This window comes from Suncus etruscus, chromosome 18 (genome assembly GCF_024139225.1).
Source record: "Suncus etruscus isolate mSunEtr1 chromosome 18, mSunEtr1.pri.cur, whole genome shotgun sequence".
In the NCBI taxonomy this organism is placed as follows: domain Eukaryota; kingdom Metazoa; phylum Chordata; class Mammalia; order Eulipotyphla; family Soricidae; genus Suncus; species Suncus etruscus.
In genome coordinates, this window is record NC_064865.1 from 34203996 (window position 1) to 34274433 (window position 70438).

The 70438-nt window shown below is 47.8% G+C and overlaps 4 protein-coding genes across 4 annotated transcripts; 1 reads left to right on the forward strand and 3 right to left on the reverse strand.

Annotated features, from left to right (window-relative positions):
* Window positions 1-17252: 17252 nt before the first annotated feature.
* Window positions 17253-18086, reverse strand: PSORS1C2 (psoriasis susceptibility 1 candidate 2). Its single transcript, XM_049765450.1, has 2 exons — window positions 18032-18086; window positions 17253-17605 (listed from the first exon to the last, which is right to left on the reverse strand). The coding sequence occupies exons 1-2, from the start codon at window positions 18084-18086 to the stop codon at window positions 17253-17255; spliced, it is 408 nt and encodes a 135-aa protein (XP_049621407.1).
* Window positions 18087-20061: 1975 nt separating this feature from the next.
* On the reverse strand, window positions 20062-38701 carry CCHCR1 (coiled-coil alpha-helical rod protein 1). The gene is made up of 17 exons (XM_049765337.1): window positions 38640-38701; window positions 38351-38564; window positions 35669-35972; window positions 32342-32505; window positions 32106-32241; window positions 31803-31913; window positions 31485-31634; window positions 28679-28789; window positions 28495-28601; window positions 25547-25659; window positions 24816-24876; window positions 24507-24643; window positions 24084-24272; window positions 23887-23988; window positions 20948-21099; window positions 20670-20841; window positions 20062-20300 (listed from the first exon to the last, which is right to left on the reverse strand). The coding sequence occupies exons 1-17, from the start codon at window positions 38653-38655 to the stop codon at window positions 20188-20190; spliced, it is 2352 nt and encodes a 783-aa protein (XP_049621294.1). The 5' UTR covers window positions 38656-38701; the 3' UTR covers window positions 20062-20187.
* Window positions 38702-40962: 2261 nt separating this feature from the next.
* Window positions 40963-43099, forward strand: TCF19 (transcription factor 19). Its single transcript, XM_049764776.1, is given in 4 exon segments — window positions 40963-41200; window positions 42130-42684; window positions 42887-42963; window positions 42965-43099. Coding segments are annotated over 4 exon segments (1005 nt in total).
* Window positions 43100-45638: 2539 nt separating this feature from the next.
* POU5F1 (POU class 5 homeobox 1) lies at window positions 45639-50300 on the reverse strand. Its single transcript, XM_049765406.1, has 5 exons — window positions 49893-50300; window positions 47083-47203; window positions 46705-46835; window positions 46025-46183; window positions 45639-45905 (listed from the first exon to the last, which is right to left on the reverse strand). The coding sequence occupies exons 1-5, from the start codon at window positions 50298-50300 to the stop codon at window positions 45639-45641; spliced, it is 1086 nt and encodes a 361-aa protein (XP_049621363.1).
* Window positions 50301-70438: the final 20138 nt, after the last annotated feature.

Sequence of the window (70438 nt, forward strand, 5' to 3'; positions counted from 1 at the left end):
AAACTATTCTGTGTCTATCTCTCTCCCTCTGACTTACTTCACTCAACGTAACAGTTTCCATGTCCATCCATGTATAGAAAAATTTCATGACTTCATTTTTTCTGATGGCTACATAGTATTCTATTGTGTATATGTACCACAGTTTCTTTAGCCACTCAATCGTTGTCTGGCATCTGGTTTTTTTTGTTTTGTTTTGTTTTTCAGATTCTGGCTATTTAAATAGCATTGCAAGGAAGATAACTATTTTTGTATTGTGTTGCTGTATTCTTAGAGTATATCCCTAAGAGTGGTATAGCTGGATCATATGGGAGCTCAATTTTCAGTTTTTTGAGAAATCTCCATATTGTTTTTCATAAAGGCTGGACTATATGGCATTCCCAACAGCAGTGAATGAGAGTTCCTTTCTCCCCTAGTCCCTACCAGCACTGATTGTTCTTGTTTTCTGTGATATGTGCCAGTCTCTGTGTCATGAATATAAAAAATAGAAATGAGAGGCTGGAGTGGTAGCACAGTGGCAGGGTGTTTGCTTTGCATGTGACAACCCAGAACAGACTCGGGTTCAGTTCCAAGCATCCTATAGGGAGCCCCAGGCCTGCCAAGAATGATTTCTGAGCACAGAGCCAGGAGTAACCCATAAGCACTGCTGGGTGTGGTCCAAAAACAAACAAAAAAAGAAATGAGAAAACTCAGGACTGAAAAAATTGATAGGTGAAATGAAAACCTCACTGGGAAGCCTCTCCAACAGAGTATCAGCAGCTGAGGACCAAATCAGTGAGCTGGAAGATGTGATGCATAACAATTCCATACAAAAGAAGAGATTTGAAAGAGCCTTAAAGCAAACTATCAGACAATGGAAAAAATACTCAAAGAATGTAAGCAGACAAAAACAGAAGTCTCGATAAACTCAACAGAAACAACATATGAATCATTGGAGTCCCAGAAACCCAGGAAGAAAATCCTCAGAAAAAATCAGTAGTCAAGGAAATCATTACAGAGAAACTCCCAGAGCTAAAGAGTGCATGCAACCAAATCCTGCATGCAAAAAGAGAAAAGAAGAAAAGAAGAAAAGCACCCCAAGACACATCTTAGTCACAATGATGAATCCCGCAGATATGGATAGAATACTGAAAGCAGCAAGATAAAAAATAAAATAAAATAAAATAAAAAAGTACACTCAACAGATATTTATGTTCATTAATTCTAATCCTTAGCCACAGAGGTGCTTGGTGATTTACTGGAACAAGAGAATAAATGTGTCAAGGTAACCCTCTGCTTTCCACTTCACTCTTCCTACTTCTTCCTTTCTAGCACTAGGGACCAAACCTAGGACCACAGGACCCTGAGGTGTGACCTGACCAACAGCTGTGCCATATCCTAGTCTCTTCCTGACCCTAGAAACTCACTCCCCCTCTGACTCCCATGTTGTTCCCTCCCACATTCTGTAGGTGCTGGGGTGACAGAAGGACTGTTTCCAGGAGGGCTGTTCTAGCCCACAGGCTGGGAGCTGGGGCACCTCACCCAGCTGTGACACAGACACATACCAAGCCCTCCTGTGTGCCATCTGTCCCACCTCATTCCTCGCCAATGACTATCTCCCCTAAGCCTCTCTCCTCTCCTCCAGTTCATTTCTTTTCTCTGAGAGAACTCCTGGTGGGGGAGGAAATACTGGGACTTCCTGGAACTCCTTCATGGTAAGAGAGCACTGCTACCTCCAAGCCTCTTGTGGACTCCTAGGGGGCTCCCACCCCTACATAACATAGTGCCTCAGACTGAGGCAGTGTGCTCTGGGGAGCAGCTTACACCTTCTGTGGTGCTGGAGCGATGAGACAGCAGCTAGCATGCTTGCCATGCATGTGACTAGCCTGAGTTTTATTCCCAGGACCCCAAATGGCCCACACACACACTACCAGAAATGATTCTTGATTGCAGAGCCAGGAATAAGTTCTGAGGGCAGTGGGTATAACTGCAAAAATAATCCCCCCCCCCCACAAATAAACAACTTCTGTTAGGGCCAGAGAGTATAACACAACATGTGGGGAACTTGCTGTACACACACAGCCTATTTGATCCCAGAATCCCATATAATCCCCCAGCTCCTTTTCAAGCCAGGTCAACCCTTCTGTGCCCTGTCCTTACCCACACAGCCCTGCTGGATTCTCTAGGGGCACCAGGGCCCAGTGCTAGCACATGGAAGTGAGAGCTGGAGTCAGAGGCAGGAATACCCTGAGGCCCGGAAGGAGGGAAGTTGCCAGCATTGAGCAAAGATGTGCCTCAGTGATAGAGCAACTCAACTGGTTTCCATGTATGAGGCCTTGGGGGCTAGATCAATAATATAGTAGGTAGGATTTTTGTCTTGCATGTACACGACCCGGGTTCTAGACCCAGCATCCCATATGGTCCCTCTAGTACCACCAAATATGATCCCTAAGTAAAGAGCCAGAAATAAACCCTGAACACGGTGGGGTGTGGCCCAAAAATAAGCAAACAACAACAACAAAACATAAATGAGGCCGTGTCTTCAATCTGAAGAACAACAATAAAGAAAAATTGTCAAATTGTCATTATTGCACCAGAGCAGTTGCTTCTCTTTTGTTCTTGCCCCTAACTGACTTCCCTTCCCCTCAAGCAGTAGAAGATGAGCTGAGTGACAGTCACATTCAGACAGTCACATTTATTCGGTTCAGATCCCATCTGATTTGGTCCCCACCCTCTGGTCTTGTGAGAGGTGAAGTGGAGGCTGTGATTAGCTCTTCGAGAACAATAATATTTTGCCTCATCTCTGTTGTGTGGACTGAGTGCAGGGAAAATCAGAGTGGGCCTGCTGGTTTCGTGCACCTACTAACCTGTCATTCTTTCCACGAGGCTGTTCTAGTTTTTTATTGCTATTGGTCACCAGGATTAGAGACCTGGTTCCTCTATACTGGGCCAAGCAGGGCTGGGCACAGCCTGCACGTGCTGCTCACAGGAGTGGCTGGCAAGGCCTCGGCTGTGCCCGAGGGACTTCCAGCCTCAGTGGCATGAGCTCATTGCCTGGGCCTGTGAGATTCCCTGCAGGAGCACTGCCAGCCTGTGGGTCCCAGCCTGGGGCAGCACCTGCAATACTCACTCAAGTGCTGCTCAAGGTCCCCGGCCCAGCTCTGGGACCCCTAGAACCTGAAAGCAACACAGATCCAGGACAGTTGTCACTGCGAGGTTCACAGCCTCAGGCCCCCCGGGAAACAAACCCTCCATCCATGGTATTAAGAAACCAGGGTCGGGGCCGGGCGGTGGCGCTAATGGTAAGGTGCCTGCCTTACCTGCGCTAGCCTAGGACGGACCGCGGTTCGATCCCCCGGCGTCCCATATGGTCCCCCAAGCCAGGAGCAACTTCTGAGCGCATAGCCAGGAGTAACCCCTGAGCGTCACCGGTGTGGCCCAAAAACCAAAAAAAAAAAAAAAAAAAAGAAAGAAAAAAAAAAAAAGAAACCAGGGTCGGGCCCGGAGAGATAGCTCAGTGGCGTTTGCCTTGCAAGCAGCCGATCCAGGACCAAAGGTGGTTGGTTCGAATCCCGGTGTCCCATATGGTCCCCCCAGTGCCTGCCAGGAGCTATTTCTGAGCAGACAGCCTGGAGTAACCCCTGAGCAATGCCAGGTGTGGCCCAAAAAACAAAAAAACAAAAAAACAAAAAAAGAAAGAAACCAGGGTCACCTGAATTCTGGTGTTACACCGTACAAGTCACCCTCTTCTCCCTGCATCACCCTGGCTCATGGCCTCATGTCACTCTGGTTTTTATTTGTTTAGGTTCTGGTTTTGTTTTGTCTTATTTTTTGGAGAAGGGAGAGTCACATTTAGTGTTTCTCAGAGGCTACTCCGAATTCTTGCTCCTGGTGGTACAAGGGGAACCATATGGTTCAGGGAACAGACTAGTCTCCTTGTACAAGGCCTGCACTCTGGCCCATTGGGCCATCTCTCAGCCCCACTTTTCACCTACCTTCTCAGAACACACCCTGACTTTTTAAAATCTAAAATAGTCCCCACACTCATAGACCATCACTATTTTCTTTCTCAGCCCTGGTTTTTGGTGTTTGTTTTTTTTTTTTTTCTTTTTTAAATTGTAGCAACTCTTAGCTTACTGCTGAAGAACCATGAAGTGCCGAGAATCCAATCCAAGTCTACTGCATACAAATACAAGTGCACTCCAAATCACCTTCTGGGTGATTTGGCACTTATCATGACTCGGCATCCCATTGCAAATATCCTGTCTACATCTGTTTATTAGCACTCCTCCCAGGCCCAAAAGGCAAACCTGAGACAGCAAGGCCCATCTTATACTCATCACCCGATCCATAGCGCCAGAGCACTGCCTGGCTGGTGGAGAAACTCAGTACTGAGAGAGACAAAGACTATATAACAGTGCTGGAGAGGTAGGTAGTACAGGAGCTAATGTGTTACCTTGAATGCAGCCAACCTCAGTTAGATCCCCAGCACCCTATTTGGTTTCCCCAAGCACCACTCAGGATCACAGCAAGGAATAGACCCTGAGAACCACCAAATAAGGTCCAAAAATACCATCCGTCCTCTCCCAAAAGAACAAAACCAGTAATAGGGTCCAGTGATGTGGCTCAGTGATAGAGCACTTGTCTTGTATGAACGAGACCCAAGTTCAGTTCCCAGAACACAAAGTCCTTTGTACACTGTTGGGTGTAACCAAAAAACAAACAAAAACCAAAAAGGAATAGATAATGAATATGTACACCACTAGGCCAAGCAATCTGTAGATAAATTTTCCTGAGGAATCTGCTTTATTGCATCTCGTGTGCCTGCCTTACCTTGGAGGGGTCACCTTAATAATTAAAAGTTTCCAGAAATAGCTTGGGAATCCAGGATCCTGAATGTTAAGAAACAGGAGGGACCGGGAAGGTGGCGCTAGCCTTGTAAGCGCTAGCATAGGACGGACCTCAGTTAGATCCCCCGGCGTCCCATATGGTCCCTCCAAGCCAGGGGCGATTTCTGAGCGCATAGCCAGGAGTAACCGGAGCATCAAATGGGTGTGTCCCCCCCCCCCCAAAAAAAAAAGAAACAGAAAGAAACCCATTTTAGAGGAGTCTCTAGGCTGCCCTCTGGTGGGAAAACTCGGAACAGCCACCTGCCAGAAGTGAAGGTTCTTGCTCTGTGACTTGTGAAAGCTCTTAAGAAAACCCCTAAAATTTCGTCACACGATCACACTGAGAATGCACTGCAGGGAAAGGACAAGGACGTGGGTCAATTTGATGCTCTCACCTTCATGCTATCCTGTCTTCACCATCACAGGAGGGGAGATTATGTACACGATATATACTCTATACTCTGTGGATGGAGGGTGGGGAGTCCTCAGGGGGATTAGGATTTAGAATAGATTTAACCTAGCAGATTTTTTTTTAACACTTCCCCCTTTCCTCAACTGTTGTTGCTTTAGGGGTTGGTTGTGGTGCACTCACATTTTTGTTGTGAAAGAGGGTTGGGGTGATGAGGGAGCACATACTCCTTCATTCTAGAACTTTCTGGTTGTACACCAAGAGTCAAGTTTCCCAGAAATGGTGCACGCTCGTCTTTCAGTCCTAGTGCTCACACACATCTGGTACACACATCTGGTTGTGATGCAGCCGAAAATTGGTGTAGTCTGAGAATCACAGACAGCAAAGTTGCAAGCACCACTCTGCCCATTCAGGCACCAGCAATTGAACTCTTGGCTATATGCTTATAAATCAGATGCTCAAAGCCACTGGGCTATCCCTGGACCCCTTGTGCTCCCTCTTATGTTTTGGGCACTTGATGGGCAAATAATTAATGATTAAAGGGAGAAAATGTACAGTACTAGAGTCTATGTGTATACCTAGAAAGTCTGAAGCAAATTTGAACTATAAATTGGCTGAGTTCAGAAGTCCCTTGATGGCTCCAGCTCAGGGTGTGCCCCCCCCTCATTGAATTTTTTATCACGTTTTATTGCCATAATTTATATGTTTGTTTCCTCCCTCCACACAGAGCTCCTGCAGGGCAGGGAGGACTGAAACTACTTGGGATTGTCGCCTGCTACCCCACACAGTCAGTATATGCTCAATAAATAAATGATTGTTGTAAAGACACATGAATGAACAAATGAGTGGTTTGACATTTCCCTGCCTCAAGATCTTTAAAGAAAAACAGACAACCATCTCTTCTGTCTAGTCCAAAGGCAGTACTCGCCTGCCCAAGGCTGAGGGCTGTGCCCAATGTTTTCTCAAGGTAACTCAGCTTCTATAATTAGATTCTACCCTGATACTAGTTCTAGGCTCTTTCTATCATTGGCCAAGTATTTATTGATGGCCTGGCAGCTCCAAGGTACTAAGCTATTGTTCTTTCAATCTGTAATCCTATGATAATAGTGAATTCTTGCCTTCGTGGTGACGTAGAATGCAATTGTGTTCCCACCATATTCACTCCCAAGTTAGATCAGCCCAGACTAATGGGAATATACAACATTCTCTAATCTGAATGGATAAAGAGACACAATGGGTTCCTCTGTTGCTGTTCCATACCATTCAATCCCACTCAGTCACACGGTGTCTGGGAGCAACAACACTGTCTATTAATAGACATTGATAAGCTCGATTATCACCTGCCTCCCCCTTCTTTCTCCTACTCACCCACCTGTTCTGTCAAACTGGGAAAACTTGGTTTGGGCCAGCAGCCCTGAGCTGGCCCGGTGATGCATCTTGGACAAATAAATTACCTCTCTTTGCAGTCATTCCTTCACCTGCAAAATGGATTTAATAATAAACTTCACAGAAGAGAAATGAAGTGAGGTTTTTCTGTGAAGGTTTTTTTGAGGGGAGCACCCCTACAGATGCTCAGGGTTTACTCCTAGCTCTGTGCTCAGAAATAACTCCTGGCTATCTTTAACTACATAAACCTGACACCAACAATAGTGACGGGGGGGGGGGGGGGTTTATTGACACAGAAATGACTTGGGTTGGACAACCTTGTATGCCTGGAGCCAAGAGTTGGTCTTATGCCAGAAAACTTCAGGGGTAGGGTCTCCTTGTATTTAGGCCAAAGCTTTTCCTTTCCATGTCCCCCATATTTTGCTGTGCTTATGCAAACAATTGCCACTCTAACACTGTTTCTGCTGTACTTCTTTAACTCTTATCCTTAAAATAAAAAAGAAGAAAAGCTTATTAAACCTTCTGCTAGGCCTTTAATGAATTAACTGGTGATTCAATGATTTTCAAAAATATACTTGCTACTGGGCCCGGAGAGATAGCACAGCGGTGTTTGCCTTGCAAGCAGCCGATCCAGGACCTAAGGTGGTTGGTTCGAATCCCGGTGTCCCATATGGTCCCCCATGCCTGCCAGGAGCTATTTCTGAGCAGACAGCCAGGAGTAACCCCTGAGCAATGCAGGGTGTGGCCCCAAAACCAAAATATATATACTTACTATTGAACCTTTTCTTTCTCTTCCATCTTGTTAGTTTTTCTATTTTCTATTTATTTATTTATTTATTTATTTATTTATTTATTTATTGGTTTTAGGTCACACCTGGCAGCGCTCAGAAATTTTATTCCTGACTCTATGCTCAGAAATCGCCCCTGTCAGGCACAGGGGATCATATGGGATGCTGGGATTCAAACCACTGTCCTTCTGCTTGAAAGGTAAACACCTTACCTCCATGCTATCTCTCCGGCCCCAGTTTTTCTATTTTTTAAATAACCTTGCTTTGTTCTTCCTGAAACAAATGTATTATGATCAATTATGTCAACTATGTGATATAAATAAATTTTTAAAAAATTTAAAAAAGGGGCCCGGAGAGATAGCACAGCGGTGTTTGTCTTGCAAGCAGCCGATCCAGGACCTAAGGTGGTTGGTTCGAATCCCGGTGTCCCATATGGTCCCCTGTGCCTGCCAGGATCTATTTCTGAGCAGACAGCCAGGAGTAACCTCTGAGCACCACCAGATGTGGCCCAAAACCAAAAAAAAAAAAAAAAAAAATTTAAAAAAGGGCCAGGAGAGATAGCACAGCGGTGTTTGCCTTGCAAGCTGATCCAGGACCAAAGGTGGTTGGTTCGAATCCCGGTGTCTCATATGGTCCCCATGCCTGCCAGGAGCTATTTCTGAGCAGACAGCCAAAAGTAACCCCTGAGCACCGCCGGGTGTGGCCCAAAAACAAAAAACAAAACAAACAAACAAACAAAATTTAAAAAAAGAAAGAATGAAAAAACTCCTGGCAAGCTTACGAGACCATATGGGATGCTGAGGACTGAAGCTGAGTTGGCCCACATGCAAAGCAAATGCCCTACCCACTGTACTCTCTCTCTGGTCCCCCAAGAAGTAAAGTTTAAAGCCAGGCGAAAGCTATTGAGAGACATGGGAGCCAATATAATGTGGAGATTAAGTAAGCATGATATAATGAGCTTTTGATTCTTTGTTTTGTCTGGGAACCATACCTGGCGATGCTCAGGAGTTACTCCTTGCTCTGCACTCAGGAATTACTCCAGTAGTGCTTAGGGGAACCATATGGGATTCTGGGGATTGAATCCTGGTTGGCTGCATGCAAGGTAAGTACCTTACCTGTTGTACTACTTCTCTGGCTCAAGAGCTCTAGATTCCTGCCTAAGTAACAACTCTCAGTTCTCTTATTTAATAATTTTGGAGGAATGGGCTGAAGCAATAGTACAGGGTGTTTGCCTTGCATGCAGTCAATGTGGGTTCAATCCCTGGCATTCCATATGGTGCCCCAAGCACTGCCAGAAGTAATTTTTGAGCATACAGAGCCAGGAGTAACCCCTAAGCACTGCCAGGTGTGGCTCAAAAACCAGAAAGGAGGGAATTAGAAGGATATGTCTAAAAGGTAAGACACTGAATTTGGGATTCAGTGACCCAGTGAATCAGGGATTGTGACCCTGATTCAATCCTCAACATCTCAGATATGGTCTCCTGAATACAGCCAGGAGGCACTCCTGAGCTCAGAGCCAGGATTAGGCCCTGAGTATTACCAGAAATGACCCAGGCAGTCTATTCCTCACAAAGAAAAAATTTTAAATGGAGTTATTTGCTTAGGGGTGAAATAACTTGGAAAGACACCCCCAAATACAGCTAGCAGTAGTATCCTGGTTATCTGCCTCCCACCTCCCAAACACTTCTTTTCTTTCTTCTTTCTCACTAGTTTGAGAAGTTGCTAAGGGCGAATCTGAGAGGTACAGATTTCATTTTCCCTTCATCCCATACCGCTGGATCAGACATGTACTTCTTCTCTGCAGCCCTCAAGGCTATAAGGCATATTCTCTAGGAGAAAATTTTTCACACTGGCTTCTTAGAAGGCCTTTCCTCATTTCCCCAGCTGCCTGTCTACAACATCTCTCTCTTCTCTAGGTTATAAAGCCTTGAACCACCTCTGTCTGCTCTTGGTCAACCAAACTCACATTCATTAATGAATTCAGTCACTCATAAAACACATATATGATGGTTATATTTATGTGTCAACTTGACTGGCTCAGAAAGTTTTACACAGAAAGCTGGTAAAACCTTGTTTCTGGGTGTGTCCAGGAGGATGTTTTTGGAAGAGTTTAGCACTGGAATTGGTAAACTAAATAAAGAGAATCGACTTCATCACTCTGGGTGGGGTCACTTAATCTATGTGTCGAACATGACCAAATTATGGTGGGCCAAGACTGTGGTTCAGGGATGGAGTGTTTATCTTGCAGGCATGAAATTGGATCTTATTTCAACACACCAACACACACACACACACACACACACACACAACTTTTTGAATAAAAATAAACTTTTTTGGACACCACAATCAACCATGCTCAGGAGTCACTGATGCTGGAAATCAAACCAGCGTCAGCCATATGCAAAGCAAGAACTTTAACCACTGTACTATCTCTCTGTCCCAATTAACTTTTTTTTTTTTAATTGAGAAAGGATCTAGGAAGACAGGTACAGGACAGTCTGTACCTTCAAGAGCCTTCAGGCCTAGGAAGTGAGGACAGATGGAACCTGGTTTCAGGCATAGATACACCCAGAACAAGGTGACACAACAGCTTGGGAACTGAAGAGCAAAACTGGTTGGAGAGAGGAAGAGGGCAACCCAGAAGTCCCAGAAGTCGCATGCTGCATCAAGAGGTCTGCGACAGTCCTCACACAGGCGCAGGGCAGTGAGCCCCTTCCCATCTCATCAGCCATCTCCAAGCCTCCTGACCCAGCCCAGAAGTCCTCTTCCAAGAAGTCTTCCCTGACTATTTGAGCTCCCATGACTGAACTCAAGGCATTTTCTACCAGGGCTATTATTTTGGTACTTACTCATATAATTACTTACGTGGCATGCATCCTTGTTGTCTGACACTATTATGTAACTTTGTATGTAAATTTTACCTTCCTAATTATTTAAATTGGGAGTGAGAATGAATTTTTTTGTTTTGTTTTGTTTTTGGGTCACACCTGGCAGCGCTCAGGGATTACTCCTGGCTCTATACTCAGAAATTGCTCCTGGTAGGCTCAGAGGACCATATGGGGTGCCGAGATTCAAACCACCATCCTTCTGCATGCAAGGCAAATTCCCTATCTCCATGCTATCTCTCCAGCCCGAGAATGTATATTTTTATTCTTTATATCCTCTTCACTCTTTCACCCATTTTGGGATCCTTTACATTTTAATATTACCACTATAATTATATCTAGCCTCATAGTAACAGGAGGTTTGTTCATTGGTTTTTGTTTATTCATTCATTTACTTATTTATTTTTAGGTACTGGGGCTGGAACCAGGTTCTCTTCTATGCTCTACTACTAAGCTGTATCCTCCACTCCTCAGTCTAAATTTTGTTATTATTGTTATTTTGGGGTCACACTGAGAGGTACTAGAAAAGGAGTATGAAAAAGAGGTACTGGAAAAGCTTAGGTGCTTAGGGACTGACATGGGATCAAACCTAGGACTTCTGCTTGCAAAGCGTGCACTCCAATCCTTCCTGCCTATAATTCTTAAATGTTATTTCATAACTATTTCAAATTTATAAATTTAAGAACTTTTTAAAAAAAATGAATCAAATATCCTGACAACGAAGAAAATGAGAACAACTTGACCTAAGAGCAGGTTATCCTACCTTATCAGCTAAGGATAAGACAAAATCAGAAGACTTGTCACCCTTTGGTAGGTCCAAAAGCCAAGATCGCGATTTACAGATGACTGACTGCTAGAACCATGACCAGACTGTATATATCTTGGGACCAATAAAAAAGCCCTAGTCCGGGGCCGGGCGGTGGCGCTAAAGGTAAGGTGCCTGCCTTGCCTGCGCTAGCCTTGGACGGACCTCGGTTCGATCCCCCGGTGTCCCATATGGTCCCCCAAGCCAGGAGCAACTTCTGAGCACATAGCCAGGAGTAACCCCTGAGCATTACTGGGTGTGGCCCAAAAAACCAAAAAAAAAAAAAAGCCCTAGTCCAGGGTTTGAACTACGACCTGCACAACAACCATGATCCCGAGTTCCAAAGGTCTGGCAGAGACAATTGCAATGGAATGGGGCTTCTGGAAACACAAAGAAAGACGCTATCCTAGGTGCCACCCTAAGTTCAGTGCAAAGACCAAGACCACCAACCACAGAAGATGGATTAAAATGACACTGAGGGAACAGAACTTCTAGAACCACAAAGAAAGACTTCATCGGGGCCAGGCGGTGGCGCTAAAGGTAAGGTGCCTGCCTTGCCTGCGCTAGCCTTGGACGGGCCGCGGTTCGATCCCCCTGTGTCCCATATGGTCCCCCAAGCCAGGAGCAACTTCTGAGCGCATAGCCAGGAGTAACCCCTGAGCGTTACTGGGTGTGGCCCAAAAACAAAAAACAAACAAACAAAAAAAAAAAACAAAACAAAGAAAGACTTCATCATAAGTCCCACTCCTGGACCTGTGCAGATACTGAGATCTCTAGATACAGAGGTCTGATTTTATCACCCAGGACGGAGCAGAAGTCTTCCAAACACCACAAAAGCACCACCGGGAGAGTAAACAATCCTGAACAGAGTCTATAGTTAATCCCATGACAATATACTCCAAGGGTGGAGAAACCCCATATCTCTTAGGCCAAGTGAATTCCTTTTCGAATGACCCCAATATTTACTGTGCCAGGGCAGGAGGGGAAAAAAAAGCAAAAAGCACAAAAAAATGTTTATTTTTTATATATTATTTTTTATCTTCATCTATTATTATTATTTTTATTTACCTATCTATTTTTGTTTTGGTGTGGTTATTGAAGTTGTTGCCCCCATTTATACTTATTTTTTTTCTCTTCTTTTCTTTTTTTTTTTTTTTTTTTTTTTTTTGGTTTTTGGGCCACACCCGGCGGTGCTCAGGGGTTACTCCTGGCTGTCTGCTCAGAAATAGCTCCTGGCAGGCACGGGGGACCATATGGGACACCGGGATTCGAACCAACCACCTTTGGTCCTGGATCGGCTGCTTGCAAGGCAAACACCGCTGTGCTATCTCTCCGGGCCCTCTTCTTTTCTTTATTTATGTGCTCTGCCATGTTTCTTATCTCAAGACCATGGCCTTTTTTGTGTGGTGCTTATCGTTATTGTTGGAGTCCTCACTGTATATTTGACACTTCTTTTTGTACTGGTGGAGTGTTTCACCTTCTTCTCCTTCGTCTCTCAAACCGATTATGAGAGCCTCCCATTTTTGGCGCAATAGACTTTTATCCCAGTTTATTACTTTTCTCGTCTTCAAACAAAAACACGTAACTTGAACTAGCTAGTCCTGCCTCCCAGTTAGAGGGGAAAATAAGGGAGGCACCAAGACCAAACAGGTGCAAGACTACTAAGTAGTAGGCTAGGTACAGAGGGGACCACATATTCTAGCAACCCTGGGGGTGAGGGAAGAGGATATGGGAGGTAGGACGAAAATGGAGGTGTAGGGAGGACAAATTGGTGATGGGAATCCTCCCTGATTTTATGTAAATATGTACCTAAAATATTATTGTCAACAATATGTAAGCCACTATGATCAAAATAAAAATTATATTAAAAAAATAAGAAAGGGGCCCGGAGAGATAGCAAAGCGGCGTTTGCCTTGCAAGCAGCCGATCCAGGACCAAAGGTGGTTGGTTCGAATCCCGGTGTCCCATATGGTCCCCTGTGCCTGCCAGGAGCTATTTCTGAGCAGACAGCCAGGAGTAACCCCTGAGCATCACCGGGTGTGACCCAAAAACAAAACAAAACAAAAATAATAAGAAAGACTGAAATTCAAAAAATACAAAAAAAAAAAAAAAAAAGAATCAAGGGTTTTGCTTTGATGAGAGTGACTCAAAGTAAAATGGGATCTAATTGATGATTTTTTTTTCAAGTGCTGGGCATAGAACCCAGAGCCTCACTAATGTAAGGTTACTACCACTGAGCTACATCCCCAGCCCTCCCAAGGGCTGAATTTTTCTCCAACATTTTTGTTGTGGAGTGGGGCAGACCTAGCTATGCTGAGTATCATACCTGGGTCACCCTCATGCAAGGAAAGTGCCTTAACCCTCTACCATCTCTCTGGCCCCCTATTAGATAAATTTTAAGGATGGGGCCCTCAATTTCTTTCAGAAATTCTTCAGCTATCATCTCCCCTACTCGAGTAATTTACTTGATTGGCATCAGGCCATTGGTATCTGTGGACTTCTGCCTCCCAAAAATTTGTTGCTCAAATGCTCCCAAGATTTCAAGGGCTTGGGTGCTGAATCGATAATACAACCGGTTTGCCTTGCACATGGCCAATCCCGGTTTAATCCTGGCATCCTATATGGTCTCCCAAGTTTGCCAAGAGTAATTTCTGAGCACAGAGACAAAAATAACCCCTGAGCACCACTGGATGTGGCCCCCAAACAAACAAAATCTCAGGGTTCACTCGGGGTGCTGGGGTTTTGAACTGTAGTTTGCTGCACCTTTTCTCCTGTGCTAGTTCCAACAGCCTACAACTAATATTTTTATTCACGAGTTTAAAACTGTAAAGGATTAGGGCTTGAGCAATAGTATAGCAGGTAGGGCACCTGCCTTAAAAATACTTAAATAGTAAAAATAACATTTTTGTTCATTTTTGGGTTACACCCAATAGCACTTGGGGGTTACTCCTGGCTCTGTGCTCAGAAATTGCTCCTGACAGGTATGGGGGACCAAATAAGATGCCAAGATTTGAACCACCATCTGTCCTGGATCAGCTGCGTGCAAGGCAGATGCCCTACAGCTGTGCTATCTCTCTAAATCTCTGTAAATAGTAAAAATAATATTTAAATACAATAGATGGATCTTAAGAACATGACATTCTGTTTATTAACCTCTTTTGTAAATAAACAAACTCATTAGTCTGTCAACAAATCAACTTTTCCTTGCTGGTTTTTGGGCTATACCTGGCAGTCTCAGACTTACTTTTGAATCTGAGTTAATGAATCTCTCTTGGGGAGTCTCAGAGGATCATAATAGGGCACCCAAGATCAAACCCAGATCAAACACCCTACCTGCTACAATATCTCTCCAGCCTTACTAACTTTTTTTAAAAATTCTTTTCTTGTTCTATTTTTTTTTTCTATTGTCCTTTTTGGGAAGAAGGGATTGCACCTGCTGTGCATTTAGGGTTCACTCTTAGAGGGCTTAGGTTTGATGGGTATCATACACAGGTCAGCCACATGTAAGGTAAACATTGTATCAGCTGTTCTATCTCTCTGGCCACTTCACCCCATAACTTCTGTTGATGTCAAATAAAAAGCAATTGGTATTTCTCAACAAATTATTTTAGCTGGAAATAATCAAAAGGCAAATTGGAAAGTGCATCTCTTGAGGACACATGCTTGCAGATGACACAGCCTTTGAAGAGGCTGCAGGGTAAAGATCCCTCCCTCTCCTTCTGCTGATTTGGGGCATCAGTGACGTCACTTCCCACTGGAGCTGCCAGGCATGGTGGGGCCTGCTATTTCTGATTGGGAATGAGGCCAGTCCCTCCCAAGTTCCAAAACTCCTTTAAGCTCTACAAGTTTTATTTTGTGAAATCTTTTGTTTGCTTGTTTGTTGGGTCACATCCTGCAACACTTAGGGGTTACTCCTGACTTTGCACTCAGAAATCACTCTTTTCTTTTTTTTTTTTTGTGATTTTTGGGTCACACCCGGCAGTGTTCAGGGGTTATTTCTGGCTCCAGGCTCAGAAATCGCTCCTGGCAGGCACAGGGGACCATATGGGGTGCCGGGATTCGAACCGATGACCTCCTGCATGAAAGGCAAAAGCCTTACCTCCATGCTATCTCTCCGGCCCCCCAGAAATCACTCTTGGCAGGCTCGGGGGACCATCTGGGATGCTGGGATTCGAGCCACCGTCCATTCTGGGTCAGCTGCGTGCAAGGCAAACGCCTTACCGCTGGGCTATTTCTTTGGCCCATCTGTGAAATCTGTGAAATCTTTTACTGCATCACCTTTTTTTCTATTTAAGTGCTTTGTTTTTATGTTTTGTGTTGTTTTTAATTTTTGGAAGGGCCACATAAAGTAGTATCAGGGCTGTTCCTCATAGGGTGCTTGGTGCTGATGGAGCCATGCTATGATCCCTAGAGGGATCTAACCCAGGGCCTCCAGAGCAAAGCATGCTCTCCAGTCTTTTGTGCTCCCTTCCCTGCCCCTATTGTATTTTTTTGGTTTCCTTTTTGGTTTGAATTTTTTTTTTTTTTTTTGGTTTTGTTTTGTTGTGGGAGAGAGGGTTCTTTTGGTTTGGGGCATACTGGGTGGTGCTCATGACTTATTCTTGGCTCAGGGATCACGCCTGGTTGACTCAAAGGAGACACTTGGTGCCAGGAATTGAACCATGATTGGCCTTGTTTAAGACAAGCACCTTAACTGCTTATTATGGCTCTGGCCCTGATTTTATTATAGTTTTTGAAAATCTTTTATTATATATCTCTAACAAAAATATGTATAAATTGAAATTTATTTCCTTTGTATTCCTGCAGTGAACTTATAATTATTACAAGATACAATTAATCTACAAATAGCCACTATTAAACAGAAAAGTAAACTTTTGTTGAAAAAATGTAGAGGGGCTGGAGATAGCATAGAGGTAAGGCATTTGCCTTGCATGCAGAAGGATGGTGGTTCAAATCCTGGCATCCCACATGGTCCCCCAAGTCTGCCAGGAGTGATTTCTGAGCATAGAGCCAGGAGTAAGCCCTGAGCGCTGCCAGATGTGACCCCCCCCCCCCAAATGTAGAATGCATCTCTACCCTGGAGAAAGCTCAAAACCCCATAGCACATGCTTCACATAAACAAGTCCAGGGTTTGGTTGGGAGCACTGCTGAGAGTAACAGGAGTGTCACTCCAAAATCCAAATCAAATTAAACTAAAAAATAAGAAAACAATAAAACCAGAAGCTACTAAAGAGAAATTATTCTAGAAATAGTGGTTCCAGAGTGGGTGAGCTGTGAGTCTGCAGGTCCTTGGAACTATTTTGTTTTGTTCTGTTTTGATTTGGAGTCACACCCATTAGAATGGGTGTTATCAGACTTACTTATGGCTCTGCACTCAAGGATTATTCCTGGTGGTGGTTGGGAACCATATGAGATGCCGATGGTAGAACCTGGGTCAGCTACTGTACTAAGACTCTGGTCCTGACTTAATAACTCTGATAGTTAAACTTCCAATCCTCTTCCTGGACTTTCCTAGCCTGTGCATATGGATAAGACTCCAGGGGCTAGAGCAACAGGTAGGGCACTACCTTTACATGTCCTGACTTGGATTCAATCTCCAGCACCAACTGAATCCCCTGATCTAATTCCTAACACCACTGAGTGTGGCCCCCAAACAAACAGACTAACGGCCAGGAACTCAAATTCCAGCCACATTTCCATGGAAGATGTGAGGCTTTGAGGAGAATATCTAAATAGTCAAACCCCTAACCATTGGCAAAGAAATAACCTTCATTCAGAATGTAGAAAACAACAACAGTTTTTATTTTTTCCTTTTTGGGAAGCTCCGTGTGTCCTGAGCTATGCCAGATGTTGGCCACCAGATGGTAGCAGAGAACACAGCCGCCAGCCCGCCCGAGAGCAGAGGGGAAGACTGGACGCGAGGTAGCAAGTATGAACCCCCATTGGAGAAAAGGCAGGGAGTTCAAGCAGAGAAAGAGAACGACATTGTCGTTATAAAGTAGAAGGAACGAAGGAGGGACTTAAGGAGCTAAATTGGGGCGAATGCAAAGATCAGAGGGTAGAGATGGGCTTGTGTGTGCTCTGCCTGGATGCCAGGAGCCTCTTGGGTTCCAATTATCTGTACTCCTCCCGGGGTGGGTCAAGGTCTTCTGGCTCTTCTTGAGCCCCGTGATCCATCTCAGGGGCAGGTGGCCAGGGGTTCTCTGGAGGCTGGTCTCCCACAGGCCAGGGGTCATCAGGCAGGGGAGGTTGAGGAGGTTTGGTTGAAGGGGGCTCAGGAGGCCAAACCCCAGAATCAGGTGAGTCTCTCCCAGGGCGACTGAAGCCTGGAGGCGGAGGATCTTCAATCAGAGGGGGTGCCTCTGGCCAGGGGTCACCTGGGATTGGAGGGCTCTGAGGCAAAACTGGGAGGCTGTCCTCCTCTGATGCCTCTGTAGGTGGGGGGTGGTCTCCGCTGCCTGAGATGCCTGTAGAAGAGAAAGGAGAAAGGCAAGGGATGGTGAAAGAAGCCCCCAGCATCTGACCTGGGGACCAGCCAGAGCTGAGTGAGCGCTTCCTACAGGTACTGCAGAGGTCTCGCAAGGCGGACAAAGGGATTGCCAGAGACAAGAAAACCCTCTCTGGAAACATTAGGACCTCAGCCTGATCGATTTGAAATGGATATGACTCCCAAAATACTCTCCACTGTCAAGTTCTGCACCCCAAAGCTTTCTGTACTTGCACACCCTCCATGCTAACCGGTACTGAGCTAACCGGTACTTCCCTGCCTCAAAGCCCCTCAGGCTTCCTGTCATGCAAACTCGAAGCCTTCTGCATCCCAGGAATCCACCAGATCCCACCAGACCATCAATCAGCACCCCACCCCAATTGCACCCAGCCTGTCAGCAGCTCACCTCTGGCACACAGACAGAGCAGCAAGATCCCCAGTAGCTTCCAGCTGGTCATCATGATATCTCCAGGCCCCCAGTCGGGGGGTAGGCAGAGTCTGGGTGCCTGGGAACCCCAAGAGGCTTTATAGGGAGGAGGGGAAGGAGTAGGTCACTCAGTGGGGAGGGGCCCCCTGCAGTGACACAGGAATTCCCATCAGAACTGGACTGGTTAGACCCGTTTGGAGATCAGGTTGTTGTGTGACCTCTGATGGGTCCCTCATCAGCTGGGGGAACCCAGACACCCCACTCCAGGAATGACCCAGGCTTTGGTCACCCGCACTTGTTTTCCCAGCCCCCTCCAGATAACTTTGCAGCAACCAATACCCCTGTCATCTCCATAATCACAGGGACAGCCACCTTTCGTGCCTGGGAACCCTGGAAGCCAAGGCCAGAGTGCCAAGCATGCTTGGGGAAGCTCAGTAATTACAGGGGCCAGCAGGCAGGATGCGGGGTGGGGAAGGGGGCACTGCCAAGGGTGTTTGCTCCCTTTGAACTCCCAAGAAGCAGCCAATAGTCTCAGCCCCCCACCTTACACTTTGACCTTCCCTTTGGGGCTCAATTCTTTCCCTCTCCTGAAGACTCAGGTAGGCTCTTACGTGAAATTTCTTCAGACTCATGGAGCCACCCCAGCATTAACCTTCAAGGAATTTCATCCAGGAACCACCTGGGTGACTGAAATGAGGGAGGGAATCTAGGGACACCCTGATCATTTCTCCCCACCCCAGGAAGAAGCAACCAGTGTTGTCATTATAGCTGTTTCCTCCTTCCTTCTCATACCCATTGTGGGCTCCAGGTGAGCCCACTCTTAACCACCCATCTTGTGCTCAGTCAATCCTGTCCACTCTCCCAGGGATCTGACTGGAGCCCCTGTCTCAGGAAGGGCTCCTTTGCTGAGGTCTCAGAAGCAATGAGTCCAACAGTAAACTCCCTTCTCTGTCCCAGCAGGAAGAGACAGCACCATCAGTGGGGTACACAGCCAAGGAGTCAAGCCCAACCTCAAGAAACCCCAAGCTGATGGGGCAAGAGAGATAGCATGGAGGTAGGGTGTTTGCCTTGCATGGAGCTGATACAGGATGGATTGGTGGTTCAAATCCCGGCATTCCATATGGTCCCTGTGCCTGCCAGGTGTTATTTCTGAGAGCAGAGCCAGGAGTAACCCTTGAGCACCCCACTGGGTATGACCCCTAAAAAAAAAATATCCCCCTTCTCTGATGCTCTCCCTCCATCCACTTAAAACCCTCCTGCAGCAACCAAGACCTTTTGGGAAAGTGCTCCCAGGCCCTTCAGTGTGATCTTAAACTCCAAACTGCCTGGGCTTGGGCCTCTGCATTGCTCACCCAGGAGCTCTCTCAGGGCTGTGCCCAGCTCGCTCTTCATCTCACTCAAATCTCAGCCCAGTGTTGCTCCTGAGATGCTTGTCCTGTCACCCCATACTGCTGCCTTACCCTACAATCCACTCAGTCCATCACTGACTATTTTAAATGCTCCCATTTGCTGACTCGGGTACGTGTTCATCATCTTTCCCATCAGCAAGTCTGGAACCCAGTGCTGGGACCCAGAAGCCAGGACACACCTGCCCCTCACTTGCTGCTGAGAGGTTCACGGAGAGAAGGAGTGTTTGGTCCAGCACCAATCATCTTCCAGAGAGTTAAAATCAAAAGAGGGGCCGGAGAGATAGCATGGAGGTAAAGCATTTGCCTTGCATGCATCCTATATGGTCCCCCGAGCCTGCCAGGAGTGATTTCTGAGCATAGTGCTAGGAGTAACCTCTGAGCACAGCCGGGTGAGACCCAAAAAACAAAAGCAACAACAACAACAACATAAAATAACCAAAAGCAAGAATATAGACGTTTCTCTGAAAGTCCCAAGAAAGACATCTAGAAAGGGTTCTGCAAAAGAACCTTTGAAAGAGCTGTGTATAGGACAGCCTTTCAGATTTCCAGAAAGAGTATACAGAGGGAGATTCAGGGAGATTAAAAACATCCAGCCAGTAGTTCCTACTACTCATCTTTATTGAGTCACAGATTTCACAGGCAACTTGGTGACTGGTGTCTGAGAGGGAAGCAGGCGTCTGTTCCCCGAAACTCCCCACTCCACCTCTCAGTGATTCTCCGGGCTGCTCAGCGGCACAGTGGAGCAGAAGAGTTCTGATTGTCTCCTTGGGAAATGGCTTCCTCTTTGGAAATGGCCTCACTCAGGCCTTGTAGGTCTTCGAGTAGGACGGACAGGGATCCTGGGAAAGAGTACCATGGGATCGAAGCCGGACAAGAGAAGGCTCCCGGGGTTACCGTGAGAGGAACAGGGCTGCATGGGATGTGAGGGTGATATGGAGAAAGTCCTGGGCCCCAGGTGTATATGGAAACAGAGGCTGAGCAAATATGTTACATGCAGGAGGACTGGGTGCCATCTCCATCACTGAATGGTCTCCTGAGCACCACCACAAGGGACCCCAGACACCAAGCTTAGAATTACTCAAAACTGCCAAGTATGGTACCAATATTGAGGGCAAAAAAAGAGTTCCCAAGGCCAGAGGACAGAATCCTGCATCCTAGTATCCAGATAGAAGTGCCAGAATCCCCGCCCTACCTGGCCCTTCCGATACCTCTTATAGCCTCTCTGGTGTAGAGGGTTGCTGCTAAAGGCACAGATGCTGAAGGCCGGAGGGGTGCGGGGCTGTACTCTTTGGGTGCCTCCTTATCCATCAGGGAGGGAAGCACTGCCAACAGTCTCTTCTGCTTGTAATGGGAGAGGAGACCCTCCTGCTGCAAGGTGGCCTGGGAAGGAGAGGGTTGAAGGCCTCCTAGCCCAGGCCACCTCCCGCCTCTGCAGGGCTCTATCCCCCAAAGGGCCAATCTGAGGGGCCTAGTGCAGCTCCCCTACCAGCATGATGTTCTTGTCCTTCTCCAGCTCCTGCAACCGCTGGGTCAGCCGCAGGCCCTCCTCCTTCTGGGCCTCATCGTGCAGGCGTCTGAGCTCCTGATTCCGCTCCTTTTCCCGTGCAGCTTTGCGCTGCATCTGCCGCAAGGAGACCACTGTGGGGAGAGCCAGCACATGGGGCTAGGTGTGGAGGCCCTCCCGCAGGCAGTAAGACACCAGACAGTAAGACTGGGGTGAGCATCTGCCCGCTGGGTCCCCAGCTCTGTGACTTAGGGAAACCACTTCTGCTTAGTGGCTTCTCTGCACACGAGGGGGTAGGGAATGAGAGGAGGGGGCAGACCCAAGGTATCGTCCCCTTCCTGAGCCTTTCCTTAGAGGAAACCTGACAATGGGCTTAAGTGTGGTGTTCACTTTTTTTCCCCCTTTTATTTTGGGGGATGGGAGAAGAGGGGTCGGGTCTGGCAGTGCTCAGGGTTTACTCCTGGCTCAGTGCTCAGAAAGCAATGGTAGTGCTCAGGAGACCCTATGCGGTGCGAGGAATGGAACCAGGGTCAGTCATGTGTAAAGTAAAGCACCTTAACTCTAGAGTTAACTCTAATCCCATGTTCACTTCCTTAAAGTGTGGCAATGGCACTAAAATTATAAAAGATAAACGACAGGGCCAAAGCAATTGCACAGTGAATAGGGCGTTTGCCTTGAACATATCCAACACAGATCAGATCTCCAGCATCCCATATGGTCCCTTGCATTTGCCAAGTGTAATTTTTTTTTGGTGGGCCACACCCACTCAGGGGTTACTCCTGGTTCTACACTCAGAAATCGCTCCTGGCAGCCTCAGGATTAGGATGCCAGGAATCAAACCTGGGTCCATCTCGGGTCGGCCTCATGCAAGGTGAACACATTACCGCTGTGCTATCTCTCTGCCCCCCCCACACGTGTAATTTTTTTTTCTGTTTTTGTTTTTTTGGGGCCACACCCAGCAACGCTCAGGGGCTACTTCTAGCTCTGTGCTCAAAAATCACTCCTGGCATGGGGCCAGAGAGATAGCATGGAGGTAAGGTGTTTGCCTTTCACACAGAAGGTCATTGGTTCGAATCCCAGCATCCCATATGGTCCCCTGAGTCTGCCAGGAGCAATTTTTCTGAGCATAGAGCCAGGAGTAATTCCTGAGCAATGCCAGGTGTGACCCAAAAACCAAAAAAAAAAAAAAAAAAAATCACTCTTGGCAGGCTCGGGTACCATTTGGGATACTGGGAATTGAATCCAGGTCAGTCTTGGGTCATCTGTATACAAGGCAAACTCCCTACTGCTGTGCTATCCCTCAGGCCCTTCCAAATGCAGAGCCAGGAATAACTTCTAAGCATCGCCAAGTGTGGCCACAAAACAAAAAAAGCAAAACCAAAAACAAACATGACAATTTGCTCTTTGTAAGAGATACAGTTAATATGGTCAAGTTGTCTGTGGCTTATATGGGGAGGTAAGATAGGGGCACTTTCATACCCAGCAATGCTCAAGGGATTTTGTGGCATCAGGAACTAAACATAGGCATCTGCAAGTGAAGCAAGTGGTCTGTTCCTCCAAGCCAGATCCCAGCCCTACATCAGTTTTTTTGAGTTTTGGGTTACAATGGCAGCACTCAGGGGTTACTCCTGACTCTGTGCTCAGAAATTGCTCCTGGCAGGCTTGGGGGACCATAGAAATGCCGGGGATAAAACCTGGGTCAGCCGCGTACAAGGCAAACATCCTACCCGCTGTACTATCACTCCAGACCCACAGCCCCATAGCTTTAAATGACTCAAGACAATGTATACATATTATATGTGAGAGCAAGCATGGTAGAAGTTAACAATTACTGCACTGGTTAGAGAAACTTTTAACTCATCTAAATGTTTAAAATGTTTTCTTATGAGTCAAGGGCAGAAGCCACATGTCTATTCCCTGGTCCTGCTACCCTGTTTGTAGTGTAGTCCTGATGGGGCTTGTATTTGTGCATGGAAGCTCTCTACTGCGTGTGTGGCCCAGTGTCACGATGTCCAGCCACACCACAGCAGAAGGTGTGCAAACACTGCATCTAGATGGGGTGTGGCCCAAGCAAGCAGGCATGTTATCACCTTCCTGCCCTTAGCATTACCAGAATATACACAAGCACCACAACTAAAAAGGAGTGCGATCCCCGGTGTGCATAGGGACAAGCAACACAATTAAAGCAATGTGACTTCTGGGGCAAGAGGGATAATACAGCAGGGAGGGAGATTGCCTTGCATGCAACCAACCAGGGTTCTATCACAGGCATCCCATATGGTCCCTTCAAACCCTGCAAGGAGTGATCCCTGAGCACACAAGTCCTCAGCACCACTGGATGAAAACCCAAATCCAAAATAAATAATTTGAGGGGACACACCTGGCGGAGTTTAGGGAGAACTCTTGGCTCTGCACTGAGAAATTACTCCTTGGCAGGCTTGGGACCATATGGGATGCCCAGGAATGAATCTGGGTTGGTCACGTGCAAATGTCCTACCCCACTGTGCTATCACTCCAAATAAATATTAAAAAAAAAAAACAAAAAACAAAAAAACTAAAGAGTGTGACCACCAAATTAGCGAATGAGCATAGTGGCATGTGCATGCAAGCACCACATCTGAGAGGTGAGCCTCCTCCTCATCAAAGAACATTTCCACAGGGATAGAGAGAAGGAAAGGCTGAGGGCAGAAATGTTTGGGGTGGAAGTCAGGATGGCAGAGGCGTCAGTTGAGGGGGACAACATACAACCGACGTGTCTCCAGGTAAGTCTGATGCTTGGTTCTAAGGGTGAGTTCACTACCCAAAATGTCATAGGTGCCGATTTGATAACTTCACGCCTTGCATGCACCCAGAAAGGCTCCGACAAACACGTGGGACACTGTCCTTCCCTCGGAAGCTCCTGCCTACCTGGCAAGTCTCACCTGCCTTGGAGTGCTCCCGCCGGGCCTCATTCAGTCTTCTCTCTGTTTCCAAAAGCTGCTCACGCAGCCGAGTCTCCACTTCAGCCACCTTATCCTGCAGAGCTGCGGGGGAGTGTAGGTGGGGGCATTTGGGGGGACTCTGGATAGAGGTTCCCAGCCCACTTGCCTGGGGCAAGCTGGCTTCCTTTGTCACCCACCTTGCCCATAGATCTCTTGCTGTTGTGTCAGCTCCTGCCGGAGACTGGCAGCCTCCTCTGTGCTCTCCTGCTGACCCTGGCGAGCTGCTTCCAGCTGTAGCCCCACACTGGCCAGGGACTCCTGCGTGCGCTGCAGCTCCTGTTCCAGCTGCTGGGCCACCTCACTCAGCTTTAGCCGCTCAGCCTCCCCTGGAAGAGATGGAGCTCACACAGATCTCTACACACACATGCACACTGAAGAACTCTCTCAAACACACACACACACACACACACACACACACACATACACACACATGCACGCACACACTGCAGCAGAACTCCAGGCGTCTTCTCTCTCTTCCACTCTCATCCTCTCTCTTGCTCTCACTCTCGCTGTCGTTCTCTCTCACTCAGCTCCGCAGCAGAACTCCAGGTCTGGCGCACCTTGCTGCCGCGCCCGGCCAACCTCCTGCTGGATGATGTGTGCACTCAGCTGCAGCTCGGCATCCAGCCGGTTCCGTTCTTCCCGCAGCTGCTCCAACTCCTGGCTCATAGTTGCGTCTGGTGGGGGTGGGAGGCAGCTGAGACAGGGAAGAGAAACAGAGTCGGGCGGCAGTGGGGAAATCACCCAGCTGCCTGACCCCTAGCTAAGCCACATCCCACCTCGGTCCTCACTAACTGGAATCTCAGGAACCAACGCCTCACACCCTGCACTTCTTCCCAAGATCCACTTCAAAAATTCCCCAAACTCACCTCTTCTCATTCTCCCTCTCCTGGCGCAGCTGAACAATAGCCAGTTTTCGAGCCATCAGACCTGGGAGAGTAAAGACAAAGAGCCACAAAGCTAAGTTTGCAGCAGGGAAAGTCAAAGGGGGGGGGGGGGAGCATAAAAGATGCTGGGAACTATTCACACTTGCCAAAATTGGGAACTCTCAAATGTATAATAGATGATTAGATAAAGAAACTCTGGCACATATATGCAACGGGATTACTACTTGGTCACAAGAAAAGATAACATCATGCAATTTGGGCTATGTGAGTGGGTCAGGAGAGTATCCCATTGAGTGAAATCAGCCAGAGGTGGAGGAACAGGCTTAGAATGATCTCTAATAGTAATAGGTGAGATTTAAAGAAACTTCCTGGGGGAATATCAAATGCCCAAAGACAATAAATGAAGAACAGGAGAACTGGTCTTCAGCAGGAAGCTTGTCACTGGGGCAGGATGGGGATGGGAGATAAACTGGGGGTCTGGGGGGGGGGGAAACACTAGGACAATTGCAGAGGGGAAATATGCCTGCTCTAAAGGCAGGTGAGAGACAGGAGGAAAACTGGGCACAGTGATGGAAGAAAATGGACACTGGTGAAAGAATTGGTGTTAGAGCAGTGTATGCCTGAGAGGTTGCAGGATAGAGGTAGGCAAGAAAACTAGTGAGGACATGCTGGGAGGCCCGGGGCCCGGTAGGCACCCGGCACGACCTACCCACCCTGGATGGTATGGACCTTTCGAACAGCGAAGTTGATTCGGTTGCTGAGGCTGGGCAGCCGCGCTATGGCCTGATCCACCTCGGCCATGGTGTTCTGCAGCCGGGCCTTGAAACTAGAGAAAGCACAAGGTCACTGACCCTCCCACCCACTCTACTGGCCCCGCCTGGCCCCTCTGTCCTGGGTGGCTTTGCATATCTTTGAGGAGGGCAGGGAGGGGGAACTGGGCTAGGAAGAGAAGGTAAGGCCAAGCATTGATGCCCATGACCCCACACCCAGCCGCCAGGCATGTCTGTGCTCCTCATCTACCAATGAAGCAAAATTGAGAAAGTAAACCCTTTAGTGATTATCACATAAAATAATCCAGGGCCAGGGACATGACTGAAAGAGTTGGAACACATCCTTTACCTGAAGGAGGCCAGGATTCCGTCCTCACCACCACACAGTCCCCTTGGCACTGAGCCAGGAGTAGCCCCCAGAAATGTCAGATATAAACTAGATATTTCAGTAAATAAAACAAATAAAAAATAAAAATAACCCAGTAATCATACAAATCATACAAAATAAGAAGTAACCTTACAAGGGCTGGAGAGATAGCATAGAGGTAGGGCGTTTGCCTTGCATGCGAAAGGACGGTAGTTCAAATCCTGGCATCCCAGGTGGTCCCCCGAGCCTGCCAGGAGTGATTTCTGAGCATATGTGTCCCTGAGTGGTGGTGGTGCGTGTGTGTGTGTGTGTTTGTGTGTGTGTTCGCACGCATGTGTCCCTGTCCCCCCTTCACTCTGTAAATCTTGCTATATCCTGAGGCTCTGCTTGCTGGCATGTGCAACTTCTTTGATTTTAAGAGGTTGTGATGCTTGACCACCATTGAGTTTGCACCATTGAGAGTAACCCCTGAGCACTGCTGGGTGTGACCCAAAAACCAAAAAATAAATAACCATACAAAATTTTAAAATCATACAAAATCCAATAATCATACAAACAAACAAAGCTAGTCTTGGGCCTCCACTACAGCAGTTTCCCATTTGGTCTGAGCACTAGGCTAACAGCCCTGATGTGAAAACAATCAGCGCGTCAAGGGGATGCTCCATCGGGCCCCAAAAGCCTAATGCAGCAAAGTGTTGAGTAAAATCTCTCAGGGATGTGGCCAAGTGGAAGTGCACTGGCCTTGCATGTTTGGCTTTCAAACTTTTAATACATGCAAATTAAAAGCAAACTACAGAACAGTAGGTAAAAATCATTGACCTACAAACCTGGCAATAACCCAGACTTAAGCAGACTGTTTTAGACCTGGTTGTCCTTTTAGCAATAAACCACTAACAAGAACCATTTCAGCTATGTCCAAGTACCAAAGTACCTAGTATCAGGACCAGTTACATCCTGGTCCAAATGCAACTTCCAGATGGTACTTCAGCATAACTGGTCTCTAATCCCAGACATGTCTGATATATGTCATACTCTTTCAAGTTCATGCCTAAAGTACAAACTCAATGGTACAAACTCACAACCTCTTAAAATCAAAGTTGCACATGCCAGCAAGCAGAGCCTCAGGATATAGCAAGATTTACAGAGTGAAGGGGGGGACAGGGACACATGCGTGCGAGCACACAAACACACACACACATACCACCACCACACAGGGACACACACACACACAACCACCACCACCACACAGGGACACAATGAGAGCTCCAGGCATTCACTGTGCTGAACTCCAGTGGGAGCTATAGTAGCCCAACATCTGAGGAGAGCAGTTCCAGACAGAGAAATTTAAGTTTCTCACAAGAGAGCCTTCTTTTTTGCTTTTGTTTTGGGGGCTAATCCAGTGGTGTACAGGACTTATTCCTGGTTCTGCACTCTGAGATCATTTCTGAAGAGATTCAAGGGACCACATATAAGGCAAGTTCCCTACTCACTAGACTATCTCTCCAAGCCTCAAGAGCACTGTCTATAGGTTCTATAGGGAAGGAAACACCTAAAAAACTGATACTGAGAGACACAAATTGGCAGTTGACCAAGAAGTGCCAAATATGGTAGATATTATCACCACGAAAACAGTAGGTATGGGGCCAGCGAGGTGGCGCTAGAGGTAAGGTGTCTGCTTTGCAAGCCCTAGCCAAGGAAGGACCGCAGTTCGATCCCCCCAGCATCCCATATGGTCCCCCCAAGCCAGGGGCAATTTCTGAGCGTTTAGCCAGGAGTAACCCCTGAGCAGAAAACAGGTGTGGCCCAAAAAACCAAAAAACAAAAAAAGAAAACAGTAGGTATAAAGTTGAAAATATAAATTACATTTCTTTCTTTTCTTTTCTTTTTTTTTTTTTTGATTTTTGGCCACACCCAGCGGCGCTCAGGGTTTACTCCTGGCTATCTGCTCAGAAATAGCTCCTGGCAGGCAAGCGGACCATACGGGATGCCAGGATTCGAACCAACCACCTTAGGTCCTGGATCTTCTGCTTGCAAGGCAAACACCACTGTGCTATCTCTCCGGCCCCACATTTATTTCTAAAGAAATAAGTGGTGCTTGTTTATTTATTTTTTTTATTTGGGGCCACACTCAGCAGAGCTCAAGGGACCAATAGTTGCCACAGCACTAACAAACTGCAAGTGAAGCCTGGGCTCCAGCCTTCTAATCCATCTCAGGCCCAGAAAATGTTAAATGACTTAAGATCAAGTATCCACACTCCCATACAGAAAGACTCTGAGGGTGGAGATTCTGTTTAATATAAGCTATTCCCAGAGGAAACTGTGGGAGGAAGCTGGGCCTCACACATTATGGGTGTCATACTGGTGGCATAAATGTAGATGGTGTATCAGGAAATAAGCAAGCATAGGGACTTTATAGAGACAAACACCACCAGCCCTGCACCCTCATGTGCCCATTTCCCAATCTCCCAGGTGCCAGAGAAGCTGAGGAAGTAGAACTCTCTCCACTCAGCTCTTGCTCAAGTACCTGACAAGAATATTAGCCACAAGCTTCAGCTGCTCCTCAGCTTCAGCTGTCTGCTGCTTGTGCCGGCGTGCAGTTTCCTGAGCTCGGTTCAGCTCCACCTGCAGGGTCTGGGAAGGACACATCCTCTGTACAGGGGTTCCTCTGATGCCTAGCCTGTTACTGAGGAACTGCCTCGGGCACTGACCTTGGCACCCAGCCGCTCCACTTCCACCTCTGTGGCTCTGTCCTGTAGGGAGCGCTGCAGGATGTTCTGCTCCTGGTTCTGGGACGTAGCTCTTTCCTGAAGCTCTGCCACCTGAGGACAAGAGAAGTCTGAGCCTGGCATGCCAAGAGTGGCACTGAAATAAGGGGCAAATATCAAAGCCTCTGAAAGACAGTCCCATTTCCTTCCAGAAGCAGGTTCCATGTGCAACTTGGTGACCAGCACTGTGGCTCTCCCACAAAGACCCATCTTCTGCCCAAACCACCCATCCTTGGACAGAGTCAACTGCACAGAGGCCATTCCTGACATCCTACTTCAGGCTCAACCACCCCAACCTGTCCCATTATCTTTTCCATTTTAATTTCCTTTTTGAAAGGAGTGGGATTTGATTAGGTGACATGCCCTATGGAGCTCAGGAGCTATTCCTAGCTTGGTGCTCTGGGATTGCTCCTGACAGCACTTGGGGGCCTATGCAATGTCTATGCAGGGGATCAAATCCAGGTTTCCTATATGCAAAGCATGCACTCAGCTCATTGAATTATCTCTTCGAACTCTCATTTTTGAAGACAGTTCTGCTTGACGCACTTGGCTTGCTCTGCTCTGCCTGGCATGTGAGGCTGCGAATTCAGTACACCACATTCCCACTGGAGATACCAGCATTGCTTGCACACACCCGACCTGGCTTCTATCTCTGGCATCCCATATGGGTCCCAGGCCCTACCAGAAAGTGCTCCTTGAGCTTAGAGAGGCCAGAGCAAGCCTTGAGCACCACTGGGTATGGCCCAAAACAAGCAAAAAAGGGGCTAGGCGGGGGATGGGAGAAGATACCAACACCACCAGGCAATTTGAAAATAACAAGTGTGGGGCCGGGTAGGTGGCGCTGGAGGTAAGGTGTCTGCCTTGCAAGCGCTAGCCAAGGAAGGACCGCGGTTCGATCCCCCGGCGTCCCATATGGTCCCCCCAAGCCAGGGGCGATTTCTGAGCGCATAGCCAGGAGTAACCCCTGAGCATCAAACGGGTGTGGCCCAAAAACCAAAAAAAAAAAAAAAGAAAAAAGAAAATAACAAGTGTGCGCCCTCTGGTGGTCAGTGCAATAAGCAAACAACTTCATATCCCAGCCAAATACAAAGAAATAAAATAATTTTTGTCTTGTTGCCAGGGATCAAATCAGGGTTGGCTGTGTGCAAGACAAGTGCCCTACCCACAGTACTATCACTCCAGCTAATTGCCAATTTTTTTGTGGTATTGGGGATCAAACCCAGGCCTCACATATTCAAGACTCACCTATACATGCTATATATCTCTCCGGCCCCTTTTTTTGTATTTTTTTTTACACTTTTTTTTTTTTTGGTTTTTGGGCCACACCCGGCGGTGCTTAGGGGTTATTCCTGGCTGTCTGCTCAGAAATAGCTCCTGGAAGGCATGGGGGACCATATGGGACACCGGGATTCGAACCAACCACCTTTGGTCCTGGGTCGGCTGCTTGCAAGGCAAACGACGCTGTGCTATCTCTCCAGGCCCTTTTTTGTATTTTTTTTTTTTTTTTTTTTTTTTTTTTTTTGGTTTTTGGGCCACACCCGGTGACGCTCAGGGGTTACTCCTGGCTATGCACTCAGAAGTCGCTCCTGGCTTGGGGGACCATATGGGACGCCGGGGGATCGAACCGCGGTCCATCTCCTAGGCTAGCGCAGGTAAGGCAGGCACCTTACCTCGAGCGCCACCGCCCGGCCCCTGTATTTTTTTATATTGTCTTTTGAAAGGTGATACCTGACATATTCAAGGACTACTCCTCACTCAGTGCTCAGAGTAGCTCTCAGCAGGGCTAGAGGACATGTGGCACAGTGGAGCATGTAAAGCATGCTCCTACTGTTGTTCTAAAATACAGACCTCTGGAATCCTAAAAGATGGGGTTCAGCTGCAAGACTAAAAGCATAAATCCCATCACTACTGAAAAATGCTGAGGTAATTCTGGTTTCCCTGCTTTTAGGGATCCCTAGCAAAAAAGAACCCAGTTCAGTGGCTTAAGAATGCCTATGTCTGGGCCGGAGAGATAGCATGGAGGTAAGGCGTTTGCCTTTCATGCAGGAGGTCATCGGTTCGAATCCCGGCGCCCCATATGGTCCCCTGTGCCTGCCAGGAGCAATTTCTGAGCCTGGAGCCAGGAATAACCCCTGAGCACTGCCAGGTGTGACCCAAAAAAAAAACCAAAAAAAAAAAAAAAAAAAAAAAAAAAGAATGCCTATGTCTGGGGTTGGAGAGATAGCATGGAGGTAGGGTGTTTGCCTTGCATGCAGAAGGACAGTGGTTTGAATCCCCACATCCCATATGGTCCTCCGAGCCTGCCAGGAGCAGGAGTAACCCCTGAGCACTGTCAGGTGTGACCCATAAACTAAAAAAGAAAAAGAAAGATGATTCAAAACACAGAGTGCTGGAGCCGGAGAGGTGGCACAAGTGGCAAGGCATTTGCCTTGGATGAACCTAGGACGAATGGTGGTTCGATCCCCTGGCATCCCATACGGTCCCCCAAGACAGAGGCGATTTCTGAGCGCATAGCCAAGAGTAACCCCTGAGCATCACCAGGTGTGGCCCAAAAATCCAAAAAAAAAAAAAAAAAAAAAAGGCATAACGTGCATGATTTGCGAGCAGGAGACTGAGGTTATGTCCCTGGTTCCCCTGGATACCATATGACTAGTCAATGAATGCTGCTGGGTATAGTATAGCCCACAACCAAGAAAAGGAGAAAAGAGCAAGGAATGGGGAAAGACATGTTGAGAAAGAGCCAAGTGACCTGGGCCTTCAGCTGCTGCACATAGACTCTGTGGTCCAGCTCCTGGGCCTTCAGCTGCACCATGAGGGCAAACACCTTTTCTCTCCAGTTCTTCAGCAATGACTGGCACTTCCTGGTGAATTCAGGCTCCAGGGTATCAGAAGGTTGAACCTGATAGGTTGGGGTAAGAGGGGAAGGACAGGGCATGGGTTCCTGGGAGAGCTGAGGAAGGAGGTGGCATGTGGTTTGAGTTCCAGCAAAGAGTCTCTCCAAGTCTCTTCAGGCAAGACTCCTGGGTGATGGGGGAAAAGGGGGGAACAGGAACTGAGCAAGGCCTACCTTCCTGGCCAGCTCCTCCTCCTGAAGGGAGAGAATGTGCAGGAGACTCTCCACGCGTACCTGCAGCAGCTCAGTGGCTGTGTGCAGGCCATCCCGGTCCTCCTGCAAGTGCTGAGGGAGAGAGAGGGAGCATGCTGCCTCCAGAATCCACACCAGCCCTCTAGGATGGCCAGCGTGCACCCTGACAGTAATGCCCTCTCCCCTGGGGATGGTCCTCAGAACTCATCCCTAGAGTGCTCCCATGCCCCCCAACCCCCCAACCCTCCACATGTCACAGGTCACAGGTGTATCTTGCATACTTACCTGCATAGTTTCTAGAAGCTCCTGCCTTTCTGGTTCCCATGACTGTCTATGGGCCTCAGGAGGGACGTGATCCCCCACATATCTCCTCAGTTTCTCAACCAAGGCCACCTGGGCCTCCAAATCTTCTTGAGTCTTGCTAGGGTTGGAGTTGGGATAAGGGAGACATCAGTGTGGGGCACACTGGGGACCTGCCCCTCCCATCACTGTTGGGTCCCCTTCAGCTGAGTCCCAGTTACCTCAACTGATTTCTCAGCAGCTCGACTTCTTTCTGAGCTGCAGACAGCTCCTTGGCTTCCCCTGCCCTCTTGGATTCCAGGCTGCTTAGGGACCTTTCCAAGCCCTCAGCTTTGTTGTTCAAACTAGAAAGAGCTTCCTGGTGAGCTTGTGTCAGTGAGGTGAGCTGTGCAAAGAAGAAAATGTTCACCTTACTCCATACCTGAGCTTTCCAAATTCTTCTGCTGCTTGAGCCTGGCCTCTTTAGTACCAATCTGTGACCTCTGACATCAGCCCAACATATCACCCAATTGGGCAAAACAAATGAAGACCAGCCTCAGGCCTGGAGAGATAGCACAGCAGCGTTTGCCTTGCAAGCAGCCAATCCAGGACCTAAAGTGGTTGGTTCGAATCCCGGTGTCCCATAAGGTCCCCCGTGCCTGCCAGAAGCTATTTCTGAGCAGACAGCCAGGAGTAACCCCTGAGCACCGCCAGGTGTGGCCCAAAAAAACAAAAAAACAAAACAAAAAAAAAGAAGTCCAGCCTCAGCATTTCATTCTCCAGTTCATCACCAATATTGTCAGGTCTCCCCACAAAATGCATCCCATTTCTCTCCTCCACTGTCACCAACCCAGAGTAGCCACCTTCATCTCTGGCCCAATGCCAATCACCTTATGACTAGACTTCAAAACCCCCCAAAGGCTTAGCAGTGTCACTGAGGACAAACCCAGCCTTCTCTTGGCCTCTGCTCCCACCCCACCATCTACTACTGTTCTCTGGGTGCTCACTATGCTCCAGCCCACTGCCCTCCTTTCACCCCAAACATCACACTTTGGGGCCGGGCGGTGGCGCTAGAGGTAAGGTGCCTGCCTTGCCTGCGCTAGCCTTGGATGGACCGCGGTTCGATCCCCCGGCATCCCATATGGTCCCCCAAGCCAGGAGCGACTTCTGAGCGCATAGCCAGGAGTAACCCCTGAGCGTCACCGGGTGTGACCCAAAAACAAAAAAAAAAAAACCATCACACTTTCCCACCACAGAATCTGCCTGAAGACTTGACTTCCCAACTCCTCAGATCTCATGCAACACTGCCTCCTCAGGAATGCCTCCTGGAGCCCTTGAGCTACAGGAGTAAGGCCACCGCCACTCTGTCCTGTCACCTGTTCATATCCTTAAAAAGGTCTTCTAAAAAAATTTTTTAAATAAATAAAGTCTTACTTCTGATGGGCTTACTGCGGCTTTTCCCCACTCAAAAGTAAAGTTCTAGAAGGTAGAAACAACTTCTCATTGTACCTCCTATAGTAAGGAAAATTTCAGAAGATGCTGAGGAGTCATGGGGCAGTCCATGAAGACTCATTTCCCATTTGTCCTTTTCACACTATTGCCAGTGACATTCCAGAACATAATTCCCCTTTTAGACAAAAACTACAATTTCTGTTTAAAATCATTCAGCAGCCACTGAGTGATCCTAAGGTAACATTCTGAACGGCTCAGCCTTGCACCCCTGCACCATCATTTAGCCCCTCTGGCTTCCTTCCCAGCCACCTACTCTCCCAATGTCCTCTTCTTGTCATCATATCTTCATTAATCCAAAGGCCTTTTATCTTTCTATGAACTATCTCCTTTGTCCATATTGACTGAATTGCTATCATTTCCTTATCAATCTCTAGGCTGGATTAGGTATTAAGAATACCTCAGGGCAGGTGGGGTGGGCAAGGGGCGAGAAAAAAGAAAAAAAAAAAGAATACCTCAGGCTGGGCCAAGAAGCCAAAACGATAACACAGAGGATAAAGCATTTGCTTTGTATGCTTTGATGCAAGATTCGATCCCTGGCATCCCATATGATCCCCCGAGCCCACCAGGAGTGACTGCTGTGTGTAAAGCCATGAGTAACTCCTTAGCACTACTACTAGAATGCCCTGAGCCAAAGAGATGGTACAGAAGAATAGACAAGATCTGGGTTCAACTCCCAGCACTTTATATGTGCTCAGGGTTTGCTCCTAGCTCTGTGTTCAGGAGTAAGACCACCACCACTCTGTCCTGTCACCTGTTTATATCCTTAAAAAGGTCTTACTTTTGATGGACCTACTGTGGCTATACCCCATTCATTTACCTGAGCACAGAGCTAGAAGCAAACCCTGAGCACTGCCAGCTGTGAGTTCAAAACACAAAAGACCAGAAGACCTTTAATGTTTTCCAGTTGTTTATCCTTATTTCCCCCTTTATTTTGTCATTCTAAAAGTTAATAGTTATACACTCAGTTTATCCACCTTTCCCTCAATAATTCTGGATGATGTCTTTCCAGTGTGATAAAAGAAGGCACCCCTATTTGCTTCCAGTGTGGTCTTCATAGACACCCACTCCAGACTAGGGCTCCTTTGCAACACACTACAGAACTGGACGGAAACTATTAGGATTCAACTCAGCTTAATGTTTGTCCCCCACTAGGCTGTTGGCTGCACTCATAAGGACAGTAATTAATTTGGAGGATCACTCCCCCTGGGTCCTAGCTATCTCAAGAATGGCAGAGTAAAGGACCAGAGAGATAGTAAATTCAATAAGTAAAATAATTGCCTTGCACAAAGCTGACTTGAGTTTGATTCCTGGTATCCCAATTGGTCTCCCAAGGCCACCAGGAGTGATCTTTGAGCACCAAGGAGGAGAAACTCGGGGCCTGAGCAGTGGCACAAGCAGTAAGGCGTCTGTCTGCCTTGACCGAGCTAGCCTAGGACAGACCCCAGTTCAATCCCCCAGCATCCCATATGGTCCCTCAAGCTAGGAGCAAATATCCAGGAGTAACCCCTGAGCATCACCAAAAAAAAAAAAAAAAAAAAAAAAAAAAAGAGAAACTCCTGGGGCCGGAGCGATAGCACAGCAGTACGTCATTTGCCTTGCACGCAGCCAACCCAGGATGAACCCTGTTCAATTCCAGCATCACATATAGTCCCCAGAGCCTGCCAGAAGCGATTTCTGAGCGCAGAGGCAGGAGTAACTCCTGAGTGTTGCCAGGTGACCCAAAACCAAAAAAAAAAAAAAAAAAAAAAGGAGAAACTCCTGATCACTATCAGGTGTGGCCACCAAAAGCAAAAAACAAACAAAAATCACCACCAAAACCCAAGAATGGCAGAGTCAGCACTGATGTCAATATGGCAGTTCACTGAACTCACACGCTTCCCAAATTGTATTAGGACTCCTCATCCACCTGACCCTAGATCACCTGTTTAATTGATTTTACCCAACAACATCTCATAACTGAACCTCTCTTGGGGATCTTTCCTGTGATACCCACTCACTGCTGGGAAACTCTTACCCAGTTCACCTCTGGGAAGTGAATCTTTCCACCCCGCATTCACCTGCTCTTGGTGCAACCTCTGCACTTCCTCCAGCTCCCGCTGGCTCCCCTCTTCCAGGTTCTTCCGGACAATTTCAGCCCCAGCCAACGCAGCACGCAAACCTTCAGCTTCGGCCCGACCAGCCTTCTCTGCCCGCGCCAGAGCCTCCAGCTCTAAGGATTGGGCCTCTAGTCTCAGTTTCTGCTGTAGAGAAGATTCCTGAAGGACCCGAACTTCATCTTCAAGCCGCCGCAGCTCTTGCAACTGCCGGGAAATTAGCTCAGCCTGCTGGGTCAGGGCGTGAGACCCCTGCAGTTCCGTGGTCCTTCAAAAACAGGTTGGCACAGGTTAAGACTGGGGATATTCCAGTTATCCCTTCAAGGCATAAATCAAAGAAAGAATCCCTCTGTTCCCATGTAGGGAGATGAAGACTGGAGCTGAAGGCAAGAGCGACAGCACAGTGAGTAGGGCATTTGCCTTGCAAATGGCTGACCTGGACTCAATTCCAGCATCCCATATGGTGCCCCAAGCCTGCCAGGAGTAACTTCTGAGCACAGAGCCAGGAGTAACCCCTAAACACTACTAGATGTCGCCCCCAAACAAAACAAAAAGACGAGTTGAGCTCTTGGGCTATCTGCATTTATATTGAGTCCTGTCTGGGTTCATAGGACCTACAGTCAGTGTAGCTGAGATCATCATGTAGCATGCTTGCTGCAAGAGCTAGATACTGTCAGTTCTATCAGTCACCAATGCACCCTCATTAGGCTTTGCATGCATGAGGTCCAAGTTTGATCCCTGGCAGGGTTTTATTAGCACAACTGGAGCAGCCCCTATGCACCATCCTATATGCCTCACTCTTCCCCCCTCCAATTCTAATGAGAAATAGTACCAGTAAGGCACTTATCCTTCTTTCTTTGTTTTGGGCCACACCCAGAGGCACTTGACTTATATGTGGCTGGCATGGGTTCAACCCCAGCACCACAAGAGTGACTAGAGCACTGGGCCAGGAATAAGCACTGAGCATTGCTAGGTGTGGTCCAAAAGCCAAAAATAAAACTGCTAATGTCAGGGGCCGGCTCGGTGGTTAGAGGTAAGGTGTCTGCCTTGCCAGCACTAGCCTAGGACGGACTGTGGTTCGATCCCCCGGCTTCCCATATAGTCCCCCAAGCCAGGAGGGCATAGCCAGTAGTAACCCCTGAGCATCACCGGGTGTGGCACAAAAACAAAAAAAAACAAAAACAAAAAAAAAAACTGCTAATGTCCAATATTCTTTTTTTTTTTTTTGGTTTTTGGGCCACACCCGTTTGATGCTCAGGGGTTACTCCTGGCTATGAGCTCAGAAATCACCTCTGGCTTGGGGAGACCATATGGGACGCTGGGGGATCGAACTGCGGTCCGTCCTACGCTAGTGCTTGTAAGGCAGACACCTTACCTCTAGCGCCACCTTCCTGGCCCCATGTCCAATATTCTTAAGTTGAGGGCCAGACCACAACCATGATTTAGATCAAATTAATCTCTGTACTCAATCTCCAGAAAAAAAAGACATTTGGACAGAAAAAATGGCCCAGCTCTTCCACCAAGCTCCAAAACAAAGTAACAGTCTGATACATCTCATGCAGGCCAATATCACAGAGATATTCTGATTCTCCTTTCTGCATGAACTACATCAGCCTAACACCACCCAGCTCCACGACTGAAATCAATTAATATGAGTAGCTAAAACCTTTCAGCTGAGATCAGACTACAGGGCTGAAAATTCTGAGTCTTTCCTTGTGAAATAGGATTGGGTCAAGCCTCCCTGAACCCAACCCACCACCAGAAAACCCAGCAGCCCCACCCACAGCCAGTATCTTCCCAGAAGAATGGCCCAGCTCCTCTACCAAGGTCCAAAAGAAATTAATGGTTGCTTATACTTCCAGGGGAGGAGGGAGAGGGAGAGAGGGAGAAAGGGAGAGGAGAGAGGGAGGTGAGGGAGAGGGGGGAGAGGGGGGAGACGGAGGGAGAGGGGAGGAGATGGGCAGAAGGGGAGGGAGAGGGTGAGAGGAGGAGGGAGAGGAGGAGGAGGAGGAGGAAGAGAGGGAGAGGGAGAGGGAGATCCCTTTCCGCTGAACGACAGCAGCCACATGCCAATCAGATTCCCAGAGGATTCTGACAGAAATGGCCCAGCTCCATTACTTAACCTTATCAAACTTCCAAGTCACCAAATTTGTTTTAAATTGATCAATCCTGGTTGGAGAGATAGCACAGCAGAAGCGCATTTGCATTGTATGCGGCTGACCCAGGACTGACCCCGTTAGATTATCAGCATCCCATATGTTCCCCCATGCCTGCCTGGAGCGATTTCTGAGTGCACAGCCAGGAGTAACCCTGGAGTGCTGCTGGGTGCGGCCCCAAAACCTAATTAATGAATTATGCATTGTGGGGGCTGAAGTGATTATACAGTGGGTAGGGCACTGGCCTTGCATGTGGCCTACCTGGATTCAAGTCCCACCAGGAGTGATCCTTGAGTGCAGAGCCAGAAACCAAGTACACAAGTAGGTGTGTACCGCCCCCCAAAAGTATGCACTGTATCCAACTTTATGTTGATTACATGAAAAGGAACAAGTTATGCAACTAATGGTTGACTTAGGATAGGGGATCTATATTATTGAAGATGGGTCACTAGCAAACAAGCCCAGGAAAACAGTAAAAGTTGATTCCTACCTGCCTCTCCATCCTGGCTCTTGCCCATCACCAGAAACATCCTGCTCCCACTTCATCCCTGAAGGCCTCAGGTTGTCAGGTCTTCTCTCCAAGACATCTTGATGGACCAGGGGTGTAGCCACGGGATTATGTGGGACCCAGGTGGGAGCCTTTCTAGGCAGAGTTGAAAGGGGTAGCGCTTGGAAGTGGGATGGAGGAATCAGTCTATTAGTATCTGAGGAATCACAAAGACAAACAGTCAATTTCCATGGGAGAAACAATATCAGTCCCCTTATCAAATCCTACTGACCTGAAGGTCGAAACATCTCCACATTATTAGAAGTCTCTAGATTTCGTTTCCAGTTGTCTCTGTTCTCCTGGACAATAGGAGAAACAAGGACACTCCAATTCAATTTTCAGGCCACCTTCCAAAGAGAAAGTCCCTATTATAACAAAGCCATCATCTTCAAATAATAGCCAAGTCCACTTAATCTTAGCTCTTTTTCCTTCTTTTCCTACTTTTTCTAAAGTAGGAAACCCCTTAAGACCATTTGCTTGATCCAATCTGGCCTCTAATGAACTATGGCAATAACCATGAGACAGGCGGATGGAATTTACTTATACAGGCAAAGGGAATTTTTAGGTATTATTGATCATACTTGTAGGATTCTGGTCTTTGCCTTTACCCTCTTCTTTCTACTGTCTTTGCGGGTCTGGGTTGAAGGTGAGAAAGCAGGTGTGTAGTGCTGCTGGGGCTGCGAACCCAGTCTCCAGAGTTCTCTCCATGGCTCTGCAGGACCCTGGGGTAGCCCATCCAAACACCAAGCCATGCCCCCTGGGTCCTTGCCTATCAAAGTGCTGGCCCAGGGCCTGGTCTCAAATGAAGGTAGCCACATCTGAGATGTTCACTTCTAGAGGATTCCTTAGGAATCCAAGCAGCCTAAACTAACTTCCTGCTCTCATGCAAACCTTCCCATCAACTTCCTCAGTTTCCCTCTATTATCCCCTCAATTTCCATCCCAAGGGGCAAGGAGTCAGTCCAGTGTCCTAGGGCACAAGGAGCTGTAAGCCCTCTCCACCTGATCACCCTAATTTATCTAGTCCCTCTTCTGCCCTCTTTCACCCTAATCTGACTTTTCCTGAAAAAAAAAGTATCTGGTCCCTCACAAAACTCAATATTCTTGCTCACTTCCCTGCTCTCCAGCTGGTTTTTAGCTTTCCTCTCTCACTCCTGAGTTTTCACCCAGTTGGACCCCAAACTCTAAGGTTCTCTGAACACTTTATTGGTTCCTCTACTTGGTCCCTGTGCCCCAAGTCCCCCTATGGATCCCTGTGCCCACCCCCGTACCCCCTTCTAGGCCCCTTCCCGCCCCCAACCGACTCTACAGAACGCCCCTTACCAAGCGCGAGCGGGCCCCCCACTTAGGCCACACCCCCTTATGCCTTGTTCTGGGGTCTGGGCCTCCGTCCTTAGATGCGCCTGCGCAAAGCGGGCAGCTTAGCGGGCAGCTTGGCGGGCAGCTGTAAAGCCGTTTTATCCCGGAAAAAGAAAGCGAGTGGGTCCACGCAGGCGCAGTAGCGCTTAAGTCATCGCCGGAGATAGGCGTAGCCGCGACTCCGCGCCCGGACGGACTCCTCCCAACCTCGGGAACCCGGGAAAACTCGTCAACCAATCAGAAAAGAGTAAAGGCGGGCCCTCTCGGTTTTACCCGCCCCCTCCGGCGCGCCGTCCAATGAAACTGAAGAAGCCAAATGAGCTGACCAATCAGGGGCAGCCTGAGTCTGCGAACGGGCTCGCAGGGCGCGAAGTTCGACCCGACCCGGGCATTTCGAAGGCGGGGCCTGCCCTGGGCGCGCTCGCTGCTGGCGGGGCTTTTCCTCGCCTTTCTGGCTGTCAAATCGCTTTGGGAGCGGCCGCGTTTGCTTCGTGAAGACCTGGAGAGACCACCCCAAGATAGCACGGGCCTATTCGGAACTCGGCAAAAGTTTGGGTATGCTTCGATGATCTCGGGGAGCTCTTCCAGGTTTTATCTCCCATGAAGCCGGGAAGCGGGAGGTTAGATTGGCTTTGTCGGGGAAAGGAGGCACTCCTTCATTCACAATGACTTTAAGGGTGACATTGGATTCCTTTCCCACTGGGCCCGAGCTAGCAATGAGTGAGGGATTGGCTATAGGAGTGAGACAGGAGGATTGCTTTTAGGTTATCTGCATTTGCTGGATAAGCTGACTTGACTAAAAGCTGCTTTTCTCTAAATCATAGTAGTGACAAGTTAGCATTACATTAAAGTATAAATACGAACGTCTGTGTACATGCATGCACAGAAGTTGCCTTTATTCAGAACCTAATAATTGTTACTTTGCAGATTGGATTCCAAAAAAATACTTTGCAACCTGCATCGATCCAGTTCATCCAAGGTGCCAGAAGAGGATTCATTTTAGGCCCCTCCAGGATATTCCAGTTACTTGACAACTAAATCCGCGTTGAGTGCACCGCTTAAGATTGAAAGTGCATAAGGTACGACTAAAATTTGCAGCAGATGGAAAGTGAATCCTGGCCATCTCGCATGACTCCAGAGTGGGAAAGGTGATGGACTTGTAAAGTAAAAGAAGCTGGTGCGTCCGGGGCACCGCCCATGCTACCCTGCTTCCAGCTGCTGCGCATAGGGGGCGGTAAAGGCGGCGATCTCTATACGTTCCACCCACCGAACGGAGCCGGCTGCACCTATCGCTTGGGCTGTAGGGCTGACCTGTGCGATGTGGCCCTGCTGCCCCTGCGGGAGCCCGGCCACATCTCTGGAGTCCATGCAGAACTGCACGCTGAGCGCAGGGGTGATGACTGGAGGGTCAGCCTGGAGGACCGCAGCAGCCAAGGTGAGTGAACAAATCCTTGCATCAGAACAGTTGCAGGCCAGACAAGAAAGTATAAGGAACTCCAGGGACCTCCCTCTGCTGATCTCAAAATCTCACCAGTTGTCTAGACACCTATCTTCCCGTGAGTGTAATGTCAAACGCTCTGAGGCCAATTCTAGGTACTGCTTAGCAATTAAAGGCAGCAGGTAGAACTTAGAACTGAGCATATCTGGGAAGCATCACTGTCCTGGGGCCATGGGGGACTGAACTCAGGCATGAGGACTCAGTTTCCAGATTCACCAACTACTTTCGGTTGTCTTCTCAGCCCCAGAAAGCCAAATCCGTTTACATAGGTCATCCACAGACCCCAGGTGAAATTTTTTTCCCCCTTCAGTTCTAGGTCTTAATTTTCTCCTAGGTTAAGTTTTAGTTAGTGTTGATGAATAAGATTGTGTTGGGTGTAATTCCTAATTGCAGAGGCAACAAATGAGGCTGAGGGGCTGAAGTGATAGCATAGCCGTAGGGTGTTTGCCTAGCAATCGGCTAACCCAGGACTGACCTGGGTTTGATCCCGAGTCTGCCAGGAACGATTTCTTTGCAGTGCCTTGAGTAAGCCCTGAGCAACACCAGGTGTGGCCCCAAACCCAAAAACAAAAAGAAATGAGGCAGAGGTTAAAGTTGCCCCCAGCTGGTAAGTGGTAGAGGAACTAGAGTTTGAACCCAGAGCTGAGCTTGAGTTGGAGCAGAATGGGTGAACATGCAACAGACCTCCATGGGGTTTATTTCCTCCATCTGCTCTGTAGACAAGCAAAAGCAAAATGTACGAGTTCCCAACTCACTAGGAACTGATGCCACTTGCTAAGAGAATCTGTGCAAGTTCAGAGTAGTGCCTTAAACTTCCTTACTTAAATCTCATCATTCATTTCTTTTATTTCTGGTGCCCACAACAGGGACTCTGGTCAACAATGTCCGCCTCCCAAGAGGTCACAGGCTGGAGTTAAGTGATGGTGACCTCCTGACCTTTGGCCCTGAAGGGGCCCCAGAAAGCAATCCCTCAGAGTTCTACTTCATGTTTCAGCAAGTTCGAGTCAAACCTCAAGATTTTGCTGCCATTACCATCCCACGGTCTAGAGGAGAAGAGGGATCCAAGGCTGGTTTCCAACCCATGCTACCCCCTCACGGAGCTCCACAGCGGCCCCTCAGTACCCTTTCCCCTTCCCCCAAGGCCACTTTAATCCTCAATTCTATTGGCAGCCTAAGCAAGTTACGAACCCAGCCCCTCACCTTCTCCCGTGGTGGGGGCAAGCCACAAAGCCAGCCTGCCCCAACTCTCTCTGGGAATGTGGGGACCACCACTTCTGCACCACCACCAAGAAATCGAAGGAAATCAGTTCATCGGGTGCTGGCAGAACTGGATGATGAGAAAGAGGCTCCCGACACCCCTTCAATACTCCTGCTAGAGCCCAGGAAGAAACTACGAGTAGAGAAAGCCACCCTGGCACCTGGTGGGTAAGTGCAGAGACCTAATTTTATCACTAGCTTTTCCTTTTTAGGGATTGGATGGGAAGGCAATCCTGTTTCAGGTATGGTGATGGGAATGGGGTAGAGGACATGATATGAGACTCTAGATAGAGCCACTGATGATCCAGGGGCTACTTATTGGCTTCTAGGGGATTCCAGTAACCCTGTTTGTGTCACTTTCTTCAGAAGACCCAGTGAGCATCCCTATGGCTCCCCCTGCAGTTGGGGTTGGGGAACCCTTTGCAGCCTCTTGCTGCTGCCTAGCCCTAAGAAGAGACAGTGGCCTGGGTTCAGTGTGATGATTGTGACCTTTGGTTCATGTGGCTTGTTTACAGTATCCAGGCTTCGAGGGAAGTTGACTTCTGGTGCCCAGGGTGTTATGTTGGCATCCAGGCCTAAGGCCCACCACCAAAGCACCAGAAGATAAAGCTGACACCTTTAAGACTAGGGGTACCAATGGGTGCTAAAAAATGCCCTTTTCCCTTGCCTCCCCAGGAGGGAATGAATGACTCATGGATATGAATATGGATCCAAGATCTGGAGAAGGCCCTCATAGCCAAGCAGACAGAAGAGATGGTTCCTGCCAAAGATATTGCTGCCTCCACAAAGTGCCAGTGAGCTGGAAATCTCCATATTATAAAAGCTTAATTGGGGGCTGGAGCAATAGCAAAACGGATAGGGCATTTGCCTTGCACATGGCAAACCCAGGTTTGATCCCAGGCATCCCATATGGTCTTCAAGCTTGCACAGATCGATTTCTGAGTGCAGATTCAGGAGTAACCTCTGAACACAGTGAGTGTGCGCCTGCCTCCCCCACAAAAGGAAACAACCAAGATGTCTAATGACAAGTGACTGGTTCACAAAGTTGTGGTCTAGGGTAGGGCACTTGCCATTCACCAGCTGACATATCCTGCCAGGTGCAATTTCTGAGTGCAAAGCCAGGAGTAAACCCACCGGCTGTGACCTAAAAACAAAACCAAAATAAAATAAAATCCTACTTGTCCCAGACACTAAAATGGCTCTGATCAGAGCACCCATCATCAGTGCAAAGGCCACACGCACCTGTGAAAGATGAATGCCTCACATGAAACGAGCAAATTTTCATGAGTGCAACACCAGAATATCTTAACTGCTTCTAACCCTGCCTGGGACCTAGGTGTTTTCAAGCTTTACTTCTGTTGTTAAATAAAGATAAGCAGCCTCACTCTCCCTGTGTTTTAGAGTGTTGATTCTTAGGGAAAGGGGGGAGAGATGAGCAGATATGGCATGGGAGTACAAAACTCACTGAAAGGACACACATATACCAATTAGAGGTAGGAAGCAAAGAATGAATGTGGATAACTGAGATTTCTGGTTTAAATGAAAACACTGCCTTGCACAGGACCAACCTGGGTTTGATACCTGGCATCACATAAAGTCCCCCAAGCCTACCAGGCGTGATTCCTGAGCACAGAGCATCACCAGGTATGGCCCCCAAACAAACAAAAACCCACTTACTGCTTTTAAAATAAGATGATTCACTCAAAGTTTGATTCCCCCAACACCACAGGAGTAATCCCCATAACCATTAGGTTCAGTTGGAAGGCAAAAAAACAGTTTTCTAGAGAAAGTGAGGGACCAGTTATGGCTTAGTGGTCAAGTATATGCCTTGCATGCATGAGGGAGACCGGGGTTCAATCCCAGATACTGCAAAAGAAAATCTGTAAACTACGTTAAGACAGCAGATGCTGATCTGGTGTAGTTTAGACCAAACTGGCTGGTTTTCTGTTAACCTCAAATCAAAATTCCAGTCTGGATGGAGATATTAGGGGGTTAAAAGCTCTTGTCTTGCATGCAGCCAACCATTTCCATTCCTACACAGCATGATTTTCTCAAACACCACTAGGATTGACTACTGGAAATTATGAGGTGTGGCACAAAACCCAGAAAGTTTTCCAGAGTCCCTGTAAGGAAAGCCTTAGTTTTATTCTATTAAAAACATTACATCTATCCCTTCTGCCGTCACCTAAGTACCCAACCAAGTTCTTTTCCCATCAAGAAAACAAGAGCCAGAGAAAAGTATAAGGGACAAGATGCAGACCCCAGTTTGAGCCCACACACCACATAGAATTCCCAGATCACCAGGAATAAGCCCTAAACACAGCTGGGTGTAACCCCACCCCCAAAGAAAAAAATACAAATGGGGCTAGAGAGACAGCACAGTGAGGACACTTGCCTTACAAGTGGTGGATCCAGGGGCCGGAGAGATAGCATGGAGGTAAAGGCATTTGCCTTGCATACGGAAGGACAGCAGTTCGAATCCCAGCGTCCCATATAGTCCCCGAGCATGCCAGGAGCAATTTCTGAGTGTAGAGCCAGGAGGAACCCCTGAGCCCTGCCGGGTGTGACCCAAAAACCAAAAAGAAAGAAAAAGAATGAAAAGAAAAATAGGTCTTTGCATCCTTCCATGCAGTAGACCAGGAAGGATGGTGGTTAGAATCCCGGCATCCCATTTGGGAGGGTTGGGGAAGGAGGAGGAAGAGGAAGAAGAGGGGGAGGGGGAGGAGGAGGAGAAATAGGTCTCCAACTGAAATTTCCCCAAGATCCATCACCTGCTCCTAAAAACTAACTCATTTCAATCTACAGCATAAATTTCAACTTTGATTTCTAGGCCACACCTTCATCCCCTCTTCTGTAACCAAAGATAAACATATGTCTGTGTCCCAGGCTTCTTTATTTAAGAACAAAGTAATGAGTGAATTGAGGATTAAAATCAAGAGCATCCTTGAATTTCACCTTCCCTCCAACCAGTCCCCAATCTTCCTGTCCCCTCCCACCCTTTGTGTCCCCAATTCCTTTCTTAGTGAATGAAGTATTTAATCCCCAAAACTCTGGTACAAACCCCAGTGCTCTTTTCCTAGCTCTTCTCTTTCCTCTGCCACCTGGGGCAGCAGGCACCTCAATTTGAATGCATGGGAGAGCCCAGAGCAGTGACAGCCATGGAGGGAAAGGCCTCACCCTCAGGGAAAGGGACTGAGGAGTAGAGTGTAGTGAAGTGAGGGCCCCCATAGCCTGGGGCACCAAAATGGGGCCCTGGTGCCAGAGGAAAGGGTACGGGTGCCCCTGTGAAAGGAGACCCAGCAGCCTCATATTCCTCCCGTTGGGCGTAATCACTACTGGTTCGCTTGCCCTTCTGGCGGCGGTTGCAGAACCACACTCGAACCACCTGGGGAGGAAATGGAGAGAGCATTAGATCAAGAGCTTGGAACAGTGGGTCTGGTCGAGCTTGGTCACTTCTCCCTGAGCTGGGAAGATAGTGATTGGGAAGGTGAAGGCAGCACTCACATCCTTCTCGAGCCCGAGCTGCTGGGCGATGTGGCCAATCTGCTGCAGCGTGGGCTTCGGACACTGCAGGAACATGCTCTCCAAGTTGCCTCTTACTCTGTTCTCGATGCTAGTTCGCTTTCTCTTGCGGGCCTGCAAAAGGGTCTCTGCTTTGCAAATCTGGGCAAGAGGGAAGGGGAGTGACAAGGGAGAAAAGAAGGCAAGCTTTCAATCAGCAGCAGTTGAGCAACAAACAGCAACACTACACACAATTGACTGGAGGGCATCAACCTATGTCAGAACAGCCATGTGGTTCCAAAAGAGAGGCACCTGGAAAGGTGGGTTGACACCAGTGTCTCTTGGGGCTGGGATGATAGCTCAGATGACTGGAACATACGTTCCATGTGCAAGAGGCACCAGATTCAATCCCTGGCACCGCATTGTCTCCTTGAGTATCTCCAAGGTAAGGTTGACCCCAAACATACAACCTGAAGTAGCCTCTGAGCACAGTCGGGTATGGCCCAATTAATGACCACCACCAAAAAAGAAAACCAATTGCACCAGTGGCTCTTGAACCTTCTCCAACAAGACTGTGGATTTATGCCCCATCCTAGAACTACTCCGAAGAAGGAAGAGAGCTACAAGCTATCCACGAATGGGAGCAGTGGAAACCAGCAGATCTTTAGTCCCTACTCACTTACCTCCTGTAGATTTTCATTGTTGTCAGCTTCTTCAACCCACTTTTGCAGCAAGGGCCGCAGCTTACACATGTTCTTAAAGCTGAGCTGCAGTGCCTCAAAACGGCAGATGGTCGTCTGGCTAAACACCTTCCCTGGGGAAACCAGGAAGAAAGAACAAGGTGACTCAAGCCCAGGACCTGACCCACTTCTTCCCAGGGGAAACCCAAAGCCCCAGAACCTTTTCCCTTCTTTCTACTTATCTCCCTCCATAGATAAAAAAAACAGCCCACCCTCACAAAACACTTCTTATTGGGCCAATAAGACCCAAATCCAGGAATATTTCTTTCGGCAGAGATGAAACCAGTGTTTTGTAGTCAGAACCTGCTGAGAGAGACTCACCAAAGAGAACACCCAGAGTAAGCCCCACATCGGCCTGGGTATATCCCAAGGTGATCCTCTTCTGCTTCAGAAGCTTAGCAAACTGCTCAAGTTCCTTCTGTAGCACGGTGATGTCCTGGGACTGCATTTAAAAAGGCAATGGACATGTGAGACCACATTCATTTATCCCTCCTTCCCATTCAGGCTCTAAGAACATGACTGGAAGCCCAAGGAACAGTATGTAAGAATCTCTACTTCCAGGCTGATCTAACTAGAGGTCACCAGTTTACAACAATTCACTCCAGGAAGCCATGCCTGGAGTTACTGTAAGGGCAGAGGTCTGGCATCACCTGTCAGATGATGGGCACATCTCATACCCCAAAAATTCATTCTCTCTCTCTAAAAAAAAAAAAGTCATTCTCTCTTCCTCTCTCTCACACATGCATGCATATATACACACATGTGTACACATTCTGCAACATTCCATTTACCAACTTACAATGGGCAATTGGATGAGCATCACAGTTTAAGGTTAGACAAGTCACTCCGTTCAATATACTTTTCCCCAGCCGACTTTTAGGCTCCCACACAGACACAGGATGCATACATATAAACACACAACAAAAACAGGTGTCATAAAAGGTATCAAGAGTGTTCTATATGTAGTTAGTACTCTAGTTTTAAAAATCAAATTTTTCCTTATTTTAACTGCATCATTTTGTAACATAATCTTCATTAATTCAATCTACCTTAATTCAACAGATTTATCAAAACTTTGAGCAAGTAGCTACTTACAATGTGGGGGAAACCTCTTAGAAATCCTTACATGGAGACAATCCTAGCTGTTTGTTAGTATGTTAGAAGAGCTTGGAAAATAGTAAAGTGGAGACAGGAATTATGGGAGACTAACAGAGACCAGAGAAGGTGATGTTTGAGTAATGTAGAAAAAAGACCTGCCAGGCACAAAGATTGGGGTGAGTGGGTTGTGGAAAGGGTTAAAAGGGAAGCAGCTGCTGAGGCCAGAAATGTGTGTGCTGTAAGGAACAAGGACTGCTAATAACTGAGGGAGAAGCTGAGGGCTATAAAATGAAATATGTCATTTAAAATGCCCTCTCCAGCTAAAGTGTAGACCATGGAGGAGGTGAGGATCTAATTAGGGAGGGCACACCAAGAATGCAGGATAGGGACTGGAGGTGTATAGCTCAGCAGGAGAGCCTTATAGGTATGAGAGGTCTTGGGTCTAATTCCCAGCACCTTGCGGAAACAAAAAGCCACCACAGCTGGTGGTGACCAAGATGGAAAGTTGTAGCATTTTAGTATTTATCTGACTGCATCCAAATGTGCTCCAAAGGACTGGCTGGAAGATGTGGCTGGAAAGAGAAGGACTGACTGGTTTTGAGACCTTTTAAGAGATGACGAGACAAGTCATCCAGAAAGCTACCAAAAGTCACAGAAAATTGCATTAGTCAAAACTACAAGATATCTGAGTTTTGAGGAAGACTGAGAGCAATTTAGCGGATGGAACCACCAAGGAGATCAGCAGAGGGCTTGGTATATATAGTCCAGCAAGACAAGCATTTCAAAGATGATCGATCACATCAAATTCAGACAGACTAGTTTCCATTTTCAACTTTGGCGTCTAGGTCGACAGAAACCACTCACATCTCCTTCAGTGAAGTCTAAAGTGGATGTCTCATTGATGTCCCAGGAAAGCTTTGGGCCAGTTACAATTTGGGGGCGTTTATATAAGGCAAAGAGCAGCTCAAGTCCATCAGTTCACCAGGTAGCAGTTAAGACCCGTGAAATAAGCTAATAATACCTCCCCGGGAGATTTTGTGCCAGTTAATGAGATAATGATGTAGAAACCCAGCACACAGCCCGGCACTTGAGAAACGGACAGCAATTGGCAGCCATTATCATTCAAGACTCAGCGGTCGCCTCCAGCTATGACTCTCAGGCTAATACGAAGTCGACGGAAACCACTCACACCTCCTTCTGTGAGGCCTAGAACTTAGTACTAGATCTCTAATTGCTTGCACTTGTTTCCAGGGACAACTAGAGGACAGATACATCCTTAATAGCAGCCCCCGACCTGCATGGACTGGAAGTCTCCAAGGTCTCCGCAAAAGCTATCTTTGGGAAGGGACCAGGATCTACCAAACACCTTTCACGGCTTCCTCTACTGATTCCTCACTTAAAATAAGACCAAGATGGATACTCCAAGGTTTTCACAAGGAGTGCCATGGGAGCTCCACTTTGCACACCAGCTGATTCAACTCACGGATCCAGAGACCAAAATCGAGACAAGCCCGAAACCTGCCAGGAGGTGGACCCAATCCCTCACCTACGCACACACGTCCCCAACAGGAGTTTCAGTCGCAAAGGGTCACACCCTAGACTTGCAGGAACAATAACCAGGGGATCAACACTTGTTTTTACCCGAGGCCAGCCTGCCCTAAGGCCAAGCACAGGGTCAAGATAGGAATCCAAGGCTGGGTGGAAGGGGTTCAAATTCCAAGCTGGAGAGAAGGCCATGCCACCGGGCAGCCCAGAGAGAGAAGGCCATGCCACCCGGGTAGGCCCAGAGAGGCAAGATCCCGACTTGACAAGGGCCCCCGACAGCTCCCTTCCCAGTTCCCTGCCTTCCTCTGCGGCGTCCTGCCTGCCACTTCCCGCCTCACTCCAACCCTTAGGCCTCCCTTCGAGGGTCGCCACATTCCTGTTCCAACCAGGGGTGCCCTGCGCGCGCTGCCCCAAACCTGAAAAGCTGCGATGACCACTTGCAACAAGGGACGCCCCATCCAACATTCCCTCCCTTGCCGCTCACTTGCCTCCTCGGGGGTCGGCTCTAGCTTCTCCTTCTCCAGCTTCACGGCCACTTGGGGGGCAGCGCAGGGTTCCGGGGAGGCCCCTTCGGAGGAGCTGCTCTCCACCCCTGCACCGGGCTCGCCGTCGGGCGGCGGGATCTCCAGGCCAGCTTGGGGCACGAGCCCCACTCCCACCTGAGAGCCACAGTAGGCCATCCCTCCGCAGAACTCATAGGGCGGGGGGCACGGGGGGATCCCCCACACCTCAGCGCCAGGCCCGACCCCCGGCCCGATTCCAGACCCGCCGGGAGGGCCTGGGAAGCTCAGCCAGGTCCGAGGGTCAACCCAGCCCGGCTCCGGCCCTCCCGGCCCATCGCCACCACCGCCCGGCGGGGGCGAGAAGGCAAAGTCGGAAGCCAGGTGACCCGCCATGGGATGCAAGGCGCCCCAAGCCGGGGGCCTAGAAGAAGGAGGCCCTCGGAGGATCGGCTCGGCACCTCTCTCCCTCCCCAATCCCACCCACTACCCTTGACCCCAGGCCCCGCCCCCTGGATGGGTGGAGGAGAGGGAGGTGGGGGTGAAAGAAACTGAGGCCCTGGGTGCTTTTGCAGGATGTGGAGGTGGCGTGGGTGAAGGGGGAAGAGACCTGGGCGCACCTACGGGCATGTCCAGGAGCGCCCGTCCAGGCCGCAGCACCCAGTGGTCACCTTGCCCTTCTCCCATCCAGCTGTCCCCAGCTCCATGGGACGCCTGAGCCTCTGAACTGTCGGGGGTCCGGGGAGAAGTCTTGGAGGTTTTCAGGAGCCCAGGTGTTTGCTTGGAGAGGTCCTGGCAGTCTCCTCACCAAGACCCAGTTACCCCCACAGGTCCTTCAAACATGGGTGTTGGTGCCAAGTACCACTGGTGCTACCCTTTCAGTAGCCAACAGCCACCCCGATGACCTTCCCCAATCCAAGAATCTGGGTAGACATTCCCAACTAGATGCAGTCAACCCAAAGCCCCAAAGGCCAGGCACCCTCAGGTGAGATGCTAAACTCTTCCTCCACTCCAGGTTATGCTGCCAACCCAGGCTATCCTTACCCCCAAGTTCTGCTTAAGAGTCCCCTCACCTACCGACCTCAGTACCTGAATTCTAACCCCCTTCTCGGAGCCCGGTCCACACAGAAGGATAAGTTACCCCTCTCAGAGCCACCCACAGTGGGACCCTCATTTCTGTTTCTAGCCTCCCACTCCAACGAAGTCGCCTCATCACCTGCTAGCCCTCCCCCACCCACTTTCTAGCCGGGCTCCAGCCCTAGGCCCTGGGTGGGGAAACTCTGGGAGGGAGGGGAGAGAAAAAAATATCTGACTTCAGGTTCAAAGAAGCTTGGGGAGGGACTGGGGGAAGGGGCAGGACAATGGCCTTGGCTGGACAATCCCAGTCCCCAGAGGGGGCAGCTCTAACCCTAAACAAGTGCTCATCCCCTGAATGGGTCTAGATGGCTCCCCTGGGGACAGCTTCCTGACCCCCAACCCCCCAACTTCAAACCCCCTCTCACAAAATTCCCCTCACTGAAGCTAAAAGAGCTCCAGCAACACCCCCAACCTCCTCAAAGACTGGCCTCAGACGGGGCCCCCGCGGGGAGCCAGGTATCCAGCTCCCTTTCCTCTGGAGGCTGGAGGTGAGCCTTGTCATCCACACCCACCCCCGGGGCCCCAAACCCGGAGATGCACTTTGTTTAGGGGAGCTGAGAAGGGGGGGGGGGGGGGGGGTGAAGAGCCCTTTCCAAGGGCAGCATGGAAGCCTGCCCTAAGCTCTCCCACAAGGTCTATTTTCCTGGGCCTGTCCTGAGGGCTCAAGCTGCAGGCCTAGCACTTGTTCTGTTTGCAAGAGAATAGCCCTCAGAGCGCCTCTCTGTGTGGGATGTTTATCTGTCTGCTCCCCAAAACTTCCCTAAATGGGGGCCCCCAAAGTAAATTAGAAGGCTGCAGAAAGGCTCTAGACTGAGCCTTTCCACAGCATAAAATCCAGACCCGAGGCCCTCGATACAGGAAACAAGCTTGTAAAAGGCAATTTGCTAGGCCTGGCAGTTTTGCCTTGAGGGCCAGTGGGGGCCCTCTTAACTGTACACACTGTCTTCACTTACCCAGAGTCTTTGGTGCCAATATCACCCTGAATCCTCTACCCAAGCCCAGTTCCTGTGCCAGTCTCGAATGTCTATTGTTGGACAACTACCACTAGCTTATGCAGGCATTTCCACACTAAACCCCAGGACAGTGGGGGTCAGGGCTGTCTTCACCTCGATACCAAGAACTGCATAAAAGGCTGGAGGGGGTGGAGATGTGCTTTGGGATAGAGTGGCCCCTCCCCAGCCATCTCCCCAACCCCCAGGACAGAGCCATCAGGCATCTTTGTCATGCATATATCTGCTGTCTGCCAAGAAGAGGGCCTCCTGGGTGGGGGAGGAGCAGGTCCAGGAACAGTGAAGTTCCAGCTTTGGCACCCCTAGGCTCTCAGAACACCCCACAACACACACACACCACTACTCTCTTCCCAGTGGCTTTTAAAACATCCTCCCAAATTTCCCCACTTAAAACCATCTCTTGTTCATCAAATTACGAATTACAGTTGCTCCTTGTGGTAAGTTTCTTAGCTTAGCTCACAGCAGAAATCTTGAGAAAGTTGGTGCCAGGTAGCTTGGGCTAAGCCAGTCCAGTCCTGAGCCTGATCCAAACTAGAACTTTGGTATGTTTGCGGTCAGCCAGCCTCTACCAGGCATCTGAGCTGGCAGGAGCAGAGCAGTGCTCTCCTCCCATGTCCCCACCCTCCTATCAGGCCTGAAGGGTGGGCGGCTCCACTTCTGCCCAGGCCTGCTCCCCACACCCCAGCTTAAGACTGCCTACCTGCCAGAAGCTGGAAACAGAGAAAGGCTTCAGACCTGGGCCTCAGAATACTGGAAAACTTTCAAACTGGACAGAAGTTCTAAAATTTAAAGTTTAAAAAAAAAATTTTAAACTGGACTCCAGATTCTGCACACACCTTTATTGTAGTGTCATGGTGATAAATGTGCTTCTTGACAGAGGAAACACAAGAGAGGCCTCATGTGGGAATATCCAGGTATGTCTGGATGGCTTGGCCACAGCAAGGTGTAAGCAGACCTTTCTGGCCCAGACATCTCCTCCCAAAGCCTGGTGGGGACTACTTGGTTGGGAAGCAGCTGAAAGAGCAGCCAAGGGAGATTTCTCCTCCATAGGGGGCAGACCACTTCTTCAGAAGTCGGTTCTGTGCATCTAAAGGCAGAAAATGGGCCGAGTGATAGTATAGAGAATAGGACACTTGCCTTGCACACAGTACCCAGATTCAATCCTCAATGTCCCTTATGGTACCTGAGTCTGCCAGGAGTGATCCAGGGCTTATTTGTCCCAGGAATAAACTTTAAGCACTGCCAGATGTGACCCAAAAGTAAAACAAAAAATAAATAAAGCAGAAGAAAGAAGAGCCAGAGCAATAGCACAGTGGTAGGGCATTTGCCTTGCACAGAGGATGATACAGGATAAATCTTGGGTCAATCCCCGATCCCCAGCATCCCATATGGACCCCCAAGCCAGGAGCGATTTCTGAGTGCATAGCGCATAGCAGGAGTAACCTCTGAGCATTGCAGAGTATGGACCAAAAAGCAAAGGGGGGGGGGGGACAGAAGAAAGGGAGAGAATAGAGAAGAGTCCAGTCTTGGCCCAAGTTGGGTGATGCTTTCCTTAATGTCAAATTCCAAATACTCTGTTGCGGGCCCAGAGAGATAGCACAGCTGTGTTTGCCTTGCAAGCAGCCGATCCAGGACCAAAGGTGGTTGGTTCAAATCCCGGTGTCCCATATGGTCCCCCGTGCCTGCCAGGAGCTATTTCTGAGCAGACAGCCAGAAGTAGCCCCTGAGCACTGCCGGGTGTGGCCCAAAAACCAAAAAAAAAAAAACAAAAAAAAAAACAAAAAAAAACAAAGCAAAACAAAACCAAATACTCTGTTGCTCCCTATCAACCAACCTCATCTCCAGTAACCTCCTGTAAACAAATGGTTTTTTCACTCCAGAGTCTTTTACTCAAATAGAGAAGTGTAGTCTCAAGGCAGGAAAAGACAAGTGAGAATATAAGGGGGAAAAGAGGATACCAGGCCTTGACCCCAACTTACTGTCCCTTCCCTGTTGTGCCTCAGTTTCCAGACTGACTAAAAAGGAGTTAAGCTAAAATAAACTCTACATTTTCGTCCAGTTTTCACTCCCATTTAACTCCTGTCTCACCTTGCACATAATTTGCACGGGAACATAGATGTCTCTATATATCTGTCAGGAAAAATTGGATTGGAAGGAACTGAGATGAGAGACTCAGTGTACAATGGCCCTGACCTTTATTTAACACACACAACTATTTCCAACCTCTAAGCAACTTCTTGGGAAATGAGTTGAATTTTCCCTCAAGTTCAATCAAGAGAGGTTATGAGTGCCAAGGAGATAGCTCAAGGGCTTTGCTTCAGAGACTCAAGAAGCATTGCCCTGAGAGTAAGGAGCCGACCCTGAGTAGTCAGCTGTGGCCCCCAAAACTGAAAAGAGAGCGATAGCACAGTGGTAAGGTGTTTGCATTGCATGCAGCCAAATCAGAATAGACCCCCCCATCCCCAGTTTAAATCTCGGCATCCTATATGGCCCACTTAGTCTGCTAGGAGTGACTTCTGAGGGCAGAGCTGGGTATGACCCCCACAAAAAAAAAAAAAAAAAAAGACCTATAAAGAGAATGTAAGATGCATGGAAGTTTGCAAGATCAGTTTTGTGTTGTGCTGAGTGCTTGGGAATTTATATGAAATATTCTTCAGGAGATAAAATTTCTCACTGAAGGAGCCAGAGATCTCAATATGCTGCGGACATGCTTTGATATAGAAGGCCAGGTTTGGTCCTGGCATGACCTGATCCCTGAGTACTGCCTGGAGCAACCCCCAGGGCACAGAATCAGAAGTGGCCCTCCAGCATCTTGGGTGTGACTAAAAAGAAAAAAAAACTCCAGGAAAACAGAGACAAAGGGAGGAGGAGGAAGTGTGAATGTGGGATCCAGAGAAATAGCTGGGACTGAGCTCAGGCTTGCATGCTTTGCATGGTTGGGATCAATCCATCGCACCCCTGCACCACAGGGGGCAACCCCACCATGAAACTAGAAGGAACTCCAAGAGCAACCAAGAAGTGTGCCCTCCCCCATCCAAAATATTGTATGTGTGGGAGAAAGGAAGAGTTAGGAGACAACTCAGGCTTCAGAAGAAACAACCCCTAAGCCTCTTTTCTGTTCCCTTGGTGGGGGGTGGGGGTGGGGGGGACTGAGAATTCCCTTGGTTGAGAATTGAACCCTATAACAAATTCCTCCCTGGCTGGGGAACTTCTCCTCTTCTTCCCAATAAACTTTTTTTTTAATTTAAATTTTTTTATTTTTTATTATAAGAACAATGATGCAAAGAAAGAGGACAAGGTAAAGTTACAGTGGAAGGACAATTACCCATAAACAGAGTTCTCAGAAGAAATCCCTTGCTGATGCCTAAATTTTGAACTTACAGTCAAAGAATATTAAGAAAAATAAAACAGAACCCATGTACAATTACTTTGTCCACAAGTCCCCAGATTGTAGTACATTATAACATTTCTTAGCAGTACACAAAGCAATCTAAAGCCATGAAATTTATGTGACTACTTAAACATTGAAGGCATAGTATTTTTTTTACATTCCAAATAAACTTTTATATGTAGTTCTAAAAATATAAAATAGGAGCTGGATAGATAGTACAGTAGGTACTATCTATCCAGGTACATATGGTAGATCTGGGTTTGATTCACAGCACCCCATAGCAACCCAAAAACTATTAGAAGTAATTCCTGAGTGCAGATCTAGTTATAAACCATGAACTCCTCCCCCAAATACATACATACATACATAAAAAAAATTCTTTTTTGGTTTTTGGGTCACACCTGGCAGCGCTCAGGGGTTACTCCTGGCTCTATGCTCAGAAATCGCTCCTGGCAGGCTCGGGGGACCATATGGGATGCCGAGATTCGAACCACCGACCTTTTGCATGCAAGGCAAACACCTTACCTCCATGCTATCTCTCCGGCCCCTATATACATAATTTTTAAAAAGGAATAAATTTGCTCTGAGTGCCAGGGAAATAGCTTATTGCTTTGCATGCAGTAGGATTCGAATCATTATTCCATATGATACCTTGAGCACCTCAAGCACTGGTCTAAGCATCACTAAGAGTAGCCCAAACCAAATTAGAAAAAGAAATCTCTGGCCAGGTGATAATACAGCAGATAAGGCACTTGCCTTGCACAAGAGGCCAAACCAGATTCTATCTCTGACATATCCCATATATAGTTCCCCAAGTCCCTTCAGGAGTGACCCCTGAGTGCAAAGTCAAGAAAAACACCTGAGCACCACTGTGTAAGACCCACAAACAAAAGAAAAAAGAAAAGGAATGGAGGAGCCGGAGAGATAGCACAGCGGTAGGGCTGTGCGATTTCTGAGTGCAGAGCCAGGAGTAACCCTGAGGGCCACCAGGTGTGACCCAAAAACAAACAAACAAACAAAACAAACAAAACAAAAAACAAAAAAAAGAATGGAAAGAAAAGAAAAAAGAGGGGCCAGAGTGATAGTACAGTAAGTAACTAACTGGACACTTGCCTTATGACCATATAGGACATCCATCATGGTCTGTGGAGACCATCAGGAGTGGTCAGGAAGTAACTCCTGAGCTCTGCTGGGTTTGAACCAAAAGACAAAAAAGAAAAAGAAAGGAAAGGAGAAAAAAAAAGATGCCTCTGCTCTGAGTTCTCAATTTTCCTGTGAAAGGTCAGGCCTATAAACTGCTGGCCAAAACCCAGAAACTTCTTTCGTGGGCCACCTTGGTACTCTCACTTTAGAGCCTAAGAGACCCCATATCAGACAGATTGTTGCTCACCCATCCAGAACCTGCTGTTTGTGTCAAAGAACTGATCAGCAGTGGGTCAGGTATAAGGTCCTATAGACTCAGGTTACAGGGGCTGCTCAGCTCAGCTCTCAACTTGGTTAGCTAGACAATTGACACATAAAAGCCTGCAACCTCACATATTGGTAGGGTTCCCTTCTGGTAGCTTTGTAGAGGTCAACGGAACAAGGAACGTGACAAGAGGAGACCTTCAAGCTTCCTAGACCAATGTCACTGGGCTGCTATGCAGCACCTTTCACTGGCATTGTGGGTGATTCTTGGTCACACCCCTCCCTGAATGCCCTTGGGTGACAAACCCTGAGTTAGAACCGAACCTTCAAAGAAGAGCTGGTCAAATATGTGTGAGAGGGGCTAGAGAGATAGCACAGCATTTGCCTTGTAAGCAGCCAATTCAGGACAGACGGAGGTTTGTATCCAGGCATCCCCGTTGGTCCCCCTTGCCTACCAGGAGAGATTTCTGATCACAGAGCAAGGAGTAACCCCTGAGTGCTGCAGGGTGTGACCCAAAAACAAACAAACAAAAGGATGTGAGAAGAGAGGGTGAGCAACATGGCCAAGCTGGTCAGCAATGGAATGTGCTAGAAAGGACATAGTTGAGGGTCTGGAGAGATAATAGGGCACTTGCCTTGCACATAGCTCACCCAGGTTCAATCCTCATCATCTCATATGGTCCTTGAACCTGCCTAAGTTCAAAGCTACGAGTAAGCCCTGAGTGCACACACACTCACAAACACTGAGACAGATGATATGAGGAGAGCTGAGGAGCTGGTCCGTCCATCTCTCCTGCAATGCCTCCACCCTCAGCCCTCCCTCTCAGCTGATCAGTCCCACCTATCACTGCTATCTCAGGCTGCCCCTCCCCAACTCCAGTTATTTCCGGAGGACTGAGATGGTTGGTGCTGGGGACAATTATTCCTTTTGCATCTCCCTAGCTGTAATTCTTCCTTTCCTTGACTCACTTTTACTGGAGTGTAGGCCCAAGGGACTAGAACCCAAGCTTATCAAAGAGCTGTGCAAGTCAAACTCGGCACAGATTTGATCTTTGGCACCATACAGCTGCCTCTTAAAGCACTGCTGACTATAGCCTTCACTGGAGAGACCCCCAATTTTTTTTGTTTGCTGTTTTGTTTGTTTTTGTTTTATGATTACACCCAGCAGTGCTCAGAGGTCAGTCCTGGCTCTGCACCTCAGGAATTACTGCTGGCAGGTTCAGGGGACCATATGAGATATGGGAGGATCGAACCTACGTTGACCATTTGCAAGGGAATGCCCCCAACTATACTATCGCTCCAACCCCTCCCCTAATTTTTTTTCTTGAGTCTGGCTGAGGCTCAAATAGTAGCGTACATGCCTTGCATGTATGAGGGATTTGATCACCAGCATTATTAGGTATATCCCTGGTGACACCTGAGCACTGCTAGGAAGGTTCAAAAAAAACTTCAGACCAGAAATACAGCAAGTAAAAAAGAGCTTGCCCTGTTCAATACTGGACACATATAGGGCACTGCCAGGGGTGATCTCTGAGCAAAGAACAAGGAGGAAGCCTGAGCTGTAGCCAAAAAAAAAAGAAACTCAGTGCACTGACAAGGAAATCCTCACCACAGTGGATGCATCTCCTTTGCTCCTGGGGCTACTCTGGTTCCTGGTCAACTTACACACCACTGTGGTTTCCAGGGTGTGAGACTCAAATGCTAGAGCCCCAGAACTCCAAAGTTTTACTAGAGTGAGATGCCTTCACTCCACTCCCTCTTTTTTCCCCAAATGCCTGGAATTCCCATCTTCAACTGATAAATCCTTTTATTCTGCTACACATAGCTTCTCTGTCATGTCATCTCTAGCAAATCATGCTACACCCACCCTCTATCCCCTGCAGCAAGTGGCTCCCACCTCCTGCATTCCCAGCCTGCACTGCGAATGCCACTGCCAAAGAGCTGATCAGACCATCTCTTCTCAGGTGTCACCCACAACTCTCAACCCTTCTGCAGGAAGAAAACCAAGTCCTGTGAGGCACACAGCAGCATCTTACTGGAATCTTGGGTCTCAATGCCTCCTTGTTTTTTTAAAAAAATATTTAATTGAATCACCATGAGATACAGTTGTTCATGACTGAGTTTCAGTCACACAATATCCAATACCCATCCCTTCACCAGTGCAATTTCCCACCACCAATGTCCCCAGTTTCCCTCCCCTCAGCCCCAGCCTGCCTCTTTGGCAGAAATTTTTCATCTCCCTCCCTCTCTCTCTCTCTCTCTCTCTCTCTCTCTCTCTCTCTCTCTCTCTCTCTCTCTCTCTCTCTCTCTCTCGGGTCTTCATGCATATATCACTTTACCTCCTTTCAGCATCCAGTTCTTGTTCAAAGTGATCATTTTCAACTATCTTTTTTTTTTTTTTTTTTTTTTTTTGGTTTTTGGGTCACACCAGGCAGTGCTCAGGGGTTATTCCTGGCTCTATGCTCAGAAATCGCTCCTGGCAGGCTTGGGGGACCATATGGGATGCCGGGGTTCGAACCACCGACCTTCTGTATGCAATACAAACGCCTTACCTCCATGCTATCTCTCAGGCCCCTTCAACTATCATTTTTATAGTGGTTCTTTCTCTGCCTAATTGTACTCCCTCATTATTTGTGGCAAGGGCAAGCTACTATGAACCAGTTCTCCTGGTCCTCGTCTCTATTGTCTTTGGATATTATTACCATACTTTCTTTCTTTTTCTTTTTCTTTCTTTCTTCTTTCTTTCTTTCTTTCTTTCTTTCTTTCTTTCTTTCTTTCTTTCTTTCTTTCTTTCTTTCTTTCTTTCTTTCTTTCTTTCTTTCTTCTTCTTTCTTTCTTTCTTTCTTTCTTTCTTTCTTTCTTTCTTTCTTTCTTTCTTTCTTTCTTTCTTCCTTTCTTCCTTCCTTCCTTCCTTCCTTCCTTCCTTCCTTTCTTTCTTTCTTTCCTTCCTTCCTTCCTTCCTTCTTTCCTTCCTTCCTTCCTTCCTTCCTTCCTTCCTTCCTTCCTTCCTTCCTTTCTTTCTTTCCTTTCTTCTTTCCTTCCTTCCTTCCTTCCTTCCTTCCTTCCTTCCTTCCTTCCTTCCTTCCTTCCTTCCTTCCTTCCTTCCTTCCTTCCTTCCTTCCTTCCTTCCTTCCTTCCTTCCTTCCTTCCTTCCTTCCTTCCTTCCTTCCTTCCTTTCCTTTTGGGCCACACACCCACCCAACAGCACTCAGGGGTTACTCTTGGCTCCAGGCTCAGAAATCGCTCCTGGTAGGCTCGGGGGACCATATGGGATGCCGAGATTTGAACCTTCGTCCTTCTGGCAAATGCCTTACCTCCATGCTATCTCTCCGGCCCATACTCTCTTTCTTTTGGGGGGGGTTGGGGCCACACCAGGCGGCGCTCAGGGGTTACTCCTGGCTATCTGCTCAGAAATAGCTCCTGGCGGGGCCGGAGAGATGGCATGGAGGGTAAGGAGTTTGCCTTTCATGCAGAAGGTCATTGGTTTGAATCCCGGAGTCCCATATGATCCCCCGAGCCTGCCAGGAGTGATTTCTGAGCGTAGAGCCAGGAGTAATTCCTGAGCAGTGCTGCGTGTGACCTAAAAACCAAAAATAAAATAAAATAAAATAAAATAAAATAAAATAAAATAAAATAAAATAAATAAAAAAGAAATAGCTCCTGGCATGCACGGGGACCATATGGGATGCCAGGATTCGAACCAACCACCTTAGGTCCTGGGTCGGCTGCTTGCAAGGCAAACGCCTCTGTGCTATCTCTCCGGCCCCTCTTTCTTTTATAAGTAATACATATACAATCGTTCTATGTCTATCCCTCTCCCTCTGACTCAGCATGACTCTTTTTCCATCCATGTATTTGCCTAAACATAACTGAGCTTAAGTCCCATTTTCCATCTTGAGATTTGGAATTATTAAGAGTTCCTATTAATGAGATCTAATGAGATCATACATGCCAGTATATTTTTTTAAGCCTATAGCATCCGGTATGCCAGTATTAATATAAAAATCTCCTATAAAATTTAAGAACTTGGAGGCTGAAGTGGTGGCGCAAGTGGTAGGGCGTTTGCCTTGCAACCTGCTAACCTAGGACTGACCATGGTTCGATCCCCCAGAGTCCCATATGGTCCCTCAAGCCAGGAGAAATTTCTGAGCACATTGCATGGAGTAACCACTGAGCATTACCGGGTGTGACCCAACAAACAAACAAACAAAAAATTTAAGAACCTGGTACTGGAGATATAGTATAGTGGGTAAGATACTTACTTTGCATATGAAAGACCTGGCCAGATTCAATCCCTGCGACCCCATGTGATTCTCCCATGCACCATCAGAAGTTATTCCTAAGTGCAGAGCTAAGAGAAAGCCCTAAGTACTGTCAGATGCACCCCCTCCTAACCCAGAAAAGGGTCAGTTGTTTTGCAGATCTAAAATTGAAATTTATTAATGTAAATTTTTCACTTAAGTGGGGCTGGAGAGATAGTAGAGTAAGTAAGATGTTTGCCTCACATGCAGCTGACCTTGGTTTGATCCTGGAGCCCCATATGGCCTCCTTGAGCCCAGGAGTAAATCCTGAACATAACCTATGACCCAATAACCAAAAAAATAAATAAAAAGGAGGAAAAAAAATTTTTTTTCACCTGAGAGAATATGTAGGATCTGAGACAATAGGGAACTTTGAGGTCCTATTCCTTGGTAGAAGAACCGGAGTCAAACTTAAAGCTTGCCTCCATTTTTTGTTTGTTTGTTTGTTTGTTTATTTACTTTGGGGACCACACCTGGCATCGTTCAGGGATTACTCCTGACATTGTACTCAGATATCACTCCTTGAAGGCTTGGGAACTTTATGGGATGACGGTTTAAACACGGGTTGGCCCCATGCAAGGCAAGTGCACTAACCTGTGTTATCACTCTGGCCCCAAGGTCTGACCTTTAAAATAAATAATAAGGCCTCCATTTAAAGTATCTGTTCCTAAAAACCAGTCTTTCTAACAACTATTTTTGTTTTTGTTTTGGGGTCACACCTGGCCTGGTGGTGCTCAGGGGTTACTCCTGGCTCTGCGCTCAGAAATAGCTCCTGGAAGGCATGGACCATATGGGATGTTGGGATTCGAACCATCAGTCCTGGATGGGCTGCATGCAAGGCAGACTCCTTACCGCAGTGCTATCTCTCAGGCCCTCTTTCTGACACCTGGATATGTAACAAGATTGGATGTCAGGGGTGAAATGCCAAACAAAAGGAGGAGATAGAACTAAAGAAATGGTACAGGAGATGAGGCTCTTGCTTTCGTACAACCGCTCCAGATGCAAACCTGATTCAGTCCAGGCCATGGCATAAGGTTCTCTGAGCACTGTTAGAGGTCGTTCCTCAGCACGAAGCCGGAAATAACCTTGATCACCTATGAGTGTTGTCTATTCCTTCTCACAAAAAATACATGAGTAGACAATGTCTTGCTCTAGAGAACAGTGCTGAATCTAGAGTGCTCAGGTCAGCAATTAGCACTGAGTTTAATTACCATTCCAGGATGTAATTCATCAATAGTACACATGCGGGGCCCGGAGAGATAGCACAGCGGCGTTTGCCTTGCAAGCAGTCGATCCAGGACCTAAGGTGGTTGGTTCAAATCCCGGTGTCTCATATGGTCCCCCGTGCCTGCCAGAAGCTATTTCTGAGCAGACAGCCAGGGCCAGGAGTAACCCCTGAGCACCTCCGGGTGTGGCCCAAAAACCAAAAACCAAAAAAAAAAAAAAAAATGTACACATGCCTGACATGTAAGAGGCCCTGACACCACACATACATTATTGAACTATAAAGAAAGCACAGTTCTATTTTTTTGTTTGTTTGTTTGTTCTTTTGGGCCACACCCATTTCATGCTCAGGGGTTACTCCTGGCTAAGCGCTCAGAAATCGCCCCTGGCTTGGGGGACCATATGGGACGCTGGGGGATCAAACTGCGGTCTAGCGCTTGCAAGGCAGACACCTTACCTCTAGTGCCACCTCACCGGCCCCACAGTTCTATTTGAACTGAGTACCTACCTCCCTTGTTGCCCACTTCTTCAGGTTGTTCTCTTGAAGCTCCTTAGGATGATGAACTGTGATGATCAGGGCCTACTTTTGTTGTTGTTGTTGTCATCATTCTCCTTCTTCTTCTTCTTCTTCTTCTTCTTCTTCTTCTTCTTCTTCTTCTTCTTCTTCTTCTTCTTCTTCTTCTTCTTCTTCTTCTTCTTCTTCTTCTTCTTCTGCTTCTCCTTCTCTTCCTTCTGCTTCTCCTTCTCCTCCTTCTCCTCCTCTTCCTTCTTCTTCTGCTTCTCCTTCTCTTCCTCTTCCTTCTCCTCCTCCTCCTTCTCCTTCTGCTTCTCCTCCTCCTTCTGCTTCTCCTCCTTCTTTCCCTCCTTCTCCTTCTCCTCCTCCTTCTCCTCTTCCTCCTCCAAAAACTCCTCCTCCTCCAACTCCTCCTCCTCCTTCTTTTTATTTTTTATTTATTTTTTATTTTTTTGGCTATCCCCAGAGATGTTCAGGACTTTTCAGGACTTACTCATTTTGTGCTCATCAATCAATCCTGGTGGTGCTTAGGAGGAGGCCAATATGGTGCTAGGACTGAACCCCAGTTGACTTCATGCAAGTCTTCATGCAAACATTCTATCCACTGTACTATCTATCTCTTTTGGCTCCACCCACATTATATTTATATTTTTTTTGTTTGTTTTGTTTTTTGGGCCACACCCTGTGACGCTCAGGGGTTACTCCTGGCTATGCGCTCAGAAGTTGCTCCTGGCTTCTTGGGGGACCATATGGGACGCCGGGGGATCGAACCACGGTCCGTCCTAGGCTAGCGCAGGCAAGGCAGGCACCTTACCTCCAGCGCCACCGCCCGGCCCCCTTATTTTCTTATTTTTATTTTATTTTTGGCCACACCTGGCAGTGCTCAAGGGTTGCTCCTGGCTCTGAGCTCAGAAATCACTCCTGGCAGGCCAGGGATCTAACCTGGGTCAGTCCCAGGTTGGTCACATGCAAGGCAAATGCCCTACCACTGTGCTATTTCTCCAGCCCCTATATATATATATACACACACACACACATATATATATATATATATATATATACACACACACACACACACATATATATATATATATATATATACACACACACACACACACACATATATATATATATATATATATATATATATATATATATATATATATATATATATATAGGGTTTTGGGTCACACCCAGCAGCACTCAGAAGTTACTCCTGGCTCCAAGCTCAGAAATCGCTCCTAGGGGCCTGAGCAATAGCACAAGGGACCATATGGGATGCCAGAATTCAAATCACCATCCATCCTGAATTGGCTGTGTGCAAGGCATTTGCCATACAGCTGTGCTATCTCTTTGGCCCCAATATATTTTAATAAGTGCTTTATAACTGATTCTTGTCAGATACTGCCTTGGATAAAGTTTTAGCCATCTGAGACCTACTTTCCTGTGTATGAAGTAGATAATGCCCATCACAGAAAATAGAGGGAATTCTCTCCCTCTAACAAAGTGCCTAGTAGGTTGACTTTTTGGTTTTGTTTTGACTTTTGGTTTACAGTCCCCAGTGCTCAGGGACCACTATTTGTGGTGCTCAGGCACCATATATGGTGATAAAAACTGGGGATAAAAAAACTGCTGCATACTAGGCAAATAAGTGCCTTATCCCATACTATCTCTCCAGGCCTTTGTTTCTGAGTTTTAGGTGACACTCAGTGGTGCTCCCAGGTCAGTGCTCAAAGATCCTTTCTGGTAATGCTGAGGAAAATATGCAATGCCAGAATTTTTTGAAGGGGGGGCACACCCAGTGGCATTCAGGGGTTACTCCTGATTCTACGCTCAGGAATCACTCCTGATAGGCTTGAGGGAACATATGGGATGCCGGGGATCAAATCCAGATTAATTATGTGCAAAACAAATGCCCTTCCTTCTGTGCTTGCCCTTTCTTCTGTGCTATCACACCAGCCCTGCAGTGCCAGGATTACCCTCCTGCATGAAACTACGTACTCAGCCCATTGACTTAACTAATTTTTGTTCCACATCCAGTGGTACTTGAGGTCTCTCCCAGGGGTATCTGAGTGACCACATGGGAAATTCTGCATACTAAACATCTATTTAGATTGTTAGCTGATTCTCTGGTTCCAGGAGATGAGTAATTGACCTCCACAACCTTCCTCTCTAAGTTACCTTGTTGTCAGCTTGGAGAATGTTCTTCCAGAAGACTTTTCACACATGTAATAACTCTCTCGTTTCCTTTCTACCTCTTTCCCTCCCTCCCTTCTTTCATCTTCCTCTTACTCTCCTTCCTCCCTCTTTTCTTCCTTTCCCCTGGTTTCTGATTTTGGGCCACACCCAGGGGTGTACTCAGGGATCATTCCTGGCAGTTTAAGGAGTTTGAGGGGGTCATATGGGATGCTGGGGAGTGAACCCCATTTGTATGCTGGGTAAGAGTTCTCACTACTATACTATTGATCTGGCCAGTTCTTCCTTTTTGGGAGGCTTCCCAAGCAGTGCTAAGGGTTCCAGTACCACTTTCAGCAATATATAATCTAACTCCTGACCTGAAAGTTCTATGGGGATAACAATGTTCCTGGAAGTGCTTGAGGGATCCCAGTCACCCATATTAAAATATGCTCTGCTCCAGTCCTTTCAAAGGTCTCTCCAGCCCCATACTTAATAAATCCTTCTTTTGTATCCATCTCAGCATTATTCGGACCAATCACTTCCGAATTGCTAAATTCTTAAACCCTTTCAGCATTTATCTGATCTGATAGTTTGTGCTGCTAGATTTTTCTTGTTTTCTGACTTCCAGCTGCCTCTGCCTCAGCCCCTCAGAGTGCTGTAGTGCCTGAGCAGGAACTAAGGGGTTTTGGGAGTCATTTTCTCAACCCCTGTCCTGTGCTCACTTTACAAGTATTACCTGGTTTACAAGCAAACCTCCTCACTTGATCTCCTTTCTCCTTATCCTGCAGCTCCCCACCTCTTTCCTCTGCTGCTGCTCAAGAGGTCATTTCCAAACACAAGTGCGATATGGCCCTGCATGACCTTTCAATGAGACTTTGCATTGTCTTTAAAAATATAGTCAATTTTGGGGGCCAGAGAAATAACATGAAGGTAGAGTGTTTGCCTTGCATGTAGAAGGATAGTGATTTGAATTCCAGCATCCCATATGGTCCTCCGAGCCTGCCAAGAGTGATTTCTGAGCCTAGAGCCAGGAGTAACCCTTGAGTGCTGCCGGGTGTGACCTAAAAACCTATATATACATATACAGAGAGAGAGAGAGAGGATTTTGGAATTTTGGGCCAGAGTGGTGGCTCAACAGTAGTGTGCTTGCCTTGCACATGGCTGACCCAGGAAGGACCTCGGTTCCATCCCCAGGGTCCCATATGGTCCCTCAAAGCCAGGAGTGATTTCTGAGTGTATAGCCAGAAGTAATACCTGAGCATCACTGGATGTAGCCCCCCCCCCAAATATAGTCAATTTATGGGCTGGAGCAATATTACAATGAGTAGAGCATTTGCCTTGCAAGTGGTTAACCCACATTTGATCTCAAGCATCCCATATAGTTCCCTGACCTTGCCTGGGGTGAGGCAAGGGTGTGCCTGAGCCACAAATCACTGTAGTGCCAGGGAACCACAGAATGGAGCAGCCAAATCTTCTTAGGTGCATATGGGGCAGCCCTGGGTCAAATTCAGCTTCATCCTTTAAGGCGGGTGCTCTAGCCTCTGAGTAATATCCTAGCCTCCAAAAAATGGAAGTTCTATGCTTTCCTCACTTATTGGGTCACACCTGGTGACACTCAGGGGTAGTACTCCTGGTTATGCGCTCAGAAATTACTCCTGGCTTGGGAGACCATATGGGATGCTGGAGGATAGAACCACAGTTTGTCCTAGGTTAGTACATGCAAGGCAGATTCCCTACCACTTGAGCCACCGCTTTGGCCCCTAGTGATAATTGAACCACACCTAGTGATGCTAGCTAGGGCTTACTCCTGCCTCTGAGCTCAGGGATCACTCCTGGTGGAGCTTGGAGGACTATAGTGCTAGGAACCACCATCTTTCTGCATGAAAGGCAAACGCCTTACCTCCATGCTATCTATCTGGTCCCGCTAGGAGTTGATTTTTTTTTTTTTTTTTTTGGTTTTTGGGCCACACCTGTTGGTGCTCAGGGGTTACTCCTGGCTGTCTGCTCAGAAATAGCTCCTGGCAGGCACGGGGGACCATATGGACACCGGGATGCGAACCAACAACCTTTGGTCCTGGATCAGCTGCTTGCAAGGCAAACGCCGCTGTGCTATCTCTCTGGGCCCACTAGGAGCGATTTCTAAGCGCAGAGCCGGGAGTAACCCCTGAGCACCGATGCCGGGTGTGATCCCAAAACAAACAAACAACAACAACAAAAATAAAATTCAATGGTCAGGGAGAAGATGTGAGGTAATCTTATTATGTAACCTGCCTGATCTCCCACCCCACCCCGAAAACTCCATCTCTCCTGGCTCTCTGGTTTAACTGCCTTAGAAAGCCCAGTTTTGGGGAAAGGAGTGGTTCTGGATAACTGGAGAGGTACACACCATTGGATTTCCACAAACCACCCTGAGAGGCAGCACCTGGCCTCTGTCCTGGGAGGGGAAGCCTCTGGCTATGGGACCAAGCAGTGGGCATGGGAAAAGGGGGTATACAGCAGGCTTGGAAGGAGGAGTTTCAGGCTAATGTCTTTGGGGTCTGGTCACACACTTGGTGAGCATGTATGAGTGATCACACATTTTGTTCTGTTGTGGGGAATTCCAAAGGGCAGTCACCAGGATCACACTCGGCCTGTGTGGCCTGTGCCCGGGATCAAGCTCTCTCTCAGGTTTATGCCTGCAAGGTATGTTCTCTACAACTGACCTATCCCAGGGCCTGTCTTACCCCATAATTTTGTTTGCTTTTGTTTTTGGGTCACACCTGGCTGCATTCAGGGGTTACTCATGATTCTGCGCTCAGAAATCGCTCCTGGCAGGCTCTGGGGACCATACGGGATGCCGGAATTTGATCCACGGTCCTTCTGCATGCAAGAAAAAGGTCCTACCTCCATGCTATCTCTCCAGCCCCTTACCCCATAATTTTTGGGGTCAGGAATGAGAGACTGCAAGACTATTCCTGGCCTTGAATGACCTCCTGTGGTGCTTGGGGGACCGTATGTGGTGCCAATGACAAAAGCAATTGCCTTAACTTATCTTTACAGTCCTTTCTCCCTCCCTCCCACCATCCCTCCCTCCTTCCCTCCCTTCCTTCCTCCCTTCCTTCCTCCCTTCCTTCCTTCCTCTAATCCTTCCTTCCTTCCTCCCTCTCATCCTTTCTCTCTCATGAGCTCTTTCTCTCTCCACCCAGGTCTGCTGGGTGCCAGGCAAGTGCCCTATTCACTCACTGTACTATCACTCAGTCCCTTTTGTTTTTTTCTTTTTTTGTCTTGGGTTTTGTTTGTTTGTTTTTGTTTTGGGTCACACCTGCAGTGCTCAGGGTTATTCCTGACTCTGGTTCTGCATTCAGAAATTGCTCCTGACAGGCATGGGAACCATATGGGATGCTGGGATTCGAACCACCAGTGGTCTTGGGTCCACTGCTTGCAAGGCAAACCACCTTACTGCTGTGCTATCTCTCCAGACCCCTTTTATTTATTTATTTATTTATTTATTTATTTATCCTTTTGTTTTTTTTTTTATAATTTAATTTCTTTTTTGTGAAACAAGGTCATTTTTTGGGGGGGGGCCACACCCGTTTGATGTTCAGGGGTTACTCCTGGCTAAGCACTCAGAAATTGCCCCTGGCTTAGGGGGACCATATGGGACGCCAGGGGATCACATCGAGGTCGAGATCTTTCCTTGGCTAGCGCTTGCAAGACAGACACCTTACCTCTAGCGCCACCTCGTCGGCCCAAGGTCATGGTTTGTTTTTTTTTTTTGGTTTTTGGGCCACACCCGGTGATGCTCAGGGGTTACTCCTGGCTATGCGCTCAGAAGTCGCTCCTGGCTTGGGGGACCATATGGGATGCCAGGGGATCAAACCGCAGTCTGTCCTAGGCTAGCACAGGCAAGGCAGGCACCTTACCTCTAGCACCACTACGCCGGCCCCCCAAGGTCATGTTTTTAAATTGAAACTTACTTAGAAAGATGTGAGGAAGAGAAAGGGAGAAGTAGGTGTCCAAGAGGAAAGAGGTGGTGGGGAATATGAGGCTGGAGTGACATACAGCAAACAGGGTGCTTTCCTTGCATAAGGCCTACCTAGGTTCTGTCCCCTGTTCCATACATGGTCCCCTGACTCCTGCCAGGAATGATCCCTGAGTGCAGAGGCAGGGAGTAAACCGAGAGCATTCCTGGGTGTGGTGCCAAAACCAAAACAAAAAAAGAACACAGAATTCTCTAGAGTGGAAACAAGCAAACAAAGAAACAGACAAGCAAGCAAGATACTAGTTCAAGGGATAACACAGGTTTGAAGAACAATCTTGTTTTTCTTTTAAGCATATACTCTTTTTACATGTTTTTTTTTTTTTTTTTTACATTTTTTTTTTGTTTTGTTTTTTGGGTCACACCCGGCAGCTCTCAGGGGTGGTGCCTCCTGGCTCTACACTCAGAAATCGCTCCTGGCAGGCTCTGGGGACCATATGAGATGCCAGGATTCGAACCACCGTCCTTCTGCCCTTCTGCATGCAAGGCAAATGCCTTACCTCCTATGCTATCTCTCTAGCCCCATTATTATTATTTTTTTTATTTTTTGTTTTTGGGCCACACCCGGCAGTACTCAGGGGTTACTCTTGGCTGTCTGCTCAGAAATAGCTCCTGGAGGGCCCGGAGAGATAGCACAGCGGCGTTTGCCTTGCAAGCAGCCAATCCAGGACCAAAGGTGGTTGGTTCTAATCCCGGTGTCCCATATGGTCCCCCGTGCCTGCCAGGAGCTATTTCTGAGCAGAGAGCCAGGAGTAACCCCTGAGCACTGCCGGGTGTGACCCAAAAACTAAAAAAAAAAAAAAGAAAAAAGAAAGAAATAGCTCCTGGCAGGCACGGGGGACCATATGGGACACCGGGATTCAAACCAACCACCTTTGGTCCTGGATCGGCTGCTTCCAAGGCAAACACCACTGTGCTATCTCTCCAGGCCCTATTTTTTATTCTTAAAACTTATTGATTGATTGATTGGTTTTTGGGCCACACTCAGCGGCTCTCAGGGGTTGGTTCTGCACTTGGTTCTGCACTCAAAAATGACCCCCAGCAGGCAGGGGGACCATACGGGTTGCCGGAATCTAACTGGGTTCCTCCCGGGTAGGCCAGGTGCAAGGCAAACACCCTATATATGTGCTATCTCTCTGGTCCCTAGCCAAGAAGTATTTAATTGTGTATATGGACCACAGTTCCTTTATCTAGTCATCCATTCTTGAACACTGGGTCCTTTCCAGATTTGGCTATTGTGCTCAACTAACAGGAGCATAGAAATCTTTTATGATTATTTTGGACCACACTCGACGGGATTACTTACTCCTGGCTCTGTGCTGAGGAATTACTTCCTGGCAGTGCTTGGGGTACC

Coding starts and splice junctions, on each gene's coding strand:
- POU5F1 (XM_049765406.1), bottom strand. CDS start 50,300: ATGGCGGGTCACCTGGCTTCCGACTTTGCCTTCTCGCCCCCGCCGGGC. Junction 47,204..49,892: donor TAGAGCCGACCCCCGAGGAG/GCAAGTGAGCGG, acceptor TTTTAAATGCAG/TCCCAGGACATCACCGTGCT. Junction 45,906..46,024: donor AGCTCGGGCTCGAGAAGGAT/GTGAGTGCTGCC, acceptor TTTCCTCCCCAG/GTGGTTCGAGTGTGGTTCTG.
- PSORS1C2 (XM_049765450.1), bottom strand. CDS start 18,086: ATGATGACCAGCTGGAAGCTACTGGGGATCTTGCTGCTCTGTCTGTGT. Junction 17,606..18,031: donor GCTCTGTCTGTGTGCCAGAG/GTGAGCTGCTGA, acceptor TCTCTTCTACAG/GCATCTCAGGCAGCGGAGAC.
- CCHCR1 (XM_049765337.1), bottom strand. Junction 32,242..32,341: donor CTGCTGAGAAATCAGTTGAG/GTAACTGGGACT, acceptor CTCCAACCCTAG/CAAGACTCAAGAAGATTTGG. Junction 31,635..31,802: donor AGGAGGAGCTGGCCAGGAAG/GTAGGCCTTGCT, acceptor CCAACCTATCAG/GTTCAACCTTCTGATACCCT.